The 72,089-nt window shown below is 43.3% G+C and overlaps 1 protein-coding gene across 1 annotated transcript; it reads right to left on the bottom strand.

Moving 5' to 3' along the window:
* Window positions 1–15,969: 15,969 nt before the first annotated feature.
* LOC118911166 (mRNA export factor GLE1-like) lies at window positions 15,970–41,585 on the bottom strand. Its single transcript, XM_036882881.2, is given in 16 exon segments — window positions 15,970–16,545; window positions 18,824–18,887; window positions 19,566–19,648; window positions 20,754–20,858; window positions 21,729–21,858; window positions 22,391–22,581; window positions 22,680–22,822; window positions 26,364–26,433; window positions 26,581–26,693; window positions 27,259–27,490; window positions 32,467–32,721; window positions 32,943–33,003; window positions 33,269–33,417; window positions 34,843–34,953; window positions 36,322–36,546; window positions 41,473–41,585. Coding segments are annotated over 16 exon segments (2,100 nt in total). The 5' UTR covers window positions 41,572–41,585; the 3' UTR covers window positions 15,970–16,476.
* Window positions 41,586–72,089: the final 30,504 nt, after the last annotated feature.

Genomic DNA, 72,089 nt, shown 5'->3' with positions numbered 1-72,089 from the left:
ATGCATTATGAACTATAAACAGTCAGTTCAAATATGAATACTCATTTGATTTTTATACTTGATTTATATGTGGATACCACATTTCTCTCTCCACCATTATTATTTTCAATAAAATGCTGAAGTGGTAGGTAGATACAAGATAAAGGTAGAAAACATAGTTTAGTGTTGTAAGAGAGCAAATGTAGATGATCAGGTGTGTGCCTGTAGACTATGTGTTAATCCAAGCTAGACAAGGGCAATAAAACATCCACGTATGCAGAAGATTTCTCTCAGAACGGGGGGATGAGGTTCAAAGCCTCACCTCTGTTGATCCCCAATTTCTCACCTGATGACCCCCCTGCGACTGTGCCTGTCTTAGGTTGTTCCTCCCTTGAGGAATCTTACCCATCTCTGGCTAACCAGTCATCTTCCGGGGCCATACAGGGAAATGTAAAGTTGGTAAGTGAGAGAGAAGCCTTATTGTTTGAAATGGTTAGCTTTTTATTTCTTTGCATATTTATGCCCTGTAGCTTCTATGCCCAGCATTTGTCTTGAGGTATCTTTACCACTTGGAAGAATTATGATACTCAGTAAATTTGATATGAGGCATGAATTCTATTTAAGGGTTGTAATTAGGAAGGAAGAAGAAAAGCTATAGAAGTAGCAGGCGGCAGAAAACATGGGAAGATTGATTATTTCTTTGACATATCTTCTTGTAGAGTAACTTCAGCATGTATAGGTTTTAAGCTACTACTTAAATTGCACACACACATTAACATAATAGGAGGATAGTTACATAACCAAAGCATACCTGTAATTACCAGCCATCTCCAGTGAAACCAAGAAAACCAGTTAGGCACCTTAGGCATTTGTGAAAACTTATCTATGATATGGGGGATATTGTCCAACTGAACTTGAACAGTCTGAGAGAAATCAGAAAATTAAAACAACCCATTCCTGGGGAATGTTCACATCCCTTATGTTCTTTTAACAGTAAATAGTCTGTAGTTGTAAGATTTTGGAGCGCTACAATTTGCACTTCTCCTAATTCTTGATTGAGTTCCAACAGTATAGATCCAGTCAAATTTGTTGTTTTACTGTATGCACAGGCCAGCTTAGATATCTCCTTCCTCATTCCCATGGCAAGTCCAGGAACTGGTAGGATGAGTGCATCTACAGCTGTAGCAGTGCGTGGATCTTTGTTGGGGGTTTTTGATGACCATCTTCTGGCATGAGTCTTCCAGAGAGTGCTGATGTTGGAAGTTCTTTTTCATATCGTATCTTAGTTCATTTTCGGGGTAGCCCAATTAGGCTTTGATCCTCTGTATAAACACAAACAGACCCTTTGCATACACTTTTATATGCCCTTTATACTCTTGTGTAGAACTCATTGGAGGTTACCACACAGGAACTGCCCTTTTTTTTTTTTGGTATCACTAATCTACACTTACATGATGAATAATATGTTTACTAGGCTCTCCCCTATACCAGGTCCCCTCTATAAACCCCTTTACAGTCACTGTCCATCAGCATAGCAAAATGTTGTAGAATCCCTACTTGCCTTCTCTGTGTTGTACAGCCCTCCCTTTTCTCCTACCCCCCCCATGCATGCTAATCTTAATACACCCCTACTTCTCCCCACCCTTTATCCCTCCCTACCCACCCATCCTCCCCAGTCCCTTTCCCTTTGGTACCTGTTAGTCCATTCTTGAGTTCTGTGATTCTGCTGCTGTTTTGTTCCTTCAGTTTTTCCTTTGTTCTTATATTCCACAGATAAGTGAAATCATTTGGTATTTCTCTTTCCCCGCTTGGCTTGTTTCACTGAGCATAATAGCCTCCAGCTCCATCCATGTTGCTGCAAATGGTTGGATTTGCCCTTTTCTTATGGCTGAGTAGTATTCCATTGTGTATATGTACCACATCTTCTTTATCCATTCATTTATCGATGGACATTTAGGTTGCTTCCAATTCTTGGCTATTGTAAATAGTGCTGCGATAAACATAGGGGTGCACTGATCTTTCTCATACTTGATTGCTGCATTCTTAGGGTAAATTCCTAGGAGTGCAATTCCTGGGTCAAATGGTAGATCTGTTTTGAGCATTTTGATGTACCTCCATACTGCTTTCCACAATGGTTGAACAAGTTTACATTCCCACCAGCAGTGTAGGAGGGTTCCCCTTTCTCCACAGCCCCGCCAACATTTGTTGTTCGTCTTTTGGATGGCAGCCATCCTTACTGGTGTGAGGTGATACCTCATTGTAGTTTTAATTTGCATTTCTCTGATAATTAGTGATGTGGACCATCTTTTCATGTGTCTGTTGGCCATCTGTATTTCTTTTTTGGAGAACTGTCTGTTCAGTTCCTCTGCCCATTTTTTAATTGGGTTATTTGTTTTTTGTTTGTTGAGGCATGTGAGCTCTTTATATATTCTGGACGTCAAGCCTTTATCGGATGTGTCATTTTCAAATATATTCTCCCATACTGTAGGGTTCCTTTTTGTTCTATTGATGGTGTCTTTTGCTGTACAGAAGCTTTTCAGCTTAATATAGTCCCACTTGTTCATTTTTGCTGTTGTTTTCCTTGCCCGGGGAGATATGTTCAAGAAGAGGACACTCATGTTTATGTCTAAGAGGTTTTTGCCTATGTTTTCTTCCAAGAGTTTAATTGTTTCATGACTTATATTCAGGTCTTTGATCCATTTTCAGTTTACTTTTGTATATGGGGTTAGACAATGGTCCAGTTTCATTCTCCTACATTTAGCTGTCCAGTTTTGCCAGCACCATCTGTTGAAGAGACTGTCATTTCCCCATTGTATGTCCATGGCTCCTTTATCAAATATTAATTGAACATATATGTCTGGGTTAATATCTGGATTCTCTAGTTTGTTCCATTGGTCTGTGGCTCTGCTCTTGTGCCAGTACCAAATTGTCTTGATTACTATGGCTTTATAGTAGAGCTTGAAGTTGGGGAGTGAGATCCCCCCTACTTTATTCTTCTTTCTCAGGATTGCTTTGGTTATTCAGGGTCTTTGGTGTTTCCATATGAATTTTTGAATTATTTGTTCCAGTTCATTGAAGAATGTTGCTGGTAGTTTCATAGGGATTGCATCAAATCTGTATATTGCTTTGGGCAGGATGACCATTTTGATGATATTAATTCTTCCTAGCCATGAGCATGGGATGAGTTTCCATCTGTTAGTGTCCCCTTTAAATTCTCTTAAGAGTGACTTGTAGTTTTCAGAGTATAAGTCTTTCACTTCCTTGGTTAGGTTTATTCCTAGGGTTTTATTTTTTTTTATGCAATTGTGAATGGAGTTGTTTTCCTGATTTCTCTTTCTGTTGGTTCATTGTAGTGTATAGGAAAGCCACAGATTTCTGTGTGTTGATTTTGTATCCTGCAACTTTGCTGTATTCTGATATCAGTACTAGTAGTTTTGGGGTGGAGTCTTTAGGGTTTTTTATGTACAGTATCATGTCATCTGCAAATAGTGACAGTTTAACTTCTTCTTTACCAATCTGGATTCCTTGTATTTCTTTGTTTTGTCTGATTGCTGTGGCTAGGACCTCCAGTACTATGTTAAATAACAGTGGAGAGAGTGGGCATCCCTGTCTAGTTCCCGATCTCAGAGGAAATGCTTTCAGCTTCTTGCTGTTCAATGTAATGTTGGCTGTGGGTTTATCATAGATGGCCTTTGTTATGTTGAGGTACTTGCCCTCTATTCCCATTTTGCTGAGAGTTTTTATCATGAATGGATGTTGAACTTTGTCAAATGCTTTTTCAGCATCTATGGAGATGATCATGAGGTTTTTGTCCTTCTTTTTGTTGATGTGGTGGATGATGTTGATGGACTTTCGAATGTTGTACCATCCTTGCATCCCTGGGATGAATCCCACTTGGTCATGGTGTATGATCCTTTTGATGTATTTTTGAATTCGGTTTGCTAATATTTTGTTGAGTATTTTTGCATCTACGTTCATCAGGGATATTGGTCTGTAGTTTTCTTTTTTGGTGGTGTCTTTTCCTGGTTTTGGTATTAGGGAGATGTTAGCTTCATAGAATGAGTTTGGGAGTATCCCCTCCTCCTCTATTTTTTGGAAAACTCTAAGGAGAATGAGTATTATGTCTTCCCTGTATGTCTGATAAAATTCCGAGGTAAATCCATCTGGCCCGGGGGTTTTGTTCTTTGGTAGTTTCTTGATTACCGCTTCAATTTCGTTGCTGGTAATTGGTCTGTTTAGATTTTCTGCTTCTTTCTGGGTCAATCATGGAAGGTTGTATTTTTTCTAGGAAGTTGTCCATTTCTCCTAGGTTTCCCAGCTTGTTAGCATATAGGTTTTCATAGTATTCTCTAATAATTCTTTGTATTTCTGTGGGGTCCGTCGTGATTTTTCCTTTCTCGTTTCTGATACTGTTGATTTGTGTTGATTCTCTTTTCTTCTTAATAAGTCTGGCTAGAGGCTTATCTATTTTGTTTATTTTCTCGAAGAACCAGCTCTTGGTTTCATTGATTTTTGCTATTGTTTTATTCTTCTCAATTTTATTTATTTCTTCTCTGATCTTTATTATGTCCCTCCTTCTGCTGGCCTTAGGCCTCATTTGTTCTTCTTTTTCCAATTTTGATAATTGTGACATTAGACCATTCATTTGGGATTTTTCTTCCTTTTTATATATGCTTGGTTTGCTATATACTTTCCTCTTAAGACTGCTTTTGCTGTGTCCCACAGAAGTTGGGGCTTAGTGTTGTTGTTGTCATTTGTTTCCATATATTGCTGGATCTCCATTTTGATTTGGTCATTGATCCATTGATTATTTAGGAGCGTGTTGTTAAGCTTCCATGTGTTTGTGAACCTCTTTGCTTTCTTTGTACAGTTTATTTCTAGTTTTATGCCTTTGTGGTCTGAAAAGTTGGTTGGTAGGATTTCAATCTTTTGGAATTTTCTGAGGCTCTTTTTGTGGCTTAATATGTGGTCTATTCTGGAGAATGTTCCATGTGCACTTGAGAAGAATGTGTATCCTGTTGCTTTTGGTTGTAGAGTTCTATAGATGTCTATTAGGTCCATCTGCTCTACTGTGTTGTTCAGTGCTTCCGTGTCCTTACTTATTTTCTACCCAGTGGATCTATCCTTTGGGGTGAGTGGTGTGTTGAAGTCTCCTAGAATGAATGCATTGCAGTCTATTTCCCCCTTTAGTTCTGTTAGTATTTGTTTCACATATGCTGGTGCTCCTGTGTTGGGTGCCTATATATTTAGAATGGTTATATCCTCTTGTTGGACTGAGCCCTTTATCATTATGTAGTGTCCTTCTTGATCTCTTGTTACTTTCTTTGTTTTGAAGTCTATTTTGTCTGATATTAGTACTGCAACCCCTGCTTTCTTCTCGCTGTTGTTTTCCTGAAATATGTTTTTCCATACCTTGACTTTTAGTCTGTACATGTCTTTGTGTTTGAGGTGAGTTTCTTGTAAGCAGCATATAGATGGGTCTTGCTTTTTTATCCATTCTATTACTCTGTGTCTTTTGATTGGTGCATTCAGCCCATTAACATTTAGGGTGACTATTGAAAGATATGTACTTATTGCCATTGCAGGCTTTAAATTTGTGGTTACCAAAGGTTCAAGGTTAGCCTCTTTAGTATCTTACTGCCTAACTTAGCTCAGTTATTGAGCTGTTATATACACTGTCTGGAGATTCTTTTCTTCTCTCCCTTATTGTTCCTCCTCCTCGATTCTTCATATGTTGGGTGTTTTGTGCTGTGCTCTTTCTAGGTGTGCTCCCATCTAGAGCAGTCCCTGTAAGATGTTCTGTAGAGGTGGTTTGTGGGAAGCAAATTCCCTCAGCTTTTGTTTGTCTGGGAATTGTTTAATCCCACCGTCATATTTGAATGATAGTCGTGCTGGATACAGTACCCTTGGTTCAAGGCCCTTCTGTTTCTTTGTATTAAATATATCATGCCATTCTCTTCTGGCCTTTAGGGTTTCTGTCGAGAAGTCTGATGTTAGCCTGATGGGTTTTCCTTTATAGGTGACCTTTTTCTCTCTAGCTGCCTTTAAAACTGTTTCCTTGTCCTTGATCTTTGCCATTTTAATTATTATGTGTCTTGGTGTTGTCCTCCTTGGATCCTTTCTGTTGGGGGTTCTGTGTATTTCTGTGGTCTGTTAGATTATTTCTTCCCCCAGTTTGGGGAAGTTTTCAGCAATTATTTCTTCCAAGATACTTTCCATCCCTTTTCCTCTCACTTTTTCTTCTGGAACCCCTATAATACGGATATTGTTCCTTTTGGATTGGTCACACAGTTCTCTTAACATTGTTTCATTCCTGGAGATCCTTTTATCTCTCTCTATGTCAGCTTCTATGCGTTCCTGTTCTCTGGTTTCAATTCCATCAATGGCCTCTTGCATCCTATCCATTCTGCTTATAAACCCTTCCAGAGTTTGTTTCATTTCTGCGATCTCCTTTCTGGCATCTGTGATCTCCCTCCGGACTTCATCCCATTTCTCTTGCGTATTTCTCTGCATCTCTGTCAGCATGTTTATGATTCTTATTTTGAATTCTTTGTCAGGAAGACGGGTTAGGTCTGTCTCTTTCTCTGGTGTTGTCTCTGTGATCTTTGTCTGCCTGTAGCTTTGCCTTTTCATGGTGATAGGAATAGTTTGCAGAACTGGGACGAGTGACGGCTGGAAGAACTTCCCTTCTTGTTGGTTTGTGGCCCTCCTCTCCTGGGAGAACAGCGACCTCTAGTGGCTTGTGCTGGGCAGCTGCACGCAGACATTGCTTCTGCTTCCTTCCCAGCTGCTATGGAGTTTATCTCTGCTGTTGCTGTGGGCGTGGCCTGGCTCGGGCTGCAGCTCCAAAATGGTGGAGTCGCGTTGGAGGGGGAGCGCCCTGGAGGCTATTTATCTCCGTAAGGGGCCTCCCTGCTCCCTGCAGCCCAGGGGTTAGGGTGCCCAGAGATCCCCGGATTCCCTACCTCTGGATTAAGTGTCCCACCCTGCCCCTTTAAGACTTCCAAAAAGCACCCGCCAAAACAAAACAAGACCACAAAAAAAAAAAGTGGCAGCTCGTTTTTCTTTATTCTCCGGCGCCAGCCTCAGGCATCTGCTTACTGGTCTTGCTGCCCTGTTTCCCTAGTATCGGGGTCCCTATCCCTTTCAGACTTCCAAAAAGCGCTCGCCAGAACAAAACAGCAAAAAAAAAAAAAAAATGGTCGCGTGTTTTTCTGGTGTTCTCTGGCGCCCAGCCTCCAGTGCCTGCTCACTGTTCTTGCTGCCCTGTTTTCCCAGTATCGAGGGCCCTGCGCTCTGGCCTGGATGGCTGGGGCTGGGTGTTCGGCAGTCCTGGGCTCCGTCTCCCTCCCACTCTGCCTATTCTTCTCCCGCCGGGAGTTGGGGGGATGGGTGCTCGGCTCCCGCCGGCCCAGGGCTTGTATCTTACCCCCTTCGTGAGGTGCTGGGTTCTCTCAGGTGCGGATGTGGTCTGGATATTGTCCTGTGTCCTCTGGTCCTTATTCTAGGAATTGTTGTCTTTGTTATATTTTCATAGATATATGTGGTTTTGGGAGGAGATTTCCGCTGCTCTACTCATGCCGCCATCTTCCGCCCCTCCATTATTCCAGTCTTTAAGGAGCATGACATCAAATGAGGGAGACAAAACACAAGTAATATAAAAAGGTTAAATAGCATTTGAAGCGGTGAGTTATACTTCAGTATATAGATAGGAAAAGTGCCTATCATAAATGACACAGGAATTCATAAGTTAATGAATAATAGCAGATAATAGCATCTGTATCTTTGTATCCCTGAAGGTCCAGCTCTATTTTGTAAGGAGAGGTAATTACCACGGTTTAATCTCCTGAAGATGAAGATGACCGTGGCTTTCTTTCCAACCAGCTCCTCAGGCCCAGGTCAGCTCCTCCATTTCTGAGGAAGGAGTCCAGTGCATGTAAACATACAGGCCTACTGCAATTCATGCAAACTGCACCCCAGGCCGGACATGGTCCTGGATCAAACTGTCAACTATCTGTTGACCAAGATGCAGGACTCCAGGCTCGGTTGAATCTGTTCCACGTCGGACACTCTAAGCTGGGTGGCCTATCCTCCGCCATGTGGCAAATCAGATGGACTATCAATCACACATCTGGCATAGCATACCCAGGCCTGGGGACAGTTCTGCAAAGCTATGTGTTACATTACATTTTCTTCCCTGGGAGTCCTGGGCACCACACACACCTGATTTTCTTCCAAATTTCTATCTACCTTCCTCATTTTCTTTCATTGCTTCCTCATTCTCTCCCTGTCCTTTGGATGTGGGAAGGGCCGAGGACTCGGGACTGGCCCTTCAACTTCTTTTCCTTTCTGCCTTTCAATCTCCAGGGACTTCATCCAGGCTTGTAACTAAATGTCTGAATGCTGAAAACTTCCTAAAGTGTTCCTCCCTCAGGGATCCCTGCAGCTCAGACATGTGTACCCACCTGCACCCAGCCTCTGCCCTCAGACTCTCCAGGCACCAGACCTCCTGCTCTGGCCCGCTTCCCACAAGGCCAGCTTTTCTGGAAGACTTTTCATCCCAGTTCACGGGAGCTCTGTTCTCAGGTTGCTCATCCCGTGATCTTTGATGACCTCCCCAAAGCCCTCTTCCTGTCCTGCCCCCACTTGGCAGCTCTACGTTCAATGTATATCCCGTCAACCCCTCAACCCTCCAGGCTCACCTCTCACCCAAGGCACCAGAATGGCTCCTGACAAATTTTCCTGCTCTTTTCTTGAAACTTTCAGTTTCCTACAAAGCAAAGTGATCCTTTTAAGGTAAAAATTGAATTATACCTTCTGACAGGAGCCCTGCTGTGTTCACAGCCCATCCTCAGCCCTTTACAGGGTCTAGAATGTCTGGCCCTTAGCACACTGCTCTTACCTCCTACAGCTCCCTCCCCTCCCCTCTGTGCTACCAGGGGACACACCAGGTTCCAAAGAGTGGCCAGGCTCTGACCTCGCTAGGCTCTGCCGGCAGAGCTCCCCACTACCCCATACACACAGGCCACTTCCCCACTAACTTCAGGATTTAACCCTAAAGCCACATCCTCCATGAGGTCTTTTCTGGCCAGGCTAGCTCTAAGTTCAAGCTGCACCTAGGTTTATCCCTCCCCCTTTCCTACAATCCGTATTTTATCTATAGATTTTATCCATAGTACTAAGTACTAGTTTGCTATTCTATCCTTTTATTGGATGGTTCCTCCAAAAGAGTGCACCCTCTAAAAGCAGGGATTTTTTCTGTGCGAGGCACAGCCAAGACATGCCCTACCCTACTGATAGGTGGTCCAGACCACCCTGAGCCACCCACAGGAGTCAAGCTGTTGAGGAGAATCTATCTGTTTATGTTCTAGGTAAAAAATGCAGCTCAAAAGTAAGTATCCTATGAAGGTTTCCAATAAAGTATTCCAGAAGGATCGGAGTAAGGTTTGATCGCAAATCAAGGATTAACACTTTCTTTTGCATGAGATGGGTTAGCAGACCCTAATTTGTTTAAGTTTGGTATCCTTAATATAGGATACCAAAGCGCACGTGCACACACACACACACACACACACACACACACACAAATCCACCTACATTTAACTGAGTCACACTGATCTCTGCACTGTGAGGTACTTCCAAGACTTATTTTTCATATTATAGAAAAAAATTAATCGAGTAAGCCCCCTGAAGGCAAAAAACGGGGCTGGGAAATTTCTTAGCTGGTGACCAATTACTCACTTAACAGAAGTTTACAAAAAGAGCATGATGATAAATTGCAATGACTTGAATATGTTAAGAAGAAAATTAAAATGTGCCCTAAACCCTCCAAGCTTCAATTTCTCATTATAGTTGACATGAAATGAAATTATCAAAATAAATGACCACATGTGGTGACAACAGTCTCAAAACAGACCTTTGAAACAGCATTTGACATTTATGCTCTGAACATGTCCCCCCATTCCTAAAGGAACTCAAAACACCAATCACCCCCTGGTTCCCCTGGAATGACTCGCCCCCTTTCTCCAACTGTGTCTTCTCCCGCTGAGACCTTTACTCTCAGCAGATGGAGGCTCAGCTTCTCTTCTACCACACATGGAACTGGCTTCCAGCTTTCACAGGCCCACCCGAGCACCCTAGGAGGCCCTCGGATGCTGCTTTCACTCAGTCTTAAGCCCAAAGCCATCTTTCTACCAGCAGGACCATGCTACCAAAGCTTCCTTCAGCGTTAGTCCGTCATTGCCAAACCCGGACTTTTACTCCCACCTTACTGGAACTCTCTGCCACATCTCCCTGTGTAGATTGCGCCCCTCACTTCCAGTTCTTCTCCAAAGGAATTTTGGGGGCACCAGAATTTGCCACCTGATTGACAGCGGGCTCTGTTTGCTCAGTGCATCTCTCTGCCGGATGCACCAGGTGCACCCAGACTCCCCAGTGGTCATTCAATGCAGAGCAGAGACTCAAGGATGCTGGCAAGGCCTCCCTGGATTCTTGTGGCACCAGGGCACCAGTCTGAGGGGCTAAATGGACCCTGACGAATGACACACAGGGCCTGCTGTGTCCCTGCTCCAGATCCTTGTTTGGCAGCTGTCTACCTATCACCAGTCTCCTGAGCCCTGACACAGCGGGAGGGTTCTAAGACTGAGAACGGTACATGGCAGTGGTCTGCAGAGTACTGACTCAGACAGCAGTCAGAGTTACCCAGGACAATGTCAGAAATACGAATTCTCAAATCCCACCCCAGATCCACTTCATTCAATACTCTGGGTGTGTGACCCAGCTCACTGTACTTTAACCCACCACGTGATTCTGATGCAGGTCTGAGTTCGAGAACACAACCGTCAGGTACTGATGCCAGGCTTCCTTGCCCTGTCCCCATACCCACCACTGCCCAAGCTCACCTGTCTCACCCTTCCCCCTTAGTGCTGAGCAACCCCTTTCCTTGTGGTCTATTCCATCTGTGATTCCAAGCACTCTTTTTTCTTTCTTTCTTTAATGCTCTTCCTTTCCTTGTCATCCCAAGTATACCAATATCTTTAAAAACAGGATACTGCACAGCCTTCTCTGTAAAATCATAAAACATGTAGTCAGTAAACACTCTCCAGCTGGGGACTTGAGAACTCACAAATTCAGAAGTCTGCACTTCACTACCAAAGAACCTAGGTAAAAAATAAAATACAATTTCCTCATAATGGAAGGAGGAGAACTGTTAGTTTTGAAATTGCAGAGGAGTTAAAATCTATGATACTTAAAAACTGTGCTGAGATTTCTTAATGTCAGATTGTGAGCTTTTGGCCTCACCTCTTTCGGACTGTCATTTGGAAAGTTTGGAAGTGACCTGGGTACCATGGGGAGTTTCAGTGATGTCTGCAGTTATCCAAGAATAAAGCATAGTTCCAAGTTTCCAAATAGGATTTCAAAACTAAAGTTAATATTAGATTTTTCTAGTTTTGAACTATCAAATTGGGGGCTTAGATTAATTTACTGGGAAAATGCATATGACATAGTACTGCTAAAAAATGTATAATAAATAAGAGACAAAGTCAATATACAGGGAACAAAGATGTCCAACCATTGAGATATAACATCTATAAACTGCCGATGCCTCACATTCATTATCAATGTTAACCTAATGTGACTTTTGTAAAACTTAAGATGAAAGTGTGTATTTAATTTAGATTTAATTTTTGCTTAAACACTTTTTCTACCAGAAACTTGCAACTAAGCATCACATTAATCTGTAAAATCAATATTGTTGTATTAAAAATAAACCAGTAGCTCAAAAACATATATTTTGTGAGGGCAGCCCCAAGAAACTGGAAAAGGCAAGGATGGATTTGCTCCCTAGAGCCCAAGATAAACACAGCCTTCAGTTTAACCTCATAAACCCATTTCAGACTTCTGCTTCTGTAACTGTGATATAATACATTTGTGCTGTTTTAAATCACTAAGTTTGAGGCAATTTGTTACACTGTAATAGGAAACAATACACTATCCAACTTTCCTTTTTAAGGCACATTAATAGTCAAGTCTGAGTTACCTGGTTTTAGCTTACTGCTGGGGCTGCTAATCTGAGAAAAAGGAAGTCTATTCTATTTCAGTTTTAATCTCAGGAATCATTCTACTTAATTTGGGTTCAGGTTAACAGAATCCAGGGTTTGAATCCTGCTTCATTTTTGCTTGGCTGGGGTTGATGTTGTAATGCTGCAAGAAGACATGTAGCAGACAGACAGCATTATCTGGTGCCGTTCCTATCAGCTTCAGCCTCTCAGGAAAGCCGTACTAAAATGTTTGTCTCTGTACAAACTATGAGATAAAGAGGTTTACTTACTCAGACATCATGTGGAAAATATTATCTAGCCAATAAAGTTCAAAAATAATCTACTATTCTACTTTGAAAAAGCACCTATTAATTAGCATTAATAAATCACGATGCTGGTGTACACTTTTATTACACTTTGCCTTACACCATTGATGCTTTACTTTGTATTTATATTTTCCTGAAAAAGAAATAATTAAGATACTGGAGGGAGGAGGGAAAGATGACAAGAAGTACTAATGTTAATAACCTGGGCTCTCAATTTACTATTCATTTGCTATAATTTTTCTATTCCTAAGTTATTTTAAAAGTATGGAAATTAAGACTGGGTAATTATTCATATTACAGCTTTTTAAATAAGAGTGTCACATTAAAACCTTCTGATTTCACTTATGCATCATGAAGTTTAATTTCCTTTTTAAAGTTAAAAAATATCTGTCTTAAAGTTTATCAAAATTATTTGCTGGTTCTCAAAGCCGCATTTGCCATTAATTAGAACATTTATGTTGCTTTCAGTAATTATGTTGTCCACCGGCTCTGTTATGTTAGATTTCTCTAAAAATTATATGAAAGGTTGTAAGTATGTAGCAGGCTTACCTTAGTAACCTGGGTTATTTCTCCATTTCATTTTATTGCCTTTTTTCTAGTGTTTCAGTCAGCATTATTCAATACCTTATTCCTAGTTCTACTTGGAGTTACAGATCCATAAAGTGAAAAGATTGACCCCCTCACTGATCTTGACTTTCTTAGTGTGAGGAGAACACAAGGGAGTATCTTTTCAGAGCTCTTTGTTACCTCAAATATACATACGTAAGAATATAACACATATATATTTATAACTTTATATATGATTTATAATATGTGTAACTTTAGTGACTGGAATGCTCCTCAATATAAGCCTAGAGAAAAAGTGAAAAGGCCTTTCATTCCATCATTTTGTCGGCAAGGGCTGAAAATGCTTATAAACAAAATGTCTTGTTTTAATATCCACTAGTATTCACAATATATTTAAGATTTGAAAGTGTAAAACATATGAAAGTGTTCAATTTCAAAATTTTGTGCACAGTGAAGGAGAAAAAAATAATTCCTGTTCTTTCCATTCTTTTCACAGAAAATGCACAGATCACGAAGAATGGTCTGGGATTTTTTTCAATGGACGATAACAATTTTCAATCAGTTTCCATCACCAGTAGTTGTAATCTTCTTCATCTTTCAGCAGACTCCCTGGAGAGAGGGTACTTGTCTTAGGCACTTAATAACATTCTACCAAGACACTGTAAGCGGCAAATCATTGAGAAGGTGCTGGAAATTCACAGCAATTCAAAAGCAAAGCACACAGGCAATGCTTCACATGTTTTTCAACCTAAAAGCATTAATTTGTTGCCCTATATGAAGTGTGTGTGTGTGTGTGTGTGTGTGTGTGTGTGTGCATGAAATTAAGTTAGGGTGTTCCAACCCACCAGATAGTACAATATAAATTTTAATGGCTTACAGTTTGATGTAAGTCAAATGAATGACTATGAAAAGAATCATTTGCCAGTGTGCATAATGCTGCTGTATTTATCATCCCACCTCTGATTTGATCTATCAATAGGCTAGAAAAACAACCATATTCCTTCAATGTCCTTGTGGAAATGAATAATTTTTTTAAATGTAAGTTAAAAATTACTTCCTAATATAAAAAGAAAAGACCAAATGTGCTTCTATCCAATATTCTTCCTTCTAAGGAGAGGTTCTCAAAGTGTGGACTCCAAAACTATCAGCATGAACATATTCCAGAATATTGTTAGATAAGCAAATCTTTAGCTCTAGTCTAAACCAGGATGTTCAGAAACCGATGATGGGACCCAGGAATTTTTCAAGTCCAATTTGATTTGAGTGTGTGTGTGTGTGTGTGTGTGTGTGTTGTCACACACAACTCTATTCTGTACATACTCATTTTCTGTACAGTTCCAAAACTGTACTTTAATAATGGAAATTTTATTGTATTACTATAAAGTTGACACTCCAAAGGTATCAAGTAAACAAAAGAGCTGTGTACTGTGGTATTGCGGTATTTCTTGAGGAACCACATCTTCACATTTGGCAGAACTGGGTTAAAAGCTGTTTGGGAGGGAGGCATCCATCAATTCTCAATGCCTCTTGAGGCAAACACATTAAACAGTAGCAAATTGCCAATAGGGAATAAATTGTATTTTATCTATTTATTCATATGTTATAGTAGATCTACTTTTTGAGGTTAGAAGGCTCCACAGTGCTGTATCATAGATCCCGAAGCTCTTCTGAGACTTTGGGGGAATTTATATGGGTGAAACGAGAGAGACTAATTTCCTTCATATCCGAGCGATTCAGAGCCAGCTGATTTCTCACATTTTCTTCTCATTCTTCAGTCACAACTCCATGTGTATCCAATGATAAAATTATTCAACTTCTCTAGAATTTTCTACTGTATGAAAATTTTTAAGAGGAAAATCATAAAACCTTAATGACTTCTTGATTTTAACCAATGATATATTTGCCAAAATACTGGTAAAAGCTATCAATGAAAAGCTTAATGAAAGGAAATTAATATGGATTAATCTTTCACTCTTTTATATTTGCTCATTAGAAACGTTAGCAATGTCAATAAATGGAAATTTTAATATACTGAATTTATAAAGTTTGGATTTTATAAGTTTTCTATTATAAATTTTCTGTTTCTCTGTATGTTTTACAGTTTTAAATTCATGATTCTAACAAACTTTTGTGCAAGTAGACGGTTATATTCAATTAATCATTCCATGTTAATGTTAGTAATATTTTTAAGTCTGAAATAATATCAGTGATGTTGGTTGTATTATTAATAAAAGTAAACTGTACTATCATATAAAATAATCAGTATGCTGAGATCATCTGCAGATCATAAATATATCCTAGAAAAACGAATATATAACACAAAGATTAGTTATATCCTTGTCATAAAATTATGTGTGCTTTTAAATTTCTTCTTAAGACATTTTGTGCACCCTGTAAAATATATATTTCTATAAAAATATAAAATAAATGTGACAAAAGAACCCAAGTAAGGTGGTCAACTGAGAAAGTGAAATTTATTATCATATCAAAGATTCTGTATATTTTAATCATCCTTAATATTTATTTTAATCACCAATATTGATTGTTTACAATAATAAAGAGAGAGAAACATGGGAGGAAATCAAGGACGGTGCAATAAGTCTGTAAGTATCTTCCCTCTGAGCATGCAAACAAAGCCATGTCCAGCAGTGGAACCGGACCCCTACTATTCCTTGCCAAGGCGGCCATCCACAGCTAATGACTTCAACTGAAACGGAGGCAGGGTGGCCTTCAGCCTGGAGAGTGGAAAGAGACCCTGCTAATAACAATTCTTTTTTCATGGAAACAGAGTAACTAGTTTCTGAAATTGTTACTTAGAATTTAAAATGTAATATATGATGGAGTCCCAAGTACAAATCAATAAAGGGGAGCTATGCAATTTAAACAATGTGAGATCAGGTATTTTTTGATTAGAGATAAATATCTTACGTCCCTGTAAAATAAGGCACTATGTATCCTAAAGTAGCCATTAGTTATGGGGACATCTATGAAAGATTTCACAACTTGAGATACCAAGCTAAAGTATGCTATTAATATAAATATTAACATAAATCCTTGTCAACATCAGGCATTTCCTCTGAATTTACAATTATGTCACAAGCTGAGGAAAGCAAAAGCCACCATAACCTTGACTTGCAGGTAAGGACTGGGTCTTGGCTACTAACCGAGACAATTAAAGTGGACCGTTTATAAAAACTATTTTTATTATTTATTATTTTTTTAATTTTGGTATTGTTAATATACAATTATTTGAACATTATGGTTCTAGACTCCCCCTATTAACTAGTCCCCCCCCATACCCCATTGTAGTCACTGTAAAAGTGGACCTTTTGAGTCCATCGCTCAGCATATGGACCCCTTAGGGAGTCATCAAATCTACTAAGGGGCCACCTAGGTTTTGTGACCCATGAAAATCTTCATTCCTGGTCACAAGACACAAATATATAAAGATGGGTATTGGTAGATTTCTTCATCTGACATGCCTTCTTCCAAATACAGTTGTCTTGAGCTGCTTTATTACTGTTGTTCCACAACAGAATGGTGGTGATGGATGATGGCAGACATCAGGAACGCCAGAAGGAGGGGGGCAGAAAGCCCTTGGGCACAGGAATCTCCTGGCGCTGCCAACATTCCTGGTCAGGAAAAGATGGAGAAAACCATGATTTTCTCATAACACTCCATCCAACACTCTAAAGCCGGAAGAAACTCTGAGGCGCAGCACATTAAGTCCTATGGAGCAGCAGTCAGAAGGGAAAATGTATAGATGTTGTGTGTAAGACGTCTGCTTCTGTGTGAGGCATGACAGGGGACAAGTGTTCTGCAGTCACGGTGCCTGCCCCGCCCCACCCCCCAGGGCCTGGCCTCGTCGTTCGCTGTCACTTGTTCTCCCCGCTGGGCCACTGGAATTTGGAAGTCTGTGGACAGTCTTGGAAGACCTACCAAAGAGTTATAAATTATCAAAGTTAACCTCTTAAAAATGTTTGGCTCTTAGGAGGAAAAAGACAAGTACCAAATGATTTCACTCATATGTGGAGTATTAGAACAACAAAAAAACTGAAGGAACAAAACAGCAGCAGACTCAGAACCCAAGAGTGGACTAACAGTTACCAAAGGGAAAGAGACTGGGGAGAATGGGAGGGAAGCGAAGGATAAGGGCGGGGAAGAAGAAAGGGGGCATTACAATTAGCATGTATAATGTGTGTGGGGGGCATGGGGAGGGCTGTACAACACAGAGAAGACAAGTAGTGATACTACAGCATCTTACTATACTGATGGACAGTGACTGTAGTGGGGTTTGTGGGGGGGACTTGGTGAAGGGGGGAGTCTAGTAAACATAATGTTCCCCATGTAATTGTAGATTAAGGATACCAAAAAAAAATGTTTGGCTCTTGGAAACTGGGGAGGAGTCTGGCTGAAAGTATGGTTTCTTCTCATGGAGAAAACTGACCACATTCACCAGTTCCCCAGACCTGAGACTGAGACCAGAACCTTGGCCATTATGCAAAAATGTGTACTGGTGAGACAAGAGTTATTCAACACATTTTATTTATCTCTTAGGATAGCTTTCCACAGGCAATATGGACAGTGACTTAGGAGATGAAATGGCAGCCCATAGTATTACGAGAGAGTCATGGACAAAAATGTAGGGTTCTTCAATAGAACAAAAAGGTACCCTACAGTATGGGAGAATATATTCATAAATGACAGATACAATAAAGGGTTGACATCCAAAATATATACAGAGCTCATCCACCTCAACAAACAAAAAGCAAATAACCCAATTAAAAAATGGGCAGAGGAGCTGAACAGACAGTTCATCAAAGAAGAAATTCAGATGGCCAACAGGCACATGAAAAGATGCTCCACATCGCTAGTCATCAGAGAAATGCAAGTTAAAACCACAATGAGATATCATCTTACACCAGTAAGGATCGCTGCCATCCAAAAGACAAACAACAAATGTTGGCGAGGTTGTGGAGAAAGGGGAACCCTCCTACACTGCTGGTGAGAATGTAAATTGGTTCAACCATCGTGGAAAGCAGAATGGAGGTTCCTCAAAAAGCTCAAAATAGAAATACCATTTGACCCAGGAATTCCACTTCTAGGAATTTACCCTAAGAATGCAGCACTCCAGTTTGAAAAGGACAGGTGCACCCCTATGTTTATTGCAGCACTATTTACAATAGCCAAGAAATGGAAGCAACCTAAGTGTCCGTTAGTAGATGAATGAATAAAGATGTGGTATATATACACAATGGTATATTATTCATCCATAAGAAGAAAACAAATCCTACTATTTGCAACAACATGGATGGAGCTAGAGGGTATTATGCTCAGTGAAATAAGCCAGGTGGAGAAAGACAAGTACCAAATGATTTCACTCATATGTGGAGTATAAGAACAAAGAAAAACTGAAGGAACAAAACAGCAGATTCACAGAACCCAAGAATGGACTAACAGTTACCAAAGGGAAAGGGACTGGGCAGGATGGGTGGGAAGGGAGGGACAAGGCGTAGAAGAGAAGGGGGCATTACAATTAGCATGTAGAATGTGGGGGGGGGCATGCGGAGGGCTGTGCAACCCAGAGAAGACAAGTAGTGATTCTACAGCATCTTACTACACTGATGGACAGTGACTGTAATGGGGATTGTGGGGGAGACTTGGTGAAGGGGAGAGTCTAGTAAACATAATGTTCTGCATGTAAGTGTAGATTAATCATAACAAAATAAAAAAAAATAGGGTCTTTGAAGATGTAATTACAGAAAGGATGGAGAAGAGATAAAAAAAATTTAGGGTTCAGAAAAATCAAGAGAAGATTGCAATCAGAGTCTAGAGATCTGAAGCTTGTCAGACCCAGGCCCATTCAAGGACAGCAACAGTTCGGGACATGCTGGTCTAAGCGTGTCTTACCTCCACAAACCGATTTAGGCGTGTGAAGGAACCCATCTGCTCTGAGCTTGTGATGGCTTCGATCCTACAGGGAGAGAAAAGAGACATTGAGTCACACCTACAATTTACACCTGTCTTATGGAGCCAAGTTCAGCAACTTGTTGATCTGAAGGAAGGGGCAGAGATGTCTTAAAAGACTAAGAATGCTGTTGCTTTTCCAAATGGTCTCAACCTTCTTTTCAAACCAGACAAAGGAGAAGAGAGCACTGTTCCTTCCCAAGGTGTCCATGGCCAGGTGGGATATGGCTGCCAATGTCTTTCTCCCCATTGAGATGCCAACGAGCTGGGAAGGGTAAGAAGGCTACAGATAGGGGGAAAGCCACACTAGATTCAAGCCAGATGGTCGATAAATCAGTTTCTCCAACAGATTTATTGATTGATGGGATTTGACTCTGTTTAATTCATAACTGCATGTAATCACCATTTCAGATTATCTGGGGGAGTTTGGAAAAGGACAGAGTTTTAAAAATGTTTGGTATCTGAATCTAAGATCTTCCTAATTTGTTTTCTTCTTTTAGCTAATAATGTGTAAGAGAGACTCTTAAGAACTGTTTGTTCAAATATCAAGAAAAGATTGGAGATGTCACACTTTGCACAGGTGTTTTTAACTGAGTCAAAAACAGCACATAACAGTGCCTACAGGTATCTGCTGTCATGAGTTTCACCCACCAAACCCCCAAGTGTCTGCTCAGTGAGCTAATACTGGGGTAAGTAGTCTTCCTTGATGAAAAGCATCATTTCCCAGAACTGGACCTGGTTTTGCTTCACGAGGGCATTCCCACATACCTGCAGGGGAAGACAGGTACAGAGTAGAGAGTGAAAATTCACTCACGTGGGAGACCCCTTCCAGCACAACCAGCCCTCTGCCTTCCATTCATATCAAGAATTTTAGCCACAATGCCACTTAGCTAGTTAACTACGGGAACTGATGGAAAAATTCAACTTTCTTCAGAAGCATTCCTCCATATATGCCAATACCTCCCTTTAACCAGACTGCCAGGTAGCCAGGTATTTCAGAAAACCAGAAAATGTGAATCAAACTTAAATATTCTTCGATTCTATTGAATGGAAGCCTTTCGAACCATGTGGCATACCTCTTAACCTCACTGAGCACAGTATACAGAACACCACTTGTGTTCTCAGTGATTCAGGATCACTACTCATGTATGTAACTTCAGGAACTGAAAGGTGACTAGAAACTATTGACATTATAGGCCAAATGACCCCAGGTTGTATGGTATGTTAGCCAAGCCTTTATTCTTTCAGAAGTGTCTCTTTCCCACAGAAGCCTGACTTTCACCCTAGAGTGGGAGCACTGGTTTATCTTATGTTCTCTCCTGGGAATTAGGGGTCATGGTGGTGGGACACCAGTTCCACTAGGCTGGGTGACCACGCTGAGGCTGAGGGATACTGCCTGGATGGCCATCTTCTCCACTGTGCACAGGGAGCTGGAGGAAAGTTGGCTTATATGGCAAGAATGAGGCAATTTGCAGGAGAAGCACAAATGTTCAATCATGTGGCCCCAGAGAGACTCTTGGTACCTGGCGACACTCGGTTCCTGGTCCCGGCCCTTGTGAGATTCCACCGCATGCCCCATCCTTCGTTCTTGGTGTCACTCTCCACCCTAAAATAAACTCACCTTTTCCCTCGCGTTAGGATGCAGTTTTCTGTTGTTTAAAACAAGAAAACATCCAGAGAGAAGGAAAGAACAGTGGGAGAAGTGGAGAGCTAGGTTGGTTTGTGTTGGGGCTCAGGAAGCAATTCTGACACTGGGTCCTAGAGCTGCTCACCACTCGCCTCTACTTCCACACCCCTATCCTGTTCACATCACGCAGGGGTCTCAGGGCTGCCGCAACCACTGCCTCCCTTCTGGGACAACCGCATCACGTACCTCCAGAAAGTCAAAGAGGAGGATGGCTGTCACGTCCAAAAGTGGCTCCATGTTTAAGATCTGTGCCAACCAACGCCAGCCATGATTTAAGACATGAGGATAAGCCTGGGAGAACAGAAGTTTGCCTATAATTCTATCTCATTTTATTCAGCGATCTAAATTCCCAATGTTAGAATCCAGCCATTAGATGTGAATCTGCAGATCACCTAAAACAAGCACATGCCTCAGGGCAGAAGCACAACCCAAGCGAATCATGATTTTAAATATTCCTGCACACTGGAACCCACATATTCTTTTCAGGATCCCCTGAATACACATCTGTCAGCTATAGTTCAAGGAGTTCCACAGGCCAACAGCCACCCTTATAGATGTTTTACTTATTACTCATCACTTTTGCTGCCTTTAGCACAGAACCTGGGACATAGCAAGTACACAATAAAAACTTCTCAGATCCAGTTATTTTATATTCCTTTCTCTTCACGTCTGCAAGTCCATTAACTTCTTCATCTCTAATCTGTATCCTGGGAAAAGAATAGGGCCGTGGCTCTGTCCTTGACAGTGTGGATCCCTGTGGCTTGCTAAGCCTCCATCTGTCCATCAGTAAGGACACGACCTAGATGACCTCTAAGGCCCAACTGGGTCTAATATGACACTTTCTTGCTCACACTTCTTCTAATAAAATCTTTAACCTTAATGACTGATTTACCTTACTCTTGTCCGACAGCCTCTTCTACAAACCCAGTTCTTTAGTGTCTTACATGAATTAGTCCTTGAACAAATGGCTCTAATGATCCAAAAGTTTCCTAATAATTAACATGAACTTCTTTAGAGAATACCCATGAAGCCGGAATATCCTTTAGCTTAACATGCAACTAGACTGCCCTTTCTGGAGGACTCCTTGGATAGAGTATCTTCTTCAGCTAGAACACGAGAATGAGGGCTGACTCATCACTGCCAGGAGGCCTGGTCGGCTACCTCCTGTTCGCTCTCATATGGCCCCCGGAGCTGGGTGATGGCAGCATACAGACGGATCATTCCAGACATGCATTTCAGAAATCTGCTGTGCTGTTCCATCTTGGAATCCTCCACTCGGTAGCCAAGCATCCTATGTCGGAAGAAAAATCTCAATGTGATAAGGCTGAAGTGAGGGTGACAATCTATTTTCATGGCTAAAATAACACTACATTAGTATTACGTTTAGCATTATTAAATTGTTAGATATTACATTTGTAGAATACTTAATTTACAAAGTACTCATCTCCATGATGGAATCTGTGCATCATCTAAGCCCTTTGAGGCAACTCACAGGAGGTAACGCATATTGTCGCCCCCATAGACAAATAAGGAAAATGATGCTCAAAGGGATTAAATGATTTACCCATTTTGCAAATCTATTAAATGACAAAGCAGGTACCCCCTGGATTCTAGATCCAGTATTCTTTACATTAAACTATCTTGATTATTGTACCTAAATCCACAAATTCCAAAAGTCACCCAGTTTGCATGAAAGACACTGTGTTTTCTGATAGTTCACTCAAGGGGTGTTAAGAGGAGTTGAAAGCGGGGGTGAAACGAATCCCAATTCTATTTCTCTTTCACTCATCACCCTCATAGCCAGTGAGGAGAAACAACTCTACCTCTGATAGTCTTCCAAAGCCATGCCCTCCTTGAAGGCTGGGTAGAAAGGAACCGAGTAAGGGCAATTCTTGTGCAGATGAGCCAGAATGAGGGCCCCCACTTTGGGGAAGAGTCCCCAGATCCCGGACACCACCACTGCGATGGGAAACGCTGCCTCATGGTGCGAGGCCACTTCCTCAGCTCCTTGTTTCTGGGGACAGAGAGACGGGGCAATCTTAATATTCAAGGGAGGCTTAAACATTGTGTACCAACCCCTTCTTCCGTACCTCTGGCAATAAGGTTTCTCACCACAAATTTCTCTGCCAGTTTGTACTGGACAAAGTCCAGGCCCTGTGGGTGAAGTGTGACAGACACGGTGCGCCCACCAGACTGAACAGATTTTCCAGAGAGTAGGTCGTGGATCTTGTCAAAGACCTCCTTCAGCTTGGAGCCTGGATATGACAGAGATAGTTTAGTGAGAAGACACAACTGCAGATCGTTTCTCATCATTGTAATAACAAGGCCTCCTTATAACTCCAGCTATTAAGTGCTATAGAAGTTCAGAGCCTGAAGTCAAAATACTGGTATGGATAAATATTTGACAATCAAATGCACATTGTCTGAGGTGCAGAAGTACATACGACATGGTACCATCTCAAAAGAATTCCTTACTTGGGAACGAACTAATTCTGAAATTGACAAATCAAACAGAGAGACAAACGGTATGGAAGAGGTGTGAACTGTAACAGACCCTATGGGCTGTGGCTGGGATCTCCAAAACAAAGATATCATCTCCAGGAAAAAAACATCTAAAGGATCTCCCCAACACATAATGATGTCCCACCCCCGCCACCCCAGGACCTGCTCTCCTTCATCCTCAGAGACAGAAGAGTGTGCTACACTAGCTGTTTGGATTGCAGGTCCTGCGTGCCCCATCCCCAGCACTGGCAACAGTTAGAGGAGGAGTGGGCAGGCCGAACCAGCCAATGGACAGTCAACTCCTTGCAGTGCTGGCCTACAGCACACACCTGTGAGCAGTGGGCCCAGCACCTGCCATGTGGACCAAAAATAAGGACAAAGATAAACAGAGTGAAGACAAGATGGAAGAGAGAAAGGCACGAACGTTTCTGCTTCGGGAGAACATAGCCACATAGCCCCATTCCTGCCATTACGTTCTGTGAAAAACCCCTTTACCTTAAGAACAAATGCCTTTTTTTTTTTTATTAAGCAGCTCTAAATTAGTTTCCATTATTTGCAATGAAAATTTACATGAATAAATACAGCATCGCTAGTTTAGAAATACTGGATCAATTCCTAATTTCTTGGAGAAATGTTATAAAAATCTCAGAAATATCCTTCCCAAACCACCAATTCAATTCCATTAAAAAAAAAAAGCCAACCCCATTTCTTAGGAAGTAAAAAAAGGAGGAGGGAACAAAGAATTAATTAATTAGATATCACAGAAACCCCAAGGCTAATAATTCCCAGAAAAACAGAAATAGAGACTCAAACTTTACAGAGATTATTAAAATACATACATTTCCATACAAATGCACCCAGCTCACATCCATACTTACTAGTTTACTGAGGGTTTCAGAGAAGCTGTCTGGCCCAAACCCCCATCCAGTCCCTTTCTCCACGCTTCTCCTGTTAGGAAAGCCAGCTCCCCACCCGATGGCTGACACGGCCTCCCACATCCCATATACCACGCCAGCACCGAAGATACTTAAATTCTGCTTGAATCTAACGACTCGTGGACATCCACCTCTAAAGAGACAGGAATTGGGTGCTCTCTCAGTGACCTGACGTTTACCAAGCACTGATGCTAGTACATGTCTGTGTCTAGCTGCAGGACAAGGGCTTACAGAAGTGACAGAGACAAAGGGACAGAGTCAGGAGACACACAGAAAAGTGAAGAACAGCAAAACTACAGCCTAGTCAGATGGGGAGAGTGAGTGAAACAGAGGAGGCAGTCAAGCGGACTTGCAGGTTTCCAGCTCAGTGACTAGCTGGGAACAGTGCTGGTTACTTAGCACGAGCAGGAGGAAAGCAGGCGTGGGAAGATGACAAGTTCAGACTGGAACATGCTGAACTCCAGGCACGTGGGGGCTTCTCACTAACACCCAGGAGAGACGCTGCTCAGACAGCGGAAGCTAGGGAACCTGGAGCTCAGTGGGAAGGAACGAACCAGACTGCGGAGTCACTGGCACTGGAGGTCTCCTTGGAAGCCACGGTGTGTGCAGAATGAGAAGCACTGAGGGGTGAGGTGGGTTCCTAGGAAACACCTACAGTTAGAGGGAGCAGAAGCCCACACAGGAGGAAGAGGGGTAGGAGGAGAACCTGGGAGAGAACACCGTCACAGAGGGCCACAAAATAGAGGCCACAAGGAAGGGAATAATCCTTGGCACCAAGCACACCCACGAGGGAGACTAGAAAATACTTACATATAGAATCAAAGGGAACATTTTAGGATGTGAGGCACTTAAGTATGTTTAAAGGGAAAGGAGCCTACAGAAGGGAACAATTTGCAGCAAACAGGAGAGAAAGGCAAGAAATGATGAGGCGAAATCTTGAAGGAGGTGGGAAGGGATGGGAACAAGCGGAGGGAGAAGGAGCCGTGGGCTGGAAGGACACCTGTCCTTTGAACCAGGATGCTAAGGGGGAAATACAGCTGTGGACAGGTGGGAGGGGCAAGCACCTCCGGCTCTCAGGGCTGACTGCGGTCACTAAGGGGGCCTGGGATGAGCTGAGGAGGGCAATGCAGGTGAGGAACGGCCATCTAGTCAGCATCTCCCCTGTGGCTACCACAGGAAAAGGCACTTCACATTCCTGAAAGCTATACGTTCTTATTTATTTATACCCTGCCCTGCTCCAGAGAGAATTTCAGGCAGCAAAGTGTTACTGAGTTCTGTTGTGGCAGGTATCCTGTAACTATGAACAAGGCATTGGGACGCCGACACGTTCGGGGAGCAGCAGCATTTATTAGTGCTGGCCCTGGCTCAGCGGATTCCTATTCACAGGCTGAGCCCCGAGCACAGCAGAGCCATGCCTTCTATACATTCACCAGAAGTTTGGGGGGGGGTGTCAGCACCAAGGAACCGTTGCAGTGGGAGCTATATAGGTGTACCCAGGATGCTAGTTATATTTTAATCTATGTCTGTAAAGGTTACCCAGATACCGTATTATAAACGAATGGGCCTCCACAACTATGATCAACAAGCTGTTCAGTACCACTGAGTCCCACAATATGAACACATTGTGACATTGCTTCGATCTCAAGCACCCAAGCACCTTGTGATTCCTCTACATTCTTGAAGCCTCAACAGAAAAGTTGTCTCCCTGGCTTCCTACCACATTGTGACATAGCCTCTCAAGGGCAGAAGCTGAGACTCTCCTACACTTTTTAGGTAATAAGTTAATCAGGGGCACCGGGAGCCATGCTAAGTCAGAGCAGCCTTCCAGCTGCACACACGCCCTGGCCACTTGGCCGCAGTTGGTAATCCGGAGGCTTCTGTGAAATGGAACCTGTTTCTATAGAAGAGGAAGAAGGGTCTTTTCTGTCTGGCTTTTACTCTAAATCTCAGTCTCTGGGGAGAAATGGACTTGTTTTAAAGTATTTAGGCAGGCTTCAAGTTTGGAAAGATGATGAAACAGGACAAAAGCAAAGAATAGGTCACATCCTAGGTTCCCTTAGAAATGTTTTCAGCAGTAACTTTCAACTCCAGCTAAAAGCCTTGCTAAATAATTTACTACTAATACACAGCTTATTTTTAAAACACGAGTCAACAAACACATAACAATTACCTTCTGTGTGTTGAAGAGGAAATAAAGCGGAGTAAAACAGGACACACAGAACTGACACGTACCTGATTCAACTGTGAACGCTTGTTCGAACATACTCTGTTTATAGAAACCTTACAGATAAATAGATTTAGAATCTTAAAAAACAATAAAATGAAGTGAAGGGCCATGCTCTTAAGCCCTCTGACTAACCTGATAGGGTGGAGATTTGGCTCACTGGGATGGTGGCAGCCTTCTGGAGGTCCATCTTTATCTTTCTGACCTGCCCAAAGAAAACAGTTAGAAGGCAGAGAGTTTTGAAGAGCTGAGTAGAGGCGGTTAGGGTCAGGGAACATGAGGGGCTAGAGACCTTCCTGGGGAACACAGCACGAGAAGGCCCAGAGAACTCCTGATTTACACTGCTGCCTACCTGACTCTCTTTGCTGCTGGTCAGTCCCTCAAAGGCCAACACACACTGGCTGGCAACATCCTGTAGCTGCTGGTACCACTGCATTGTGCTGTTTTGTGCCTTGAACTGGAGTTCTGAGGGGTAACAGAGAGGCTTTCTTAATAGCCAGCATTTGCTGATGAGCCAGGCACTATTCTCATCTTCTTACATATGCTATGAACTGCTTTCAGCATCATAATAATCCTGTGAAGGATACACTGTAATTATCTTCATTTTATAGATTTGGCAATAGCATGGAAAGGTTAAGTAATTTCCAAAGTCACACTGCTAGGAAGCAGAAAAACTAGATTGCCACCAATCTGGCTCCAAAACCAACATTATTCTCAACTGGTATGCTATACTTATTCCCTGATGTAGTAAATGAACATATATCTTGTTCACACATGTTTGTCTAAAATACTCAGTGGCAGAAATGCTTGGAATAATACATCTACTAGGATTACACACAATTTCAATCCTCATGGCACAGGCTGCAATCTGAGGTCAGGCTCCACAGCAACCAAACTGACTGCAATTCAGTAAAAGCACATTATGTAAAAGTTCTAGGAAACTGTCCTGTGGCCTAACACAATATGTAAAGCACATTCGTTTTTCTTTTCACACTCAGAGTTAAAGGGTTCTCACCACACCAAAACTCACCTTCATTTTGTTTCCTTCATAGGCCTTGGCTGGGAGCCAGGGACTCTGTGTGGACCTCAGGCCCCCGCTTCCCCTGGGACTCCTGCTGCTTTACCCGGACCTCCTCCGCCTCCTACCTCCTCTTGTCCTCACAGGCCCTGGTGATCTCCTGCTCTGAGTTCCTAAGGAGGTCCTGCATTTCCTGCAGAGCCCTCTCGGCCACAGCCTGGTCCTCTGCTGTGGGAAGGCCGTTCTGTCAGGGTGACAGAGACAGACCTTAGTGGTTATTGCCTAGGCACCTGGGAATGGAATCATACCTCACGCAAATAAATACGCTTCCAGAACTGGGATTTTTGTGCCAATGGAGTACCTGCATTCAATGCGTTCAGACCTACTGTTTTCTGTTGTCTTATAGGTAACACTGATTTACGATCATATCCCCAGTATCTGAAGGTAGATTTTTCTATGCTGTCACCAATAATAGCTGGAATAGTTCTTTACAAGCTTTGGACAACACTCCAGATAAAAATGATACTGTGTATTCCATATGCTAATGGTGATTTTGAACTAACTTTGACATTTACTAGGCAATTATATTTCTGCTCTTATAAGCTACTTGTTCTGTCCTTTGCTCATTTTTCCATTAGTGGGATGGAGGTAGGTAGAAAGAGCGTGATGTACTTATCTTTTTTTCCCCATAAATCACAAGAACTCTTTGTATCACGGACGTTGAATATAGCTCTGCTGCATATGCCACAAATACATTTCCTAACTTATAAAATGTGTCTCTAACGTTTATATGCTTACAGTTATTGATCCTTTCCATTTCCATTGGCTTTTATTGCTATGCTTACACAGGGTTTCCATGCCTTAATTCAAATATTCACCTGAATTTTTTCCAACTGAACATAATTTTTTCTTCTTGTTTCTCTAGAACATTACATTTAAACACACCAGAAATATGGAGTAAGATGAAAGAATGGTACAAATTTAATATTTGCTTTTATGGTTCTAAATAATTGCTCTTTCCCCACTGATTTGAAATGATACCTTTGTAATATATTAATTACCTATAAAAAATGTGTGTCTTTCTGGAGCTTGCTATTCTGTTCCACTAATCTTGCTGTCTGTATGCAGGCAAGAAGAAACTGCTTTAACTATCGTGTTAGAAAATGTTTTTTTATTTGATTGCAAGTCCCCTATCAGTAGATTTCTTTTTGAAACAGTCTACATATTTTTTATTAGAATTTCACTAGATTTATTGATTGGGCAAATTTGGTAACTTACTTTAAGGAGGCCTCAGGAACATGGTAAATTCTTCTGTTCATTCAAGCCTCATTTTATAAATTCAACTAAGTTTCATACTTTTGTCCATGTAAATAGCATCTATTTCATGCTAGTTTATTTCCAGGTATTTTGTATTTCATCATTATTTTTTAACTTTTTTTTGACAGAGTATTTTTAACTTGGCCACATTACTAAAACCTCATTAAAAAACCTCATAGTTTCCAATTTTCTTACTCTTAGCTTTTGAGGTAGACATGCTGTCACCAAATCACATTTCTTCATTTAAATATTTATACTTTGTTATAATTATTTTGTATTGGCTAAGACTTTAAAAACAACATTGAAGAAAGGTAATAATGTGTTATATTATTTGTCTCCCACTTTTAACAGCATTATCTAGAATGTAGTCATAGATGGATACATATTCTTGATCATGTTAACAAGAAACATGTTTTTATTGTTTACCGTGTAAGTTTTTTAATTAGGAAAGGACATCAAATTTTAACATACACATTCACAATATCAGATGAGATAAACATATGATTTGCTTCATTAACCTATTAATGAAATGAATTTCATGAATAGATTTCATAACAACTGAACCAGCTTCACGTTATTCTTTGACTAACACCTGTGGTTATAATGCATTATTCTTTTGTGCCTCTGATAAATTTTATTTACTTATCTTTTATTTAGAACTTCCACTCATAAGTGAGATTGCATAAATCAGAATGAAATGTACATTTTTGTGTGTGTGCTGTTGTGTTAGAGTTTGACTATCAGCATTATAAAATGAATTGAGACATTCTACATTATTTTCTATGTTCTGTCCTATAAACATATTTCATGGTTTTGTCCAGTAAATCAATGACACCTCTCATTTTAAACCAAGGTAGTAGAACAAGAAAATTCTACAGGAAATTCATGTTAAGTTTTCCCTTTTTGATACTAAAATATATTATACAGCTATATCTAAAAGAGGGTGATTCTGGTATAAGAATAAAAACCCATATCAAGAAAACAGAAAAGATTATTGCAAAAGAGCTCCCAGGGTAGTATTTAGTTTGGTAAAAGAGAGTTACAAATCAGGATGGAAAAGTGGTGATAAAACAGTATGAATATTTTTAAATTAAAATCTTTATCTCCCACCAATCATCAAACAAATTGCAGATGGATTAAATGAGGAAAAACCCCCAGAATTTCTTTACATCAAAAATGGCAATATAAACTATGGCTGTACTACATACATCCTCACAATAGAGTTCTATGCAGTTATGTAAAGAAATGAGGGAAACTCTACGTGTTGCTAAGCAGTTATCTCCAGGATAAATTATGTGTAAAAAAGCAAAGTCTTCTGAATACATCTCCTTAGGCAAGGGAAACAAAATAAATTATGAACAAGTAGGACTATATCACACTAAAAAGCTTCTGTACAGCAAAGGACACCATCAGTAGAACAAGAATGCTTTCTAGAGTATGGGAGAATATATTCATAAATCACATATCTGATAAGGGGTTAACATCTAAAATATAGAAAGAACACACATGTCTCAACACCCAAAAAACAACCTGATTAAAAAATGGGCAGAGGATATGCACACACAGTTCTCGAAAGAAGAAATTCAGATGGCCAACAGGCACATGAAAAGATGCTCCACATCGCTACTCATCAGGGAAATGCAAATTAAAACTGCAATGAGATATCACCTCATACCAGTTAAGATGGCCAACATCCAAAAGACAAGAAACAATAAATGCTGGCAAGGATGCAGAGAAAGGTTAACCCTCCTACACTGTTAGTGGGAAATTAGTTCAACAACTATGGAAACCAGTTATTGAGGTTCCTCAAAAAACTAAAAATAGAAATAACATTTGATCCAGAGATTCCACTCCTAGGAATTTACCCAAAGAAAACAAGATCCCAGATTCAAAAAGACATATACACCCCTATGTTTATTACAGTACTATTTACAATAGGTATGGAAGCAACCTGAGTGTCCATCAATAGATGAATGGATAAAGAAGATGTGGTATGTATATACAATGGGATATTATTCATCCATAAGAAGAAAACAAATCCTAGCATTCGCAACAACATGGGTTGAACTAGAGGGTATTATTCTCAGTGAAATAAGCCAGGTGGAGAAAGACAAGTACAAATGACTTCACTCATTTGTGGAGCATTAAGAACAAAGCAAAACTGAAGGAACAAAACAGTAGCAGACTCACAGACTCCAAGAAAGCACTAGTGGTAATGGGGAGGGCGGGTGGAGAGGGAGAAAGGTATTAAGGGACACTATAATCTGTAATCACAATACAGGTAGGTCTCAGGGAAGGCTGTACAGCACAGAGAAGATAAGTAATGACTTTATAGAGTCTTACTACACTGATAGACAGTGACTGCAATGGGGGGGTTGGGGCGTGAGGACTTGATAATATGGTTGAATGTTGAAACTACAGTGTTATTCATGTGATACCTTCATAAGATTGCATATCAATGTTACTTAAATAAAAAAAAATAGGGGCGGGGGCTGGCAGCCTGAAAGCACTGGGCCACACCCCTCAAATAACCCCTAAATCGGAAAAAAAAAAAAAAGCAAAGTCTAGAACAGCACATCCAGTAAGCTATCTTTTATCTGGGAAGAATAAGACATATTATAAGGCAAACCAAAAGGCTGAACGCTGTGTGGATGTTAACTTTCTAACCAATTCTTAAAACATTTTGAAACAATTACAGAAATTTGAATAATGACTTGATATCTGGTCATATTAAGGAAACTTTTTAGTTTTTTAGATGTAAGATTAGTATTTGGTTACATTAACAGAGTTTTATCTTTTAGAGGTACATACGAGGGCCATACTTTTAGAGGTACAAACCCCTTTTAGAGGTACATACCAAAGTATTTCCCAGATAAACCAACATGTTTCTGTGTTTGCCATCTGGGGGAGGGGCGTGGGTGGAAGAATAGATGAAACAAGACTGCCCCGTGGTGAGTCTTGCTGAAGCTGGGGAATGGGTGCATGAGGCCCCCTGGGCTGTCCTACTTCTGTACAGGTTTGAAATTTTACAAAAAGAAAGGTAAGCAAAAGCCATGGAGAGAATTCAAAGGGAACAACAGGCTATAAAAATTAATTTCTTCCTCAGATATGATAAATGCTTAAAGTTCTTAATAATTTATAGGTCATATAAGTTGGTTTTTTAAATCATGAACTCTGGTAGACATATGAACTAAGGGTGAGAACATACAATTTATACAAGTGTGAATTGGTATAACTTTTGGATGTGAATCAAGAACCTTAAAATTCTTTCACTAATTCACTTCTAGGAATTTATCTCAAATAATCAGAAATATGGATAAGACTTATAAGCTGCTGTGTTATGCATGGTAGTGAGAATAAAGAAACTTAACTATTCAACAGGCAGTATTTTTTTCAATAAATTTTAGTATGGCATATGTTGGAAGTCTCCAATTTCATCTGTTTATCAAATATTTATTTCATATCTACTATGTGTCAAGGCAATACCTGCATTTCTTAACAGCACCTTAAAAATATCAAAATACTTTTAACGATTACAGTAGTTATGTGCTCAAAGAAAAGCAATATGCATTTCTGTAAAGTTTCCATTTTTACCATAAGCACAGCAGGTAAATATTACCGAATGAATTAAAGTATTTTGCAATCAGAAGAAACATGTACTTTTTAAGTTACAATATGAAACTCTACCTAGATGAGTCCAGTTTGGGGTGGGGAATCTCACACACACACTGTCAGGGAAGAAACAGAAAATGTAACAGTGGCTAACTCTAGCTTAGGAGATGACAAGTGATGTTTGCCATTCTCTACAATAAGCAGGCACTAGTTTTGAATCAGAAAACAATTTTGTTTTTAAGGTTCTCCATGTCAAAGACAGAAGACAGAGTCCCCCTGAAGCCCCCTCACCTCACAATTGGCCCAGATGATCCCCGAGATGAGGCCACACAGCCGGTTGCCTCGGGTGCGGAAGGCAGAAAGGTCAGCCTTCAGGTCTCTGTGCTGCTGCTCCGAGGCGTCCAGCTGCTGGATGAGGTGCAGCATCTCCTCCTGCAGGGCATAGAGTCTCCGCAGGCGGATCTGGCCTTCTTCCTTCCGCAGCCGCTCCTGTTCCACTCGCTGCAGGCGCTGTTGCTCTGCCTCCCGCAGCTTCTGATTTTGAATCTGTAGAAAGGGTTGTCAGGTTACCTCTCTCCGAGGGGCTCCTGGGCCTTCTCTCTCTACATTCTTCAAGTCCTGTGTGGCCCCAGAGCAGGAAGAGGACAGCCCGAGGCCAGGCATACAGAGGCATATGGGCCAGGTCCTCCATGACTGCCAGAACATGACTCCGCAGGCAGTGTACAGCCCGACGCTGAACCACCCACACGGACTGCCCAGGCTCTGACCTCTGCTCTGCGACGATGCTCAGCTTTTAGTTTCTCGTGCCGGGCCCGGGCTACTCTGGAGCTGAGGGGAAATGGCAGGAAGAAGAGCTGGGGATGCTTCCTGTGGTCATTTGACCTCTCCTAACAGCCTCCCTCTCGGTCAGATGTTGGTCCTCTTCCCAAGGTTGCTCAGTTTTCTACATTAAAAGCTTCTCTGTTATTTTGATACTTTAAGGATTCAAAATAAGTTGGACTCTTTTTCCCTTTGGGTTTTGGGCTGGGAAAGAGTTCCAGTGGAGCACACTGACATTTCTGGTCATACCCCCCCGCCCCCCCGGGCAACCCACCTCTTTTCCATCATTTCCCGTGGGCCCTGCGGTTCTTTACGACGCTCCAGCTCCCTCCGCGCATCATACTGCTTCAGTTGTTCAGAAGCCATGTCAGTGAAGGCTCGCATCGTCTCTTCTATCAACTCCTGCCGGCGCCTCAGCCTCTCCTGGAGAGAAGCAGCACCGCTCTCCGGAGCACCTTTACCGCCTCCCTCACCCCCTGGAATGCCCTCCCATCAGACCAACAACGCCAAGGCTACTCCAGGGCATGGAATCATCTGCTGCCTTCTCAGAAACTTTGCTCAAGTCAGCTCGCCCCTTTGGGCTGATACTTAAACTCAGCTGCTTGGTGAACTCCTCCAATTTGCCCTATCCCCTTTATGTCACGCCAGTATAAGCTGGAAATGGGTGGGAATTCACCAACATAGTACCAAATAGCCCCGAGTGTTGAAGCCTCCATCCTCTGTGATCTTATGACGGTTTCAGGGTATTCTACAGAAATCGTTGCTCTGACTCCACCAACACGCTATGCACATTCCTATCTCACTTCTTTCCTTGTCCTATTATTTTGCCTAGAATTTTTGCCAACCTCCACTTAGTTAAGTCCCTTTCCTTTATATCTGAGAGGACCACGTATTTCTATTATTATTCATGAGGGTCCCCATATGGTTTTTAGGGGTGATGTGACATCTTAACTGTCAAAATCTGAAGCATATACATATACTTTGACTCTAGCTCCCCTTTAAGCATTTATCCGAAGGAAATAGTTGCATACGTGTGCAAAGATTTATGAGCAAGGTCGTTCACTGCAGCCCTGTTGATAATGGCAATAAATTTTAAACAAATTAAATGGGGATTGGTTAAATATATTACAGTGTGTCATAATGGAGAATACTCTGCAGCCTTTCAAGAGGATGAGATACCACATACACTGTCATGGAGATATGTCAAAATACATTATGTTACTCTATTTTAAAACTTTTTTTAAAGCTTCCAGTGCAAGAAGGCAAATTAAACAAAGCATATATATCTTCTCGGAGCCTCTGTTTAAATAAGAGTTGAGAAGAAGAAGAAGAAAAAAAGACAACATCAGAGAGCACATGAGGGAGATTGTCAGCAGGGAAAAACTGTCAACATCCTCTAGAAGAGGAGTCCATGCAGGAGTACGGACTGACAGGGCAGAGCCGAGAAAGCCCGAGGACACACACACTCAGACTACGCCTCTCAGGTAGAGGCCCGTCTACCAGCAGAACCTCCAAGAGGCTGAGGACTGGGAAGTGGCGGGCCTGAAATCAGGTGGGGGCTCATGGGCTGAAAGTAGAGACATCGGCTGGAATGTTTGTGGACAGTCAGCTCCTGCCCCCTTCCCCATATCATTAGTCTAAAATTGGCGGATACCAGGCACTTGTACTGTAATGATTTACAGAGATCTGCAAATCTTCTGACATCCTCCCAGGCCCTCTATTTCACCCTGAGCAGGCTAGTGGGGGCATGATGAGTAGCACAAGGTGGGCATGCATAGTCCCCGAGAAAATGTATTTACATGTGGCTCCCTAGGTGGCCCAGCTGGCCTTACTTCAGAGGTCACTTACCCATGCTTCCTGTCTGCGCACCACCTCATACAGCCGGAGGCAGCCTTCCACTGTGAACTCCCGGGGGGATGGACGTGTCATAGATCCTGCGTGCTGGGACTCACGTTTGCTCTGTACAGATGAGGAAATCAAGCTTTTAGGATGATAGAGTTGGTATTATCCTCTCTATACAAACACCACATCCTTACTTATGAACAACAACTAATAAAAGCAACAACGAAACAATTTAGGTCAGACCAGCGTGCTTTACGTGATATTGACCCTGTTCGAATTGTTTTTCTTAAAAACTGGCTGTTTGTTGATTTGGGCAGATTTTTCTTCTCCTTTAACTATTTGTTTTGCTCTGCCCAGAAAACTTTTCCCCCTTCTTCTGTTAAGAATCCAGTTGTGCCCAGGTCATGTGGATGGAGCAACCCCAACCCACATCCCCAATTCTTCTGCACTCCTAGCCTCAGGGGTAATCATACAACCAGCCTACGATCAAAAGACTCTGTCACCCTGTATCTGCTTCAGGAATGAGGCATATGACTCAAGCTGGGGCAGAGTCCACCTCTCTTTTTCTGATGGAGCTTCCAAGAGGGCTCTCTCTTCATCTGGGGATGTTAACCTAGGAAGATGTGTGTCGAGAGCTACCAACAGCCATCTTGCCATATGGAGTCTACATGAAAAATAAACCAGGAAGAGTGAGGCAGAATCGAGAGACAGAGAGGCAAAGGCCTGTGTCTGGGTCACTGTATCATGCCAGAAATGATGTAAACCAGAGATAAGCAGAAAACAGATCGCCTAACTGATTCTAAATGCACTCCTAGACTACCTACTTAGAAATTAATTAATAATCAATTATTTAATTAATTCCTTTCTCTCTCCCTTGTTTTGCTCAAGCTGGTTTAAATTGGTTTTCTGTTTCTTAAACACCACTCCTAAATGATACAATAATCCATTATAGAAAGCCCTCCAAAACTTCATTTAACCTCAAGAATGATTGAAGTTTATACCTGGAGAGGATCTCAGCAATTCTGTCCAGCACCAGATAGGAAGGACACCACCAATAACAATTTAACTCTTTTTAAGTAGGAGAAACAAAGTTGGGGACAAAAGAGCCAAAAGAGGGTAAAAATTCATGCAGAGCAAATGCTAAATAAATTTAAGAGCTGGTATAAATTTTACAGTAAGCCTTCCAGCAGCCAACACAAAAAGGGAGACTTTATGAGTTAAACAGATGCAATGCTCATGAGAAAAAAACAATCCAACTGCTCATAAAATTAATTAGTATTCTTGGTGTTAAGAACACAGGGGAATTTCTCTCTCTGGGTCTCCATAAAAAGCACACTGGGTGATGTAGTAAACATTGTCCCTACAAACAGCTACAAGAAGCAGCAGTCATTATTTTTCTCTGGGTAAGTTCAAGTGTTGTAGGATGTATTAAACACTTCAGCTTTAGACAGCCACCATTGTCTTTTGTCTTAAGCTCATTAAAACCCTTCCCTTGGTTCCTTTTGGTGCTGAGGAGGCCGATGGGAAGGCAGGGCTTGTGACAGGAGATGTGGGAACAAATGAAGGCTGGTCTAGGTCTGAAGTAGATCTAGAGGATGTTGAAGTTTTTGAGGGAAGTGGGCTCTCTTGCTGATGGGCTAAGACATGATCTATCACCCATCCATAGTAAGAAGATAGCTTGGGAGGAGCCATACTTTCTTCTAAAATATCCTAGAGAGAAGAAGAAGAGGGTGAAGCCCAACTTGCATGTCATCTGATCTCAGCAATCAAAGATAATTTTATCCTTAGAATCCACTAAGCCTTACTGAGAATCTAAAAATGCCCAATACATACGCTTATGCTTATACATACCAAAGATGCAAAGTAATTGTATTAACAATCAGAGCTGAAGAGAAAGCACAGTAGTTTCTTGATAATGACCCTGACTACTTTTAGGGTATGGGACTAAATAACCCTAACTACAGAAAAAGGAACAATGTACAAAGAAGGTCATTAAAGCATATTTGAAGGCAACCTGAAATGCTGGAACAGAAATGAACACAAGAGGAATTTTGAAGTAAACTACCGTATACATGATCAGTGGAATATCAGTCACTTAAAAATACGTGAATCCTATGTAATATACTTAATGTTAAATTTTTTTCCCCAGTTTGATTGAAAAATAATCACATACATCACAGTAGAAGGTGTACAGCATGATGGCTTGATTTACATATATTGTGAAGTGACTATCACAGTAAGTTCACCTAACAACTCTTTTCTCATAAATAGATGCAATAAGAAGAATAAAAAAGGAAAAAAGAACTTCTCCTTGTGAGGAGAACCCTTAGGATTTACTCTCTTAACTTTCTTTATATTGCACACAGTGTTAGCTATATTCATCATGTTGTTATATAACCATTATATAACCATTCCTTATTTATTTTATAACTGGAAGTTTGTATCATTTGACCACTTTCCTCCATTTCGCTCTTCCCAAGATTCAATTCTAAGTGAAAAACCAAGGGGATGAATCAATAAGGCTACAATTACCAGAAATAAAAAATACTACTACACTAAAAAGAATAAATAAAGGAAATAAACTTATGCTTGAGTGATGAGTGACATATTTCTCCTTAAATTTTGTTTTTAATTTTGATATGAACATGTAATTCTTTAAATGAAAATAGGCTTATTAAAAAAAGGCATAAAAAGTGGTTACAACAGTGATCAAAACTGTATGGTAATGGCACAAGAATAGATATATAGATCAATGGAACAGAATTAGTGACCAGAAATAAACCCACACATATGTGGTCAATTAATACATGACAAAGGGGGCAAGAATATACAATGGGGACCGGACAGTCTTTTCAATAAATGGTGTTGGGAAAACTGGACAGCTACATGGAAGATCACTGTCTTACGTCATACACAAAAGTAAACTAGCAATGGATTAAAGACCTATACATAAGACATGACATGATAAAACTCTTAGAAGAAAACACCAGCAAGAATCTTGTGAACATCAGCACGAGTAATTTTTTTTCTGGATACATCTCCTCAGATGAGAAAAATAAAAGCAAAAATAAACAAGTGGGACTACATCAAACTGAAAACTGCACAGCAAAGGAAACCAACAAAATAAAAAGACAACCTACTGTATGGGAGAATATATGTGCGAGCGATATAGCCAGGAAGGGGCTAATATCCTGAATAGCCGAAGAACTCATACAACTCAACACCAAAAAAACCCAAACAACCCAATTCAAAAATTGGCAGAGGACCTGAATAGACATTTTTGCAAAGAAGACATACAGATGGCCAACAGATGCACAAAAGGATGCTCAACATCACTCATCAGCGTTGATGCAGATCAAAGTCACAATGAGGTGCCAACTCATGCCAGTCAGAATGGCCACTGCCCAAAAGACATGAATGATAGTGCTGGCGAGGATGCAGAGAAAAGGGAACCCTCCTACACTGTTGCTGGGAATGTAAATGGTGCAGCCACTGTGGAAAACAATATCAAAGTGCCTCAAAAAACTAAAAACAGGAATACCACATGACTCAGCAACTCCACTTCTGGGAATTAACCCAAAGACAACAAGATCACTAATTTGAAAAGATATATTACAGCTATGTTTACTGCACAATATTTACATTAGGCAAGATACAAAAGCAACAAAGTTATCTACCGAGAAATGAATGGATAAAGATGATGTTGTACATATACACAATATTATTCAGCCATACAAAAGTAGGACATTCTGACATTTGTGACAATGTGGATAGACCTAAAGGGTATCATGCTAAGCAAAATAAGTCAGAGAAAGACAAATGCCACATGATTTCACTTAAATGTAGAATCCAAAAAACAAAACAAACAGAAAGAAATACACCCATAAATACTGACAACAGACTGTTGGTTACCACAGGGGAGGGGTTGGGGGGATAGATGAAATAGGTGAAGGGGATAGAGAAGTACAAACCTCAAACTATAAAATAACTTAGTCATAGGAATGGGAGTGCAACATAGAGAATATAGCCAGTAATACAGTACTATCTTGGTATAGTCATGAGGGGAAGACTACACTTACCTAGTGAGCACTTAGTAATGTTTGTAATTACTGAGTCACTATGCTGTACATCTGAAATCAATATAATATTGCATATCAACTTTATTTCCAATAAAAAAGTAGTTCCTTACATAAAAAGCAATGGCTTAAATAAAGTGGGATTTATAACTATTGTCTCTAAGATGTGTGGTGTACAGCGCTTTAAACCAGAGAAACTTACACCATTTAACTGCAGTTAAAGCACACCGCACATTTTGGCTGAGAACTGTACTCAAGGTCAGGAAAATATTACCAGGAAATATGGAGAAACATTGTAACAGTGATCCAGAGTACTGAGTTTGGAATCAAACTGTCTTGGTCTGAATTCCATAGCTGCATTCCATTTAGCTGCATGACAGCGAGCAAGTTATCTAACCCCTCTATGCCTGAACTTCATCACTCCTTAAATGGTATAGTAAAAAGGCTCCACCTCCATGGATTTGGGGAGGATTAAGTTAGCAATAGACATAAAGGACCTAGAACAGTACCTGACACATAACTACTCAAAAACTGCAAACAATTATTTTACCTAGATCAATGGTCCTCAAGTACAGTCAGTTTTACCCCCAGGGGACATACAGCAATGCCTGGGAACATTTTTGGTTGTCACAAGTGGGAGGGTGCCACTGGCAGCTAGTGGAAGAGGCCAGGGATGCTGGCAAACACCGTATAAAGCACCCCTGACAACAAAGACTTACCCAACCCAGCCCACAAGGTCAATAATGCTGCGCTGGAGATGTGACCTGCACCAGAGGTACACAACCCACGGACAATAAACCCAAGGAGAATAATCAGAACAGAGAAGCAAACAGGCTGTATGCCCATTTTAAACAGTAATGAAGCTCATTTTAAAGACACTGTCCAAGTAATGTTGAGACAACATTTTTTTTCTCATTCCTGACACCAAAATAAATCCCAGGGCTGAAGTTTCAGATGTAAAAAGCAAAAACGCCATAACCAGAAAAAACTGACAGCTAGGGGGGGAGAAAAGTAATGTATATACAGATAAGGGCTATTATTATTCCTAGTACATAAAGAACATGTAAACTTCAATATACCGAAACCTAAAAAGAAAAGTGAGTAAAAGACACAATACCAGCAAATCACAAATAAAACTGGCTCTTGAAAATATGAAAAAAGATCCCATCTTATCAAAAGAGAAATGCACTGCAAAACTATCCTGAGATCTCACTTTTACCCATTAGCTAGGCATAAACAAAAATCAGAGTAACACATTCTGTTGGCAAGGCAATGGGCCAACAGGCAAGATCATGTATTGCTGACTGGAAAGCAAAATGATACATCCATTATTGGGGGGAGAAATGTGTGAACGTGGCAATATATAACAGAACTAAATCTATGTTTCCCTTCTGACCTAGAAATCTCAATTCAGAGTATCTGTAAGACACACTTGCCACAAAATTGAAAATGCACATGCACAAGGTCACAAGTAATGGATTATACTCATTAAAAAAACAGGAACCCGAGAGTCCATGCTGATAGAATTAAAACTCTTCGTCAAGGTAGACTGCCAGTTAACAAGTGTAGAAGGAATGATGAATAAATAGAAAGAAACACTATTACGCTACAGCAGAGAGGCTACTGATTTAGGCAGAAACCATTAATGAATGCTAAAGGTGGAAGTTTCATGGGGGAAACAATACTAGTGTAATCTTGAAATAACTCCCCACAAAATACTAATTAGTTACAAAGAGAAAACTGATGAATTAGGTGGTCATATCTGACAGATATCAATGCAACCTGGTGATCAAGGTTAGCATCTCCAGTACTGGGTATGGATTGAAGCATCTGTGATTCCTGGTGTGACTTACTGAGAATGCAGCATCATTATCTGTGGTATTCCTGCCATGAATGAATATCCGCAGTCTATACCAGATAGATCCATACTGGGATTTATCCTATAGAATGTAACGTATCTACTCTTTAAAACTGTCAAAGACATAAAAGACAGGCAAACGCTTTCTATCTATAGCTAAATCATTAGCAACTCCGGAACAAGAATTATGCCTTAATTGTCTCTACATCACCCTAACCCCTACAGTCTAATACTAATACAGAGCTTTGCAAATCCTAGGAACAGTGACCACGCTTTTAAACAATTCCGGTCTGCCTAATGTCTTCTAAAAATCTGGTCTTTTCACTGGCAGCAGTAAGTTAGGTCAAGTTTACCGTTCGCTGCTAAAAATGTGGATCGCCCAGTACAAGAGATGCACAGCAAATTAATTGACCCTGTGAGCTAGAATTGGTCTGGCTGCGGGCAGTAATGAAGCCTTCAGAGAAAAAAGCACCTCTTAAGTACGGAGAGCTCCCCGGAAAGGCTCGAATAGGCAGGAGGGCAGAAACCGTAGAAAGGGCGAGGCACACACAGGAGTCAAGAAACAAATGCAGGTTAGAAAGAACGCACCGGGTCCTGGGCAGGACACGCCCTGGGCTCTGTAACAGCAGGGGTCCGTGCCTAGGGATCCGAAGGGCTACCGCCCCCTCCAGGGCTACCGCCCCCTCCAGCGCCACCGCTCACATCGCTCCACAGCAGCAAGTCGCGGTTGTAGCAGAGGCGACCTTTGTCCGAACTGCTCAGCGCCTCCAGGGTCTCCCAACAGCGACCCTGCGACGGCATAGCTAAGGCTCCTGCGCCTTCTCGCAGACACCTTCTCGCAGACGCTTTCTCGCAGATGCTGTCATGCAGACTCTGTTATGGCAACACAGAAGCTTGACTCAGCCACCCCCAAACTGGCGCGCTTCCGCCCCCGGGGCACGCACGCGCAACCCCTCCCCTAACGGCTTGGAGCCCGCTTCCGCCGCCCAGCCAGTCTTCCAGCGCGCCTGGAAGAGTTAAAGTTACCATTGAACCAGCCACTCTTCTCCTAGGTATATACCCAATAGAGATGCAATGTGCATCCACACAAAACTTGCAGAATGTTCGTAGCAGCATTATTCATAATAATTAAGAAGTGGAAACCCAAATGTCCATCTATTGATGAGTAAACAAAACATGGTGTATCCATACAACATATTACTAGGCCACAAAAATGAAGTACAAACACATGCTACAGCATGAATGAACCTTGAAAAATTTTTCTAAGTGAAAAGAAGCTGGTTACAATATTGTTTGATTTCATTTATGTTTAATGTCCAGAAATGATAAATCCATAGAGACTTGATTACTGGTTGCCAGGGGCTGGTGGAAGGGGAAATGGGTGGTGGCTGTTAATGAGTATATTTGATTGTAGGCTAATGTAAATGTGCTAGAACTGGATAAAGGTGCTAGTTGTGTTAGGCAGGAAAATAGATATGAGCAGGGAAGGAAGAGAACAAGGTCAGTAAAGCTCCCTAGAAAGGACTCAGTTAACCAGTTAGAACTAGAAATCCAGAAAAGACTCAGAGTTAAAGTTAATCAGTTAAAGCTCAAACGGTCAAGAGTAACTTGGCTTTGAATGCTTGAATATTCCCCAGATAAAGAGAAGTACCTGAGCACAGCCCAGGTCTTCATTGTGTCAATTAGATCTTTGTAAGATTTACTCTAGCCTACTAAAAAGCCCACCTATTGTGGGTATAAAATTGTAACATTTTCAGACTAGCTAGCCTGGCTTTAGTATATCTGCATATCAATAGGCGTTCAGGGGTGGAAAGAGTATGGCTTTAGTGCATTTGCACCATTCCTCAGGGGTGAAGAGAAGTTCATTTCCCTATCAGTGGGTAATTACCTGGGCTAGGAGGGCTTATCTGTACCTGAGAGGTGAGGGGGAGGGCGGGTTTTTGGCTTCTGCTGGAGCAGGAAATAGAGAAACGGCCCCAGACTGCAGTTTGTATGCAATAAACGGATTTTAAACTTTATTTCTCCCTTGGACTGATCATGGTTTTTAGAGGTATTTTGCCCTGGGATTTCCTCTCCCCGGACTTACACCTATAAACAGCATAATAAAAACAGGGAGATCCCACCTTAAAGCCAGAGCAGTCCTGTGGGAATGTTCAGACCATATTCCCGCTGCTCAAGCTTGTGACAGTAAAAGGCAAAGCCTGTCTCAGAGCCTCCCGAGCCCGAGGGAGCCTTCCCCCCTTCCCCGTTACTGCTCCATCCGCTCTCGTGCCCCGCCCCTCTCCCTCCTGCCACTCCAGCCACTCTGCGGCCCCTGTTCTGACACATTCAGCCGGGCCCTCCCCAGTGTCTGCGCACGCGCTGCTCCTTTTGCCTTACTTAAGCACGTGGTTCCCTCCTAATCTAACCTACTTTAGGTCACCGCTCAGACTGAAGCTTCTCATTAAGACCTCCGGAAAAGATGGGATGGAGACGGGTGAAATGGACCAAAAGGTACAAACTTCCAGTTATAAAACAAGTAAGTCATGGCCTAGCAAAACCTTTGTAGGGTCAGAAACAAGGTAGGCAGCTACCCCCAATCCGCTTCTTGCCTTGTCTTTGCACAGGCATAACTCACCAAAAATATCTTCCACAAGTGTAACTTCATCTTAGTATCTGCTTGCTGGAGATTCAGCCTGCCTCAACTAACTAATCTCTATACATTTTCTGATATAATTAAGGAAAGCTCTTTAAGAGGATTGTACTAATATCATATTATTTTGCACTAATTAGTAGAGAGCCATATTATGGAAATGGAAATTTTAACAGGCAATTTTCCAGTTATGGGGTCCAAATCTACATTTTAGTATAGAAATAGTATACATATATACTTAGCATAGAAATAGAAAAAATATATATATATAAATCTTTCTAAAAATAGAGAGAGAAATTATAAAATATTTTAGTCAGTCGCATGAGGTATTATCAACTCATAAGCAGGGGATAAAAAAATATCAGAAGGAGGATTAATGAGTGAATAACCAAGCTATTAGTTTTCAGCTTGCTAGGTATAAGAGCCACAATCTCATAGCTTTGTTTCAATAGCTGTCTTCTACTAAAAAAATATAGTGTTCATGATTAATGCCTATAAATTGACAAATGTAAAATTTAAAGCACAACAAAGAAAGAAGAAATATATTCTGATCTTTACCTCAATTCCATGAATCATTTTGAACAGGAATTTATAATTTCCAAATAACTGAAATACAAATTAATATAAAAATCATTTTACAAGATAACAAAAGAACGCTTAATTTGGGGTATTAAAAAATAGAAAATTGAGTTGAAATATGCTAGGATCAAATACTTATTCTTTACATAAAAAGGAAATATAATCCCTGTTGTCCTCCCATAGTTTTGATAAAAGTATAATTTATTACACTCTGACAGAGCACATGTTCAGGGAAATTATGCCCTTTATAATTTTGTTGAATATTTTATTACCATGTCCTCAGTGGTATTTATCATTTCATGGACAATTAGCAGTTAAAAAGGTTCAAACATTAACATTTTAATTAATCCACAGGTTTATTCTGAAAATAAGCTATGCACAATGTGCATTCATTATCACTTCTTCCCTTGAGCAGCTATCAACTTCATGTAACTAGCCTTTATGATTTTACCTTTTCTTGAGAACATGTGTTTGGCATTTGATTATTCCAATAAAGAGAATTTATTTGAAAAATTCAAGTTGCAGATGTTCACACTATAAAAACAGTGAGTTAAATTAGGTTTTGAACACAAGTTTAGTCAAATTATTTCTAGGCTACTCAATTTTTTGTCTTGTTGCATTAAAAAATTAACATAATCCTCTATGAGAACAAAGTTGTAAGGGTCAATATAAAAAGCAACTTTCCTTTACTCAAGTGTGTTCTACAATAAATACTTCTTAACTTTCTAGAATTTGACAGTGTCTACATTCAAAATGTAAATTTTAAATGTTAGGTTTCCTATGGATGAACATATTTTGTCCATCAGCTCTCTATTGGTTCATTGTAGCTTGCATTTGTGACAAAAGATTAAAGGTACTGGAGCCCTTTAATCAGAACCATTAAAATATAAAAAGCAAAGCAGTAATTTACTTATGAAGTAAACTTTAGTAGAAAATGGTTGTTTAAGTAGGCTATTGATCAAATTACACTTCACTTCAGAAAAGACAGAATATTAATAAACGAGATAGTTAGTATTTAAATCCTAGAATAGGGGAGAAAAGTGGTAGAATTTCCTTATAAATCTTTAATGCTAGAATAGATATTTTTGGGGGTATCTTTCAGCTCTACAATTCTTTGATTCTGGGATGTCTGTGGTATTTGTTTCTTGAAGATCATTTCATTAGTTTCTATCTATTGCATTTGACACAATTGCCTCATACATACTAGTTTTTAAAAAAATCAGTTGATAAGCTTTATTTTTCTTGGAAGTTTTAGTTTTACAGAAAATTTTAGCAAAAGTACAGGGAGTTTCATATACCCACTCTCTTCTCCAGCTTGGCAGTTTCTCTTATTATTAACACCTTGGATTAGAGTGGTCCATTTGTTACAACTGATGAAACAATACTGGTACATTATTATTAATTGAAGTCCATAGCTTACATTAGGGTTCAGCTCTATGGGTTTTGAAAAAATGTATCATGTCATGGATCCACTATTACATATGGAATAGTTTCACTACTCTAAAATCCTCTATGCTACACCTATTCATCCCTCTCTGGCTCCACTGAGCATTTTACTTTCTCTGTAGGTTTTCCTTTCTCAGAATGTCATATAGTTGGAATCATACCATACTAGCATTTTCAAACTGATGCTACCATTTTAGTGCTAGATCTTCCATCTTTGCTTTGTATACATCAATGTGTCTTTCAAAATAGTAGAGTCTTAGCATGTGCTTTATTACGTAGGTGATACTTATATTTAAGAACCAACTTGCATTAGTTTAAGGATACTACTGGCAATAAATGGCATCAAGTTCTATCTAACTGTTCAAATATGATTTTGATAAGTCTTTTGTATATCTACATTGCGATATTAGTTTTATACACTAGTGCACATTTTTACTTTATATACTTAAGCTAGTAAGGACTGCTTTTAGCTTTTTTAATGTCTAGCATCCTTGCAAAAGCATATTTTACATACTGAATTTATATCCAACCTGAATCAAAATATTGCTAAAACATTAGCTATATCATGTGTGATCTTTCTTAGTGCTTCTATTTGTAGTGGAATACATAATCTAATTATTATTGTGGTTGTGGGTTTTTAAATATTTTTTATCTGTTTTCTTCTTGTAATTGTTAAGAATACTCTGTTGCCCCCCAGTTTTTTAATATGATGGTTATGTGAGACTGTGACTATAATGACTGTGTAAATGGATCACTACTCTTAATACTGTTGTTCATGAGACCAGAAGATGAAATCTTCCATGTTCACCAAAAATACAAATTACCTGCTTCTCTTTATTAAATGTAGAACCATGAAAGTTAGGATATCTTTACTTATCATTTAAAAAATACAATGTAACCTACAAACTATGAAAGTGTTGTGAGTGCTAATTTATACTCCTTATAGTTAAATGGAATAGCTTCAGAAAGGCAAGCAATTATCTTTTGTCTCTCAAGTCCATTCCTGAAAGGATTTTCCAGAAATTATGAAATTTGTAATTCCTATTAGTTTGAGCACTTCCCCAGCCCAACTGCAAGCCCAACCTGGTACCTGAGGGAATCTAAAGCTCCTCCTGGGCTTGGGCCCAAAGACACAGGGAGGGAATGTCTTCTGAGAGGTACAGAGGAGATCTTGCACCTTATGGTTATACGCAGGACCAGTCGGAGAGCCTGGCTAGGCTGCAGGCAGTAGCAGGTGGGATAGCAGAAGATGGGCTCTCTGGCTGCAGCAATATCACTGAGCTTCTGAAAATGATTAGGGATGGTGCCGCAGGGTGAAGGATATAGTGCCAAATATATCTGAGACTCTTAGATTTGTAACCAACCCCTATCTCTGAGCGTCACGCGTGAAGTGGAAAGAAATTCCTCTCCCTTGCCTACTTCCTACCCTCCTAGGCTGTCTTTGGTGTTAATGACAGCCTCCTCTTCTTCCTCATCAGGGATAAAGATGAAGGCTATTTTAAACTGATCTAGTCTTAAAACAGCTATATTAGTCATAAGAGCCAATGGGATAAGGAAGAACGGGATTTACGTCCCTCTTGCCCAACCTGGTATGAGATTTGGGTTCCCTGGGAAGGCATGGGCCTTCTTTGCAGCACTTCCTGCAACTTCTGCAGAGAACCCTGCAAATATCTTTGGTGATCGCTGGCCTGGTCCATGTAAGACTGACTGGCAGTTGAAATGACAATGACTAGTGGGATGTTCTACCAGGGGGCTGAGTCAGGGGTGCTTCATTCCCCAGAGTCCTCTGTGAGCAATCCTTTTTTCTTTTCTTTTAAGTAACACACACTTATGTAAAAATGCCTATCATCAGCTGAGAAGCAGGGCAGATCAGAGATGCTGGTGAGTCCCTGAGGCCAATGCTCTGTTCGCAGCTGAAAGGCTGTCCACCTAAACGCCATGGTTTGGAGTTCCTGGAAAGCCCTTCCCTGGTCCTCAGATAGCTCACCTGCCATGGACTTGAAATTCCTTCAGCAGACAGTCACTTGTCTGTCTTGGATTGTCAGAGCTGGGTGTGACTTGAAGGCTGTTTAGTTCATTTCATTCTCAAACTTCTGCTCATAGACCCGTCTGAGAATCTGATGGGAAGATTCTCAGGCACATGTATGTACTACCCCCACACACAAACCCTTTCTTAGAATTTGTAGGGAATTCCTGGATCCCCCAAACCTGCTCATGGACTCAGGTTGAGCCTCCTTAGGTTGGTTTCATCTCTCCATATCTGGGATAAGCAACAGAGGCAGAGATGATAAGCAACTTGCCCAGGTCATGCTTTGCTCTTGTTTTGGTGTTTTCTGATGCCCATTACATCCTTGGGTCTTGCCTTTTACAGGCCTCCTGAACTCCTCTGAATGTGAGAATACCCCCGCAGGGGTAATGCCTTTAACTGTATGCTCCGAACTAGCAGGGGTGCTGGGGCAGCTCTGTCAGGGAAGTGGATGTCTTGAGACTTCACCCATGAAAAGGCAAAAGAGGTCAGCCAGTTCTAGATCAAATCTTTTCTCTGCCATGCAGCTTTTAGCAGGTTAATTGACCTCCTTGAGACTCAGTTTTCTTGTCTTCAAACGGAGATAATAGCAATGCTTATGTTTATGGTGGAAGAACAGAGACGTGCGTGGCAGGTGTTAAATAGTAGTGACTATTCTTTTTATTTCACCATTGCTCTAGGGAGGGCAGTAGCCAGGCCCCCATATAACCTGACACTGTGTCCCAGAGACAGGCCATGCTAATTTTGTGCTTCCCTTTAAATGGTTCTTCCTGGCTGGCCTGTGTCTTAGGGCTCCTTCTCAGGAAATACGATGCCAGCAGCAGAGAAGTTTGGGCCTTAAATAACTGCTTCTGCATACAAGGCCAGCCGCTGCCACTCCCCTGCTGCCTGTCACAGGCACCTGCTGCCAGCTGTGAGGCCAGCTTGCCCCCTGCTGGCAGCCCAGCCCTGGAACCTGGACAGAACTCCAGGCCATGGGGCTGGCTGCAGAGTCAGAGGTCAGCCTTCAGGCAGGGCTGAGGTGGGTCAAATGGAGAACTCGGCGCCTGGGCAGAGCCATGGCCACTTCCTCAAAGCAATAGGCAGCGCTTTGGGTCAAAGCAGAGTTAGTGGTCAAGCGGCAACCACCTCCATCCATACAATGCTGTCTTATTGCAAATGATCCCCAAGGGGCAACTCACTGCTCTGCGAAGTGAGAAAGGTGGGTGGGTGGAAGGGTACAGAAGGGGCTGGTGACACACAAGTGGGCCTCAGGCCCCAGGCTCCCAGGCTTGGGGGTGTGTATGAGAGAGACAGAGACAGACATAGAAACAGAGAGAGATGGGGGCAGAAACATGTGTATGCATTTGTTTGAGCACCATTCAGTCTTCTTCCTTTTGGGCCCAGAGACACACATCTGCGATAGGTGCTGCGGCTTTGGAAGTCCCTCTGCAGCCTGCCGCAGAACACGAGGCCTGGCCAGCTCAGGCAGGAGGTGGGAGCAGGTGAACTATAGAGACTGCCTGGGGCTGCAGTGTTCAGTCCTCGTTGGAGCTCCCCAAAGAAGAGAGGGTAGCAGTTTACTCTCTTATCTTTCCGGAACAGTTCAGTTCCACCCCATCAAGCCCCAAAAGAAACCATTTGCCCAAGGCCGCCCCTTCCCATTCAGATCTGCTGCTCACCTTTCAGTTTGGTCTTAAGACTCTGTGGATACAAATTGCAAAGGTTTGGCCAGCTTTTGAGCCAAAAGCAAATTTTCCAGCAGAGAAAGGGAGTGAGGGAGGAGGGGAAGGTGGGGAGGTGGGAAGGTGGAGGGAAAAACGCTGAAATAGACAGATTGCTGAAAGGCCTCCTGCAGCCTGTCAGGAGCATTAACTGAGGATGATGTAGGAGAAACGACTAAGTGGTTTCTGTGTCAGCTACACTGCATCAAAGTTGTTCAAATATATGCGTGAGAGCGTGCGTGGCAGCAAGCAGAGCCCACCTCAGGAATGGAAGACAGCCACTTAGTTTTAAAGGTTTTTTATGTTTTGCAAATATGAGAAATACTATGCATGAATTAGATTACGAAGAGAGAGAGAGAGAGCACCGGGGAGGGGGCTGTCCTGGCCTTCTGCTGGAGGAGGCCAGACCCTGGCTTCCCCAGGAAGAAAAGGAAGGGGGCAAGCATGAAATGGCTGTGCAGATTGCTGTGGGGAGAGCTGTGGGCTCAGGCGGAGCGTGAGGGAGATCTCCAGGGTGCCAGACGGAAGCAGGAAGGCACTCTGACAGCTGACCAAAAGGAGAGAAGGCCGAAAGGCCTGCGTCAACCCAGAATCCCTGGTTCCCCACCCCTGGCTCCCCAAGAGCCATGGCCATACACAGAGGGCACTGGGCCTGGGCCTACCTGCATCATGGACTGCTGACCTCAGACATCATGCCTTTATGGACTGCTTGCTGCGTGACAAGTATTTTAAACATTAATTCATTTTAAAAACATTTAATAAAGATATATTATATACACATGGGCCAAGCATTGTCTCAGTGCTTCATAGATATTAATTCATTTAACTGTGGTAACTGCTTATGGGTGTCATTTTACAAAGAAGGAAAATGAGGCTCACAAAGGTTGACTTGCCCTCGGGTGACAGCTAAGAGTCACATTCTTACATCATCACCCCTCCTGGAGTACAGAGGGACCTGTGACTTACTTCTAACAAATACAATATGGCCAAGGTGATAGGCTGTCACTCCACGGTTGAGTTGCAGAAGTTTCTCCTGCACGGCACTGCCATGTGTGGGGAGCGCCACGTGGCAGGGAACTGCCTACATCCTACAGCCACAAGGAATGGAATTTGGCCAGCACCCAGTGAGCCTGGGAGAGGACTCCAGCTCCATAGTCTCAGGTAACACCATGACTGCAGCCTGGGGAGACCCTGAGCAGAGGACCCAGATAGGTGGTGCCTGGACTTCTGAGCAATGGAAACGGGGTGCTCATAAAGGTATGTCATTTTAACCCACTACCTGTGTGGCTGTTTGTTGCATCAGGAGCCTCTTGCATTGCCTGACCAGCCTTGAGCCCCTGGTTAGGGTTGCTCTGAGCCTTCGCTTACATAGCCAGGAGTGCTTATAGTCCCTCTGAAAATCTGGCTCTTCTATTTCCATCAGTGGCCAAGGAACCTGAGGCTCAGGGAAGCCAGAGGACCAAAATCACACAGCTGCTCAGTATTCCAGCATCTGCGTTGTCTCCCCATTTATACCAGTCTGGCTTCGGCATCTCCTCCATCAGATCAGAGGCCAGATCAGCACAGTTCCAAAGTCCTGCCCAGCTCTCCTGTCCTGATGTTTTTACTTCCTCCACCACCACCTCTTGCTTCTCTTTTGATTTTTTCAACATATCCTTTCTCTGCCTGCCTCCCTCTCCTTCCTTTTATATGCTGCACCCTCTCCCTCTCATTCCCCTGACGTCCCAACTCACACCATTCTCTCTGCCCCTTGGTGAGTGTGCAGCAGCTGCCAGGCAAGGAGCAGGATGTGGAAGGTACAGGTATTTCCTTATACCCCACACTTACATCCATACTTCCTCCCTTATTCTGTAACTCACTCTAGGACTTGCTGTCTGGATCCCCAATGCCAGTCCTGATGGTCAGCAGTCTGGCATCAGAAGACCCAGCACCATCCTAGGAATGCCGTGGGAGAAGATAACTGATTCCAATGTGGCTCAGAAGCAGGTGGGACACATGGCTGGTGAGCAAGTGTCATTCTTGTGCTGGCTTGCCTCTCAGAGATGTCCCCCCTAGGCCTCCTCCCCACCCTCATGTGGCAGAGGGCAACTGATCCCACAGCAGGGGACAGACCCCAGCCTCCCCCCTCCACAGTGCCTCTCCACCTTCACCATCTTGGCCCAGCATATGGCATCACCTTAGCTAAGCTGCTTGCTATGTGCCGGTGGTTTAGGGCTGACCGCCTGGGAGAGGGCCAAGGGCAGGGCTGCCCCTCCACTGACCTCCTCCATCTGGCCTCGCTCATGGGCAGAAACTGGGAGGATGGTCAGGGAGGAGACAGTTCCTGGCACCCGCACAAGAAGGTGGGCAAGCCATGCCAGGATTGTTTGTCCCCTGGCCAAAGGATGAGTGGCACAGTGCCCAGGAGCTTTCAGAGCCCTTGCCATGATAGGAAACAATAAAGCCACTCTCAGCCCTGGACTCGTTGCCATTTACTTTCTCTATTCCCAGCCTGGACCTCTGAGAGAACATGTCAGCCAGTTCTCAGTGCCTTTGCTTGTACACCCAGTGAGGCGCATGCACACACACATATGCACACATGCCCACATTTGCACACATATTTGGCCCAGGAGTCAAATGCCTTGCTTCCCTGCTGGTATTTCTGTGTAAGCTTTAGCCACTCCCACCTCCCATCTAGGAACTGTCTTTTGCTTCTGAAACTTAAGGTGTCCTTTGTACCTGCTCCTTAACTTGATACTCTTTTCTATGCTCTGAGTAATGTACACAGGATAAAAACACAGACCTCAACACAAAGTTCTTACAAGGAGCAATTGAGATAATATACTGGCAAATGTTTTCTAGGGTGTAAAGTGCTAAACAAATTAATTGTAGCCAAGTGTGCTGGCAAAGCCCAGTCCATCCACCCTTTGTGTGGGTCATGAGGTGCCGATCCACAAAGGCTGCCATTGTATATTTGCTCTCTATTAGGGTTTTGTAGCAGATATTGAATTTTTGGTCCTCTTTGAGACACCAGGGGGGTTGTTTTTTTGCATCCCTTATGGTTATTGTGGTGGGCTGGGGCACTGCATGAGGTGGGGGAACGCAACGTGGAGAGTGGAGGGATAGGCAGCATTTTTCTCCCACCCCTGTTGCCTGCCTGATTGCCAGCAAGGGAGGAGAGAGCAGTTAGGGCCACAAGCTGGGCTTTGTCTAACTGGAGACCAGGTAGTTCTGCCTAGAAGCCTTGGGTTCAGGTGAGGGACATTCTCCCAACTGCCCACCTGGTACGCTCAAATCATATGTAGCTTCAGCACCCTGTAGGCTCAGTAGACACCACAGGTCAAGACATAGCCTTGGGTGCCAGGGAGAGCAGGCATCTCCCGCAAGCTGCACAGGGGCTTGGGCATCTTCCCCAGGAGGACTGAAATGAGCTCCTGAGGGTGGGGGTGGGGCTCTCGGGATTCTCAGGTGCAACAGGGCAGATAGTGTCAGGGATACTGAGATGGGGAGGTGCCCTGTAGTAGGGCCCAAATACCATGGCCATTTGGGGATTATTGTTGACTGCAGCTGTCTGCTTTTATCCATAGATGGTGAAGGCCCAGACATTCAGTGGCAGATTACTATTTCATTCATTGTGATCATTCACAAAGGAAGATGGCCTGGCTTCCTAGTCTGAAGATTTGGGTTCTGCCCCCACCCAGACATCTCATGAGGTTCTGGCTATTATACCTTTGTTTCTCAGGATGCTAATGGAACCAAATATGCAGGCTAAGAACTGATGGAATCTGTCTTCAACTATTTATGAAGCACCACTGATGTTCTTAACACTGTCCACTCTGGGGGAAGTACAAGAGGTTAGGACTGCTGATATGTAGAATGTTTGGTGCAAATTAGGAGGTGCCCCCTTCGGCCAGAAAAATGGCAAAATGGTGCTCCCAATTACAGAAAAGAGCCCTTCTTGGACTGACCAATTAGGAAAAGACATCACGATTTGAAACCCTCAGTCCCCACTTTGTACACCACAGGAAAATTCTCTTCCTCCATGGGGAGCTCATGATCAACTTGGAGGGACAAGACACACAAAGGAAAATGTACCTGATTACATATGGCTTTAGAAGCTTTTGTATGTGATGAGAGGTGGAGTCATCCTGTACATCTGCCTGGAGGGGGTTGGAGGTTGAGGCTCTGGAAGATTGGGAAAGAGAGGGCTAAGGGTGTGTCTTGCCTGATATTTTGCATCAGACAAAAAACATAACCACTCATAACAATTTCAGAAATGCCAAATTGGTTCATACCTATGGTTCAAAGAACCCAGGAGTCTGTCTTCTAGAAAGACCTGTTTGGAAAGGGTGTGAAATCAAGAAAGTGGAAATCATGAAACTGACATCAGATTAGGATTATATCTTGAACTCCCTCCCATTCAGTGGCACAACAATACCGTCGTGATGGTAATTGGAGTAGCTACTTTTTGTAGAGCACTTAACACATAATGATAAGAAGAAGAACCCTTATGTTGCGCTTACTATGTGCTAGGCACCTTTATAAACACACACACACACACACAGCTTAATCCTTATAGCAAATGTATGAAATAGTTGTCCTATTTTTCCCCTATTTTGTCAATGAGGAAAATGAAGTCCAGAGGTGTTAGATCACTAGCCTAAGATTAAAACAAAAAATGTTCAAGGTTCTGTTGCTGGCAGATGAGAACCAGAATTCGAACCCAGGCTGGTGGGTCTCCAGAGCCAACTTCCCATGCCCTAGCCCCACATTTTCCATGGAAGGAAGGAACCCTAACAATACAGCCATGAACACACAACCACAGGGCTCTGGGAGTATTGCCTAAGGCAGCTAGCTGTCAGTATGAAATTTCTTTGAAGGTGTGTGTTTCATCTTTGAGAAATTTTTGTGAATTTTGCATTCTACTCCATAATGTATATTTTTAACCTAAAAATAATGTTTTGATTTTTGCAGCTATTCTCAAAACTTTGAGGAAGATAGATGATCCAGGAAGCCACACTACACTTACCCGTGGTTTTGCTTTCCTAGCCCACAGCTTGGTACTCCTGGGTTTACATGCACCTGTCTACACAGAGAGCATTGCAGGGGAAAGAGCATGGACTTTGGAACCAGACAGATCAGAACTCAGAGGGTGACTCCATTTTGCCACCAAGTGCATGACCTTGGGCAAGTCACTTCACTGCTCTGAGCACAGGTTTTCTTTGTTTGTAAATCAGAGATAATAAAAAATGCCTGCCAGAATGGCTGCAAAGAATGAAGGGAGCATCTGACCCTTGGCAGGAGCTCCATAAGTGGTGCCATTCCAGTGGGCTACTGATGACTTGTCATGCCTTTATCGTCCGGAAACCACTAAGAGCACCACGGTGCTGAGCAGGTCGCCTCTATGCCCCTCCACTGCCTGTTTTGTTTTTGCTGGTGGTAGAGGGGCTGCTCATTCTCCTGGGGAAGGAGCTCTATACACATCTTATGTCTGCCGTATGCCTGCCTCATCTGTGGGGCTTAGGTGGGAACTGGGGGCTTTCTGTGTCCCTTTGGCACATTTGTACAATCTGTTGGCTATGAAAAGGAGTCATTTCCTGTTGGCTGGTGGCTCTGCTTGAGAAAAGGCCAGCTTGAACTGTATCAATAATAGACATATTGTGCTCATATTATACTCAAACCTCTCTTTTACATGCTTTCTAAGACCTGCTGCATCTCTAACCAAGGTTTAAGAGAGGAGAATTCACAGGAGGATCCTATAGGGTCAGAAAGAGTTCTTGTTATCCTTTGGGCCACTATATGTTAGCAGGAAAGTCACCTGGCTTTTTGAGCCTTGGTCTTCTCATTTATAAAATAAGGCCAATGTGGCAAGCTATGATCATTAAGAATACTTTATCACATGATTACAATGGTTTTTTTATATAAAAAAAGAAACAGAAATACCACACTGGTGAGGATATGGAGAAACTGGAACTCTAGGGCACTGTGGTAGGATTGTAAAATGGTGCAGGTGCTGTGGAAAACAGACAGCAGTTTCTTGAAAAGTCAAACGTAGAATTGCCATATGACCCCACAATTCCACATCTAGGTATACACCCAAAAGAACTGCAAGAGGGACTCAGATGATGTCTATACACCAATATTCATGGCAGCATTATTCACAATAGTCAAAGAGTGGAAAAAAACCAACATTAACAGACAAAATATGAATATGAATGAATAGACAAATATGAGACATACATACAATGGAGTATTATTCAGCCTTAAAAATAAATGAATTTCTGACACACGCTGCAACACGGATGAACCTTGAAGACATTGTGCTAAGTGAAAGAAGACAGACGCAAAAGGACAAATATTACGTGATCCCCCTGACATGAGGTGCCTAGAATAGTTGAATTAATAAAGACAGAAAGTAGAATAATAGTTGCAGGGGCTGGGGGTGGGGTAGGGAATGTGAAATTATTCTCAATGGATATGGAGTTTGAGTTTTGGATGAAAAAGCTCTGAAGACAGAAAGAGATGGTGGACACACGACAATGTGAGTTGGACTTAATGCCACTGTACACTTAAAAATGTTTAAAATGTTAAATTGTTAAATGTCCAAATGTTATGTATATTTTACCACAACAGAAAATTCTTTTAAAAGAATACTTTTAAATCAAAACAAAATGTTTTGCATTTTTTACCCCTTTCAGTCTTTCACCAGAAGATTGGAGGTGAAATCACCCCTTGCTTTTGAAGAAACAGGAGAAGCAGCTGCAGGCGTAGTGGAGCCCTGGGCCCGTAGACCACCAGGAGTGTGGGAACAGTGTTCCTGAGAGCGCAGCTGGACCTACTGGGTGGCGACTGCACCCTGGAGGCGGCCTTGGAAAACGTTCCTCTGACCTTGTGCTTTGACCTGCTCATTTGCCGGGACTGTGCTTAGTGACTTGCCCCTGCTGGGTCAGGCAGGAAGCACAGATTCCAGAGGCGCGAGCAGGGCCAGCCAGGGGTGCGCAGCCCTGATGGGAGGGCACAGAGGCTGCTGGACTCTTCCCGCGATGGAGGTGGGGCCAGCAGCAGTATGAATCCGAAAGTGGGGATGGGACATGCGCCTGTCCACCAGCGGGGGTGCCTGCCAAGCACAGCCCCTGAAAAGACTTCTTATTTGTAACGTGTACACTTCCAAGTAGTCTTGCCTCCATTTTTTGATGTTTTGCTCAGTAGCTGTCACCACTGAGATGATCTGGCAAAGGTCCGTGGAGGACAAAAAGGAAGGGAAGAGGTAGTGACAGAGATGGCACTGGTGGGTACAATGTCCTGTAGGAGTGGTGGGGACAGTAGACCTTCCTTCTGGACATTCCCAGGCTTCAGGGAGAAGTGAAGAGGAGGAGGTGGGATGTGGTGAGATGGCAGAGTCTCAGGGCTGAGTGGGCGTCACCAGCAGGGGGGAGCCTGGGATGCTGCTCTGTCCCCGGTCCCTGGCAAAGCTCCAAGGCCGCAGGTCCCTTAAGCCCCCTGGTGACCGTAAGTCCGACTGCATGCTGAAGCCTGTCCTTGCCTTCAGGGTCCTGCCTGGAGAGCCATCCTTGGCAGCCACGGCCTCCTCTGATGGCTACTCGGGAGTGACTGTGGTCTGCACGTGGCCCAAGACTTTGCATCTTCCTGAATGGGTGACCACATACGGATACCTTCCGCCACTTCACGATGCTGCGGGACATGCTCGCTGCCAAGCCAAAGGCCAGGGAGGCTGTGGATTTCAATGATAACCAAAGATAACTCAGAGTTGTTCAGAGAATTAAATCAAAGCATATTGGAGGTCTTGACACACATAGCTATTCAATGCAAGTTCATTAATTCTCCCTCAATTTCCTCTGGGAGGGGACACGGGCATCAACACATTTCCCTTCCTCAGAGCCCAGAGGGCTCCTTCATCCCTCCACTCTCTCCCTATCCTCCTCCTTTTCCCTTAAGTCTGTTACCTAGTCCCCCCTACCCACAAGCAAATTTTAACCTACCCATCTACTGCTGCCCCTCAAATCCCACATGCTGTGGGCACAGCCACCCACCTCTGCCCAGGCTCTCACATTCCGGCAGCTCCACTCCCGTCCATAAAGGCGAGCAAGTAGAGTTCATTACCCCATTCATCTTCACGAGTTTTCTCTCTGTTATTGGAAAGATATTTCATATTTCAGTATGGCACAAAAAAAATCATAAGAAAAAAAATCTTGACCCTCAGAAACACGTTCCCCTTGCTCCATCAGCACGTACACATTTCCATCTGGATTGATTGCCTACTATAGCCTGTGAGCTTCTGAACATCAAATTTCAAAACGGAAACATAAAAGAGTGCACATGAAATGAGCAGCTCGATCCTGGCCCTACGCTGAGGAACACGTGTTCTTGGAGTGCAGGAGAGAGAAGGGCGTCTTGTCTCTCCCGCCTACATTATTTCCCGAAGCTTTGGACGCCAGCCTCTCCTGGGTCCTGCACAACAAACCAGGACTTAGAAGGCAGGTATTTCTACCAGCTGAGCTGAGCTCTGGGCTAGGCACCATACAGTACTTGGAAGTAAAGGATTTCAGTTTGAACAGATGGTGAGTTCTCCAAGATTCGGGAAGGATATACATACAGGGCCAAAACACGTGAAGTGCAAAAATAAAAGAAAACAAAAGAATATACATATCTACATGCCAACTGAAGAGGAGAGATGGTGGGCACCAGAGTGTGGCCCTGAGGTCACAGTCAGGGACTATGGAGTGAGAGGTAGTAGGGCTCACAGGCAGGGAAATGTACCCAGAATTTAACATGGACAAATCTGAACTCCATCCCTTCCACTGAAACCTTCTCCTTATTCTATAACAATCACAGTCTCTTTAAGACAGGTACTGTCTAGTCCCTTCGCTGGCCACCTGACTCCTCCTTCAGCCTCCCCTCCAAGCCTTCTGGTCCCCATGTCCTCTTGATTCTCAGAAGTTCTAAAAGTGGGTCCCTCCCGTTCCCTGGCCCCATCTCTGTCTAGGCTTTTATCACTTTTACCTGGGTAACTAAAACATCTCTCAACTGTTTCTTTGCCTATGCCTCACCCCCACTCAGATTTTTTTTAAAGATAAATAACCAAAAAGCCAAACTCTTTAAAATAAACATTCAAGGCCCTTTAGGTTCTGGCCCCAGCCTGCCTCTTGAATGTCACCTCTTGCCATGGGCCGTGTACCTCAGCCTTTCTCTTCTGGAGCTTCCTTAAATCGCCATGTTCTCTCATGCTGGTCTGCATCACTGGCTCCCTTGCCTGGATTACTGCTTCTCTAGGCTCCCCTGCTTAGTTCTCTCCTGCACAGTCTCCAGGATGCAGCTCACACACCCCCAGAGAAGTCCGCCTAAGACCTTCCGCTGCTTCCTTCCCGTAACAGAAGTGCCCACCGCTCACAGCCCTCCCTGCACCGTGTCATCAGATGCTCATTTGTTAGGTGAGCTCCTCCAGGGCGAGGACTGTGTCCTGGTCATCTGCAGCTACCTAGGAGCTGACTCAGTGCCTGGTGTGAAGCAGAGGTTTCATAAAGGTTGATTGAGGAACAAACGACAAAAAGCAGTGTGAGCAACCCTGTGAATGCAGGATTAGACATGAAATCTAGGAATATCAGAATGAGAAAAGGTGGTGAATATTTTCAAGGCCAATATTTTCCTTCTAACTGAGGAAGCACACAGAGACAAGAAAGGGAATGCCTGCACACATTAGCACAGGTAGAATTCATTTTTTTTTTTAGATAATTATTTTTTATTGAAGGGTAGTTGACGCACAGTATTACATTACATTAGTTTCAAGTGTACAACACAGTGATAAAACTTTTATATACATAATTCTAGGTTCCAGCTATCACTCTACCAAGCTGTTACAATATCTTGACTATATTCCTTATGCTATACATTACATCCCGGTTACTTATTTATTTTACCATTGGAAGTCTGTCCTTTTTTTTTGTGAGGGCATCTCTCATATTTATTGATCAAATGGTTGTTAACGACAATAAAATTCTGTATAGGGGAGTCAATGCTCAATGCACAATCATTAATCCACCCCAAGCCTAATTTTCATCAGTCTCCAATCTTCTGAGGCATAACAAACAAGTTCTTACATGTAGAACAAATTCTTACATAATGAATAAGTTACATAGTGAACAGTACAAGGGCAGTCATCACAGAAACTTTCGGTTTTACTCATGCATTATGAACTATAAACAGTCAGTTCAAATATGAATACTCATTTGGTTTTTATACTTGGTTTATATGTGGATACTACATTTCTCTCTTTATTATTATTATTTTTAATAAAATGCTGAAGTGGTAGGTAGATACAAGATAAAGGTAGAAAACATAGCTTAGTGTTGTAAGAGAGCAAATGTAGATTATCAGGTGTGTGCCTGTAGACTATGTGTTAATCCAAGCTAGACAAGGGCAATAAAACATCCACGTATGCAGAAGATTTCTCTCAGAACGGGGGGGTGAGGTTCTAAGCCTCACCTCTGTTGATCCCCAATTTCAGGTAGAATTCATTTTAACAGGCGGTTTCCAATAGCATGGACTTGAAAGCAAAAGGAATCAAAATGGGTCATGGAAATAAGGAACGAAATGTTGAACGGATGAAGCAGGTTAGGATTAGAAGAAACTGGAGAAAGAATGCTATTGCTGCGGATGAGGAGAAAATGCAGAACCAGGTCCAGTCCTAGCGGAGGGCCGACAGGTAGAGCTGAAGACTCTACAGAACCGGGTAAGTCCTACCTGAACCCCGGGAGCAAGAGGCAGCCAAACATAGAGTGAATGGGGGTTGGGAAGAGATAAAGTCAGAGAGAAGCCATCCCACATCAATTTCTGGGATAAGATTCCTTCTAGAGGCATCTCCTGATGGTCTGGTCTTTGCCTCTGGACTCAGTTCTCTCTTTCAATGATAGTGGTCGATGACTGGCATTAAGTTGGACCTCATAGCAACCTAGGGAGAGAATGAGCTTAAGGCAGGAGATCAAGAGCCTGCTCTGCTGGGGTCTGAGGAGCGGTGGTAGGCTGTTAGGAAAAATGAGTCTGGATAGGTCTCCCAGGCCTGAAATACAAGGTTGAATGGTTTAGATTTGTTGTCATGGAGAACAGGGCCTCCCTGTAGGCTCTCCACCTGGAGAAAGGCTGGATTTTCCCAAAGGACTGTGCCTCGGGACTTCACTGAGACTTGTTCCCTCTGTTTGGAGCGCTTCTTCCCCTGGGTGGTCTAATCCTTGCTCACTTACCTCTTCAGGTCCCTTCTCAAGTCATGTTACGAGGAAAACCTGGACTTACTGCTCTTTACATTACCCATACTTCCATTCACTCTCTCCCTGCACCATGATGTGTCTCTCTGTTGCACTTACCACCCTGTCATGTACCAGAAATCTTCTCCTCATTTCTTTGTTCCTCATCCATCACCACCCCTTAGAATGAAAACTCCATGAGGATGGGTATTTTTGTCTGTTTTGTCCACTCCTGTATTTCCAGCTCCTACAATGTTGATGCCTTCCTTTTACTTGGCACATCCCAGGTGCTCAGGAAATGTGTTGAATAAACATAGGACTGTACAGTTGAGGCTTGTTGGAACAGAGAGGCAGTTTGCAACCTTCCCCTGACCTGGTCCGTGACAAGATCACAGGATACAATTGTGGGATTGCCACCCTGTGCACGCAGATGACACCCACTTCATCCTGATTTCACTGTCTTATGTGCTGGCTCTACCTCAGCATGTAGGGTCTGTTCCTTCCCAATCTAATGTCTTGTATTGGTCCAAGCAGAAATTGTCCCCATAGGGCTCTTCATCACAAATTGTACCTCCCCAGACACTCAAACGTAGTTAACTGGTGGTGAAGGCACTGGTGAGGGGGAGAAGAGATGTCCCTCCTTCCTTGCCTTCTCTGTAAATGGTCTTCTGTTAGTAAGTTATCCTCTTTTATATCCTAATGTACAAGGATTCTGTACTGATAAGCTGGTTTGTAAACAACTGAAAAGCAGGGGCCACCCTTTGCTCAGTGCATCCATGTCGTGGGTACCCATGTAGGCAACTAATAAATATGTGTGTGTTCACATCCAGAAGAGCACAGTGGGCGTGGCTTGTGGGGAGGGATGTTTGAAACAGGTGGACCTTCTCCACTGACACCATCTGCATGGCACTTGCTTTCTCACCTGAGCCATGGAAAAATGATCAGACCCTCTCCCCTTCTAGAACATCTTTATCAAGCTTTGGCTGATGTGTACTTGTCTGCCAACCTTCCAGGAAGAAATTCAGATAGCAATTCCCTGACTCTGGTACTTTTCTTTTTACAGACCACCATATATTTTTCCCTGTCAGTTGCTGCACCCACCTTGGAGAGTTTGGCAATTTCTGAGCATGCCAGCTGTGAACAAGGCCTGCTGAGGTTCCTCAACCAAAAACCTTTGCCCAAACATGCCCGTCAACCCCGAAGCTGCCTTTCCTCTCCCTGCCTGATCTCTTCTTGGCTTCATTAGCCCTGGTTATTCACTGCCGGTCACTCCCTGAATGCCTCTCATCCATTGAATATGCAATTACTGAATACCTCCAGGGTGTGAGTCCTGGGGATAGAAAGACAAATTAGCCTTGGCCTCTGCCCTGAGGCTGTGGTGGTGCGGTGGCTGCACAGACCTGGGGTCAGACACTCATAAATAAGTGCGCTGAGAGCTCTGTGCAGGTGGGGAGGAGCACCGTGGGGGGTGCATGCACTGGGTGACAGCCACTCACTCTGCCTGGGGGTTTGGAAGGTGTCACAAAGCAAGAGACTTCTGAGCAGGGTGTCCAATGATCTAAGTGTCCTGTGTTTGACTATTGGGTATGCTTTGGCCCTGGAAATCTCTAAACATTTCACAACCGCAAGATTTTCAACAAGTTCCCCCACAAAACAATTATTTCCCTTTCTATTTCAGAGACTTAACACATCTCAGTCCCCCTCTGACTTCTTCTCTGTGATACTTCACTTCTCCCTGGATACATTCAGCCTGGCATCCAAAAGCCTATTTATTTTCTCCTGGGTACTTCACACACTAGCCAGGTATGTGGCCATCTATCTCCTCTATGCTGCCTTCTCTTTGATCACCATCTCTCTGAGAAGGTGAACTACAAAGTAGACATGGCATGTGTTTCACCATTAGCAGGTAGACTAAATAAGCTTCCCAGAGCTCAATCCCTCTCCCCATCTTTCAGTTCATTAAGGAATTTGAGACTCTGATCCTGGTCCCTGAGAAGTGGACATCCTGCTTTCTGATGGACTTGAAGAGTGGAGAGAATGCCTTCCTTTTACTTATGCCCACAAAACCATCTCCAGTGGTTAGGGAGGCACAGGATAACTCCCTCAGTCCACTCCTGGATGGTCATTTTAACGGTGGAAGAAGTGATGCCTGGAGTGAGAAGCAGGTAGGTTCTGCTTCCATGAGGCTTCTCTGGAAGCCATTCTCGGGGAAGAATGGGGTCTCCAGGACGTGCCTCTGTGCCTTCAGGAACCTTACCCAGAAGGACAGGAGTCAACATACCAGGGCCTCCTGTCCTGGCCAGTGGGGAAGGAGTAGTCCTGGCAGCATAAAACCAAGCTCACTTTGGGAACTGAAATAGGATCTACCAGAATGGAGTCCAACCAGAGTTTAAATAATTGTCAGATTCTGGCTCATGAAGAACTCCTTGGAGCTTGCTGAGAAGTCTGCACCTTACCTTGGGCAGGTGGAGCCACCAAAGGCATCACCTGTGTTCTTTTCAGATTATCCAGATGCTCAGGGAGTTGGGCAAAGGTTTAGGTCCTTGATGAGAAGGGGGCTGAGTGCCGGTTCCCTGTCCCTCTGGCAGAACACTCCCTGGTCAGCCACGGAGGGCTGGTGATCTTCAGACCACGCCTACACCCACAGCAGGATCTCAGTGGGTGCACGAAGGTGCTCTAGTTCATCCCTCTACTGAGTTGGGGAGCTTGGGAGTAAGATAGTGTGTGTTGGTGGAAGGAGAAGCAAAGTGCTATTATTCTGAGAGGGCTCAGCGGCCCTGAAGCGTGAAGTTGGATCTTCTGGAGACCCCAGGGCAGGGGGGATATTTGATCTGTTCCTGCTCAAGGCTATGCCCTACTGTGGAATGGTTATGGAAAGGAAGCTGAGAGCAGAACTTTTAATAGCAAAGGAAATCCTATGGCTGGTGAAAACACCACACACACACACACACACCCCACCCCACCCCAACACATACACACACACATACGCACACACGCACAGAGGTATGGGAGTCAGGAGATGTGAAATCCAGCCCAGGTCTGACCCAGGGCTCTCTGGCCTTGAAAGTGATCCTCAGAGCCTCTGATCCCTGTTTTTCTTTCACTGGGGCTACAGAGTGCTATTCTATCTGAATCTCAGTTGGTCACACAGATAAAATGGGCTGAGGCAGACATCCCAGCCTCTCTGTGGTGATCCGATAACCAGGGACTGGGCAGAAGGGTCTAGAGCAGTGCCATTCAATAGAAAAAGAACATCAGCTATAGATGCCAGCCTGTGGACTTTAAAAATTTCAAATACTACATTTTAAAAAGTAAAAGAAACGTGCAATTAACTTTAATAATAAATTCTATTCAATACAATATATCCAAAATATCATTTCAACGTGTAATCAATATAAAATTTTTGATAAAGTATTTCACATGCTTTTTCCGACTTAAGTCTTTGAAACCTGGTGTGTCCTTTGCTCTTACAGTGTGGAACTCAGACCCCCAGGAGCCCTGCAGCCGCAGGTTGCTGCTGTTCAAACAGTGCAGGACTGGAGGAATGGGGTGAGATCGTTCAGGCAGCTACCCAGCTGGCCAAAGCCTATAGCCCCTCCCCCCTACCTCTCTGGAAGGGGGCTTCCTGGGAGGGGCGGGCTTTGATTGGGCTTTGAGGTGAGTGGGCAAGGAGTGGTGGAAAGAGGCTGTGAACAAGTGGCAAGAACAAGGGTGGAGAGGTGTTAGAGGGCATGGTACCTCCCCAGGACCCTTTCCTGTTCCCGAGGGGGACCCACACTGTACGGTCTCAGCACCCCCCCCCCCACTTCACACATTGTTGCATAACGTGCTTGTTTTCTTTTTCTCTCCCTTGACATGTGCACGTACACCTCAGCGGGTTGGTCCACGTAGGCCCTGCTTTCTGGTAGAGCCCTGGACCCTGGGGCACAGGCGTACCAGTGAGCCCTCCGCCTCCCGTTTGTCTCTTCCTCTATGGGATGGAGTTACTGATGTTCACCGTCCACCGACCATACTCCAAGGAAGAGTGCAGAAATGAACGGGAATTAACATGTGTGAGAAGTGCTTGGGGCATCAGAGAACAAGGAGCTTCAATTCAAAGTGTTTCATTATTCATTTGTTTTTCCAAATCTACATACTACCTTAAAAAGGTCCCTGACACCAGGACTTCTACAAGCACTATTGAACTGCCCTTACACACAATTTGCCACGCTCTCCTTCCAGATGCTTCTGCTCTGTCCAGGTTGCTGTCTGAGGTGTAAAAAGGGCAGAGCTGTGTCTGAGTGAGGAGATGCACAGATTCTACCTCCAGCGTTTCAGGGCCTTATTGGGTACGTGGTTTGCTATAACAACGAAGCACTTTCCTCCTCGTAACAGGAACAACCTTGTGACCTTTAAGATTTCAACCTCCTGTAAGAATGCTGCTTGTTAGCCGTAAAACCCTTGGTGTGCCAAGCTTCCACATGGAAACCTAGAGCTATCGCCTATTTTAAAAATAGCATTTCATAGAGTTGACATGCTTTGTTTGTAGCAATTACATTTCTCACCCAGCAGCTTAATTGGATTCTTGTTTAGTAACTTGTACAGGTCTTTTCACTTGAGGACACCACTAGCTTCTGGGGAGCAGCCAACAAGACCTCAGATGATGAAAACAGAGATAAGCAAGGGGGAGGAATCCACGGGGGAAGAAAGGACCGGACCAGTTTGGGCTCTCAGGAATGGAAAAGACACCAGCTTTTTTATTTCTAGGAAACTGGTGCAAACCTTCCTTTCACATGCCTTCTTTACCCCATACAAATACTTGTTCTCCTCAATTAGTTTCTCTCTTGCAAGAAAGGGCCCTTTTGAGTACTGAGCTTAGAAGTACTGATGTTCAAGGGTCATCCTTCATGCTGAGGGTAGCCCAGGCAGAGACCATGTCTACCCAGTTCATGCCTGACCATCTGGCAAGCTCAGACCACATCCACTTTCAGCTTGAATCTTTGAAAATAGCATTTCATAGAGTTGACATGCTTTGGGATGTCCCCTTCTTGGGCAGCAAGATCTCTGAACCCTAATAGGTGGTCACTAGCTTTGGGAGATGCCAACTCTGATCTAGTAGGTTCATGAAGACTAAGCCACCTGAGAATCGGTCCCTGTGTTGAGTACTGGACATTGTAATTGTAACTTGCAAGCCATTATCAAGAAATTGCTGGGCCTCCTTGGACAATCTATGTGAGCATGTAGGTAGGCACCCAGGCTATACCTTCTCTTGGAATTTACAAGTGACAAAGCACATTTGTGTCCGTGTATTCACCATTATAGCCCTGCATGGTAAATATTCTCAGCCCCAGCTTGTAGATAAGGACACAGAAGTTACAAAAATGTAGGGGAATGGACAAAGCCACATGGTTACCTAGTAGTTCCACTAGCAGGAAAGACACTCCCTGAAAACCTAAAGAAGATATTTGGGAGATTAAAAAAAGGACAGCTAACTTTACAAGATGGAAAGTGAGCATAGGGAGCCATTTGAACAGTACACAGACCTGGAATCCAAGTCTTTTTGTTCAGAACCCAGTGTATTTTCCATTCTTATACATATTTGTACGTTCTCATATGTGCACACACACACACACACCCTGAGTTTATCCCTGAATTTAAATGTATTTGTGATATCTTGGTGTTAGTGTCATTCAGGATGTCTGTACACAAAGCTGTGAGTAGAAGAGTAGTTCTACAAAACAGATCAAAGTGCTTCTTTGATCTGAGGCTGTTGCTGGGACCTCCCCTCAGGTGTCTTTAGCAGCTGTCCAAAGGTCTCTGGGTGGGCCTTAGTGAATCCCCTCTGCAGTGTGTAAAGATTCAAGCTGAAAGTGGATGTGGTCTGAGCTTGCCAGATGGTCAGGTGTGAACTGGATAGACTTGGTCTCTGCCTGGGCTATGGCCAGCAATGAAGGATGACCCTTGGACATCTGAAGGAGGTAATTTAGGATTAGTGAAAGAAGCACTAACTTTACAAGTTAGGAAGTGGGTGGAAGGAGGTAATTTCCCTAAGGACCATATGCATAGGCTTGTGAGGGGTTTAAGTGGAGACTGGGTGAAAGGCTGAATGCCAGGTCTTGGCAAGGGTCTCAGGCTGCTCGCCCAGCCCTCTGGCCATGATACCCAGGCTGGAGCCACACCAGTCCCTGAGGCAGATGATGTGGCTGGGGGTCCAGACACCTTGGCATTCTTAGGCCCCTTATGTTTTGCTTTGAGGTTGGGGTATACACATTGCTTCCAGTTGTTCTTCTGCTTTTCCCTTATATCTGAAAGCTAGGTTGGAGTCCCAGAGAGCCCATCCACTGGAGCTGTGCTAAAGAGCTAAAGAATGGCCTTGGTTCTCCAGTCCACTGATGGCAAACTGGCTGGCAGAATGCAAGACACGGGAGCAGAAGGTAGCCTGTGACAACCAGATGCTTCATTCATCCTCACAAGGTCCCGGAAGGTGTCCCCCAAGCAGAGAGCAAACATCACTACTTTTGGACGCTGCTGGAAGCTTGAGGAAAGGTGATTTTTCTAGGCATGTGATTCAGTAAGTGGGAGGTAGCCTTGGACCTACTGGCACCAGCCGAGGAGGAGAAATCTCTGACTGCCGCGGGGCCCCAGCCTCTGCATCATCAGCTCCCTAGAAACCAGTGTCACCACACAGCAGTGGCCCTTCAGTCCTTGGCCCTGACATACTGCCTCCACCTCTAGCGTGGCCCAATGGGTTCCTGAGAGGAAAGCTTGGGCAAACGGGTCTTCTGGGAGAGCCAGAAGATAGAGACCATCAGGCCATATGCCCCACTCACTCCCTACACCACACTTACCCAGCACTCTTCTCGCTGTCTTCAGACCAAACTTGTCAGTATGTTTTCAACCAGAGCAGAAATGGCAACAAGATTTAAACTCCATCTCTTTACCCATTTTCCCACAGGTGTTTATAAGTGAGGAAAGGTGCAGATGAGGTCTTAAGGGAGATAACCATTTCACAAGCCACATAAATATAAACTGTGCAAAGAGCTGCTGACAGGTGTAGATGATGTGGAAAAACACCCTCGTTAGACAAAATCTTGCCAATCTGTCTTGTATTTCTTCTACTCCTCCCTCCCTCCTTCCTATTACTAGCATGAGGAGGGAGGGATGGAGAGAGATAAGAAGCCTGTGTTACTTCCACCTGTCCTGAGGGTGGCTGTGCTGATCCCATGAATATTCGTTTTGCAACACATGCAAACATGTTTGACATGCAACACCATGCCCAGGGTGCTGCCAGAAGGAAGAGGGTTTCAAGTCTCCCCACCTCCCCTTAGGAGCATTACCTATGGTCCTTTCTCAGCTTTCAACTGTAGACTTTGGGGCCAGATTGCTTGGCTTTGCTTCCAGGCAGTACCACTTACTACCTATGTAGTAAGAACAAGCTACCTAACTTTGTGATTCGGCTTCCTCACCTGTCAGACAGAGATGAACATAGAGCGTGTGTGGCAGGACAGTGGGCTGACTGAGCTGATGCCTGAAGCATCCTCAGGATAGGGCTTGTTACAAAGGATGTGCTATTTAGGTGATAAATGAATGGCTGATGCTCTGGCTCAGTGGCCTTGCATCACAGAACACTGGCCACTGCTTCCTTCTCTGGGCACTTGCTCTCCTTTCCCAAGTAGACATTCCTTCCATCTTCCTTGAAAAGCAATGGGCAGGATCTTCTGCAGCTCCAGTGGTGATGGGTACAGAACACCAGGGCCAACACTTTTGCTGCGGCTCAGATTCCCTTGGTTCCGTCTCTGGTCTCTCACCCACCTTGCCTTCCCCTGATGAGTGGAGTTCACAATGACCTCTCTCCATTTCCCTGGATCCTGATCTCTTTGTGTCTACTTGCATGTGTTTTCTGCCTGGAGGTGAAGGTTCCTGGCACCCAAGACCCACTGGGTTGTGGTCTGACATCTTCCTGCACACATCTCTTAGCCTTTGTCCTGCCAATGTGGCTCCACACCCGCCCTTCTGCATGCTAGCCAAGAACAAACTCATGAAAGATGTGCCAGGCAAGGTGTGCTGACAGATCCCGGGTAGAACCCGATACAGGATTTATTCAGGAGGAGTCACCATCCCTTTAAGAAGCCTCTGAGAAGGCTGAGCACCAGAGGTTTGACTGCTTTCTGTCGACTCTTAATAAAATTTTTCATTAATTAAGTAGAGCAGTGCAGGCTGCAGCCCTGGTCAGGTTATTTGTCTTTTTATTTTGTAGTTACATGACAGTATCTTCAGTGCAGGAGCCCTGGAATTATACACTGGGCTCTAATATTTCAAGACCCAACAAGAATAAATATGCAATTATGTAGTTCAGTGGTGCAGTGCCACAGCAGTGTGGGGAGAAGGGGAGGCACCGCGCCAGCTCTTGGAAAGTTCCTCTGGAAGGAAACTGTAGGCCCTGCACTTAGGTTCCTTCAAGCAAGAGACCCCTTCCTCTGTAGCCAGCATGAGCCACCACCTGCCTCTGGCCTGAGTGTAGGGCATCCTTCCAGATCCTCCAGGACAGGAAGGGTAAAGGGGACCCACCCTCTCTCTGCAGGGACATCTCCCTGAGTCCTCACAGAAATCCACAAGAAGTATACAGATGTGGATCAAATGAAATGATCCAAATCAAAAATTTTTTTTCTTTTATGATCCCGATTTGACAGATAAGGAAATTATGGCTCAGAGAGGTTAAGGAACTTGTCCAAGTTCACACAGGTAGTAAGTGATGTTAGCCAGGATTCTAATCCATATTATATCTATTCTGTTGTTTCCTTTCCCTTAAACTTTTGGGAGGAAAGAGGCAAAGTTAGTTAATATAACTTGTCAATAACAGTATCTGACTATGTTGCGGAAAGGGAGACACTTAAGTGCCTTACTCTGCTTGCAAAGGACAGCCTGCTTAGAATCAAAGGGACTGGACGGGATGTCTCTAGGACATCTTGCAAAAGTCCTGGGATGTTTCCTGTCTTTGAGGCTATCTCCAAGTATCTCATGTGCAATGAGAGCAGGAGAACGCACTTCAGACCATCCATGCTGAGGGGTCTGATGGGCCCTGTGTGTGTTGTGTGTGCATGCACATGAGAGAGTTTCTGTGTGAGTGGATGTGTATATGTGAGTGTGCATGTGCGTGAGTGTGTGTGAATGAGCCTGTGTGTATATGTTTGTGTGGTGTTTGTGTGTGTTGTTGAAGGGGGGTGTCTGATGGTCCAGGAAGGAATCAGACAGCCAGAGGTTTCCATGGTAGCTGAAATACCTGCTGGTTCTTAAATAATTAATCAGCCAGAGCTTTTAAATACATTTTAAAACAAATACTCACTCTCCTTTAATGCGGCACTGATTTCCCCTTGTGCGCACTGCCTGGGGCTGTGCAAGTCTCTATTTGTTGCTCTGATGCAGTGGCAGCATCTTAGTTTGTCAAGGGAAACAGCCCCTGCTGTCAGGGGGCCAGCCCAGGACTTCACCTTGTCCAGAGGAAGGAAGCTGGGGTGAAAGGGAGGAAGATATTCTTTTGCTTCTCTCCTGATGGTGACAGTTGGGATGTCCAAGGGGTCAGCTGCGGCTTCACGGTATTGGCTAGCTGTCCAATAGGCAGTTTCTCTGAGTGATTTCCCCTGCCAGCGCCCCTCAAAGAAGTCTCCCCTGTGCACAGCCTTTGGACCATGCTGTTTCCTAGTGGTAGATGACTGGACCAGGAAGAATGGACACAGCCATCCCCTGCCCTACTGCTTTGTTCCTGTCCATCCTCACTCCAGAGTATACGTATCACCTCATGTGGGGTATAGGCACCACCTTGGTGAAGCCTCTCCTGAAATCCATGTCCCCCTTTGCCTCCTCATGCAGCCTAGAACTCCACATAGCTGGGAGTACGTTTGTGTGTCAGGTGACATGCTAAATATTTTGAGTTTTGCTTTCTGGCCTTATTGTAATTTAGGTTAATCAGCCACATGTGGCGAACGTCAAAACCACAGGGTCAGTGTTAAGTCGCATGGGCCAGGGCTCTCACCACTGGGATGGTGGCCCTGGCAGCAGTGGCCTCCTCCTAGCGGACGTCTGAGTCATCAAGCAACATCCCCATCAGGATGTCCAGTACACGGGGGCAGTGGTGATGGCTGGGGATTGTGTGTCAGTAATCATGAGGCGGCTGGTATTTGCTGAGCACTTACTCTGTTTAAAACTCTGACTGTTGCCTTACCTACATTACCTCAGGTAACGTCCGCATTGACCCCATGACCAGGCACTGCGATTAGCAATACGCAATGGGAGCAAGCAGGCCCAGAGGTTCCTTAATTTGCCTGTGGTCATAAGGATGGTCTGGGGAGTCAGGATTTGAATGTAGAACCTTGGGCTGGGTGCTTTAGCCAATGTGCTCACCTGTGTGCGTAGACCCCCAGCTTGGAGAAAGTGACTTGATTCAGTCCCTAGAACTGAGAGGACATGGGTGAGGCCCCAGTGTCCCCAGGGAACACAGCCTTAGGGTGGAGTTCACCAGGAACTGATGCCATGGTGTTGCCAGGCAGCTGCATCTGGAGAGGTCTCTCCCTGCACACCAGGGGAAACAAACCTCAGCGTGGATCGGGGAGGGCTCCTGTCTCTCACTGGAAAAGAATTCTCAGTCATGTTGAACAAGTGCCAGCAAGGAAGGAATTCATTAAAATGAAAGTGGTGGTGAATAGCAGCACCTGTGCAGCCAGTAGAGAGCAAGAAGAAGAGAGGAGAAAAGGGAAGTTCATTGAACACCTGCTTGGCATAGGGCAGATCCCTGGCCAACTCCTAAAGCCACAGTCACCTGGCATCAGCGTCCGCTTGATCTGCACAGCATAGGCATTATCCCTACCATCTCAGAATTTGGGTGTGGGGGCTACAGAGCACTGGATGGAGTGAGATTGTATTTTGAGAGATTCCACCTCCCTACTGGTCAGAAATAAAACAGGGAGAGAGAAAAGGATTGTGTTAAGACTAGAAAGCTGAATGAAATAGCAAAATGACAAAGACATTTACCACTGGAGGTGGAGGGTGGAGAGTTCTTATATTTATCATGAAAAAGAGCTCAGAGACAGATACAATGGGCTTATGCAACAAGAAAGTTCATTTGCTATAAGATAGTACACACTCATATGTGAGTGCAGGTGACCTCGGAGGGGAGGCGCGCTTCAGGGTTTAGGGTTTGGCATTTTATAGGGCCTTTTGGGTGGGGTCAGGCATGATGTGTGCGATTCATAATTCTTTATATGTTTTGTCTTAAGAATAGGGTTATTTGGGTGACTGTGTTGATCTGGATCTCAGCATTCTTTATCCACATAGGTTCATTTATACTTCAGAAGTCTATCTCTTGTCCTGGTTTTAAAGTCACTTAATCAATTAAGGGACTGGAAGAAGAAGAACAGCATATAGATTAAGTTAAAGAATAAACTGGGCCTTTTTCACAGGCTAATTTGATTGTACAATGGCGTGACCCTTGTCCCATTTTCCTGCTCTGCCTCAATGGGGTGCTCAAGAAGAGGACCCTAGAAAGCTAGACTGCAGGTGCGCCCACAGCAGGATGGACAGGGAGGGCTCGAGGGCCCGGGGGCGCCTCCCCAGGAGGGGGGCTGGGCACTCGGGATCCTGAGTGGCTGTGCCCTCAGCCCCCAAGGGTAAGGAGTGGGTAGCTGCCGCTGCACTGAGCTCCATCTGTCCCGCTGGCTGCGGACGCA

Source organism: Manis pentadactyla, chromosome 1 (genome assembly GCF_030020395.1).
Source record: "Manis pentadactyla isolate mManPen7 chromosome 1, mManPen7.hap1, whole genome shotgun sequence".
Taxonomy (NCBI): domain Eukaryota; kingdom Metazoa; phylum Chordata; class Mammalia; order Pholidota; family Manidae; genus Manis; species Manis pentadactyla.
This window is presented reverse-complemented; position numbering and strand designations above follow the sequence as displayed.